A 72,089-nucleotide genomic window follows, 5' to 3' on the forward strand; every position below is an offset into this window, starting at 1 on the left:
TGGACCACAGCTTATCCTGCATTACTTGAGGATTATCAATATCAGAGACAACCAGATGGCTAAAGGCAAGCATACAAATACAGTCAACAAGAGCCAGGGCAATATGGCACCACCAGGGGTCACCTATCTTATGACAACAAGACCAGGAGGATAGCCTAACACATTTGAAGCACAAGAAAATGACCTTAATTCCAACCATAGGAAGATGATAGAGACTTTTAAAAAGGAAATTAATAAATTCTTTAAGGAAACACAGAAAAATATAATCATACGGGTGAAGGAAATTAATAAAATGGCTCAAAACTGGAAAATGAAAATGAACAAACAATAAAGAAAACACAAATTAAGGGACAACCTAGTAAGAGAACAGAAACTACAGACAGAAGCATCACCAACAGAATAGAATACAAGAGATGGAAGAAAGAATCTCAGGCATTAAAGATATGGTAAAAGAAATTGATGCATCAGTCAAAAATATGTCAAATCTAAAATGTTTCCAGCTGGGCAGTGGTGCCACACGCCTTTAATCCCAGCACTTGGGAGGCAGAAGCGGGTGGATCTCCATAAGTTCGAGGCCTGACTGGTCTACAAAGTGAGTCCACAACAGCCAAGACTATACAGAGAAACCTGTCTTGAAAAATCAAAATAAAATAAAAAGTTTCTAACAGAAAACATGCAGGAAATTTGGGACACTATGAAAAGACCAAACCTAAGAGTAATAGGAATAGAAGAGGAGATTCCCAGCTCAAAGGTCCAGAAAACATTTTCAACAAAATCATAGAAGAAAATTTCCCCAACCTAAAGAAAGAGAAGCCTATAAATCTACAGGAAGCTTACAGAACACCAAATGGACTGGCCCAAAATAGAAACTTCTCCTGACACATAACATTCAAAATACTAAACGTACAGAGAAAAGAATAGTAAAAGCCACAAGGGGGAAAGGCCAAGTAACATATAAAGGAAGACCTATTAGAATTATACCAGGCTTTAAAATCCACTAGGACCTAGAAGGATGTCCTGCAACCTCTAAAAGACCACGAATGTCAGCCCAGACTATTATACCCAGCAAAAATTTCAATCAACATATATGGAGAAAACAAGATATTCTATGACAAACCAAATTAAACAATGTCATTCCACAAATCCATCCTTAGTATCCTCTGTAATGTGTCTTTTGGTCAAAACAGAGTGGCTAACCACACCCAAGAAAACACAGGAAATAAATAATTTCACATTGGCAAGACCAAAAGAAAGGAAATACACACATTACCACCATCAACATCAAAATTACAGGAAGTAACAATCATTGGTCACTAATATCTCTCAACATCAATGGACTTAGTTCTCCAATAAAAAGACACACACTAACGGAATGGGCAGGAAAAAAGGACTCATCATTCTGCTGCATACAAGAAAAACATCTGAGTAACAAAGAAAGACAGTACCTCAGAGTAAAGGACTGGAAAAAGATTTTCCAAGCAAATGGACCCAAGAAGCAAGATGAAGTAGATACTCTAATATCTAAGAAAATAGACTTTTGACCAAAATTAATCACTGAATATGGGGAGGGGCATATCATACTCATCAAAGGAAAACGCCACCAAGATGACATTTTAATTCTGAACATCTATGCTCAAATGCAAGGGCACCCACATTCATGAAAGAAGCATTACTAAAGTGTAAATCACACATCTAACTCCACACATTGATAGTGGGAGACTTCAACACCTTTCTCTCAACAATGAACAGGTCATCCAACAGAAACTAAATAGAGAAATAATAAAACTTACTGATGTTATGAATCAAATGGACTTAATGGATATCGACAGAACATTTCACCCAAACACAAAAGAATATATCTTTTTCTCAGCACCTCACAAAACATTTCCCAAAACTGATCACATAGTTGGTCACAAAGCAAGCCTCAACTGACAGATGAAAATTGAAATAATTCCTTGTATTTTATGAGACCACCATGGATTAAAGATGGACTTCAACAACAACAGAAAGCCTACAAACTCAAGGAAACTGAACAATTCTTTACTCAGTGACCACTAGGTTAAGGAAGAAATAAGAAAGAAATTAAAGCCTTTCTAAAAATCAGTGAAAATAAAGCCACAACATACCCAAACTCATGGAACTCAATAAAAAGCAGTGCTAAGATGAAAGTTCATAACACTAAGAGCTTCATAAAAAATTGGAGAGTTATACTAGCAATTGGAGAAATACTAGCAATTTTTAAAAGCACACCTGAAAGCTCTAGAACAAAAAGAGGCAAACACATCTAAGAGAAGTAGATGGGAGGATTTTTTTTAGAAAATCAACAAGATAGACAAATCTTTAGCCAAACTAACCAAATGGCAGAGAGAGAGAGAGAGAGAGAGAGAGAGAGAGAGAGAGAGAGAGAGAGAGAGAGAGAGAGAGAATATCCAAATTAACAAAATTAGAAATGAAAAAGGGAGCATAATAACAGACACTGAAGAAATCCAAAGAATCATTAGGTCTTACTTAAAAAGCCTGTACTCCACAAAATTGGAAAATCTAAATCAAATGGGTGATTTTCTTGATAGATACTATTCACCAAAGTTAAATCAAGATCAGGTAAACAGTTTAAATACACCTATATCCCTAAGGTAATAGAAACAATCATTAAAATTCTCCTAACCAACAAAAGCCCTGGACCAGATGGTTTTAGCACAGAATTCTAACAGTTTTTAAAAGAACTAATACCAGTACTCCTGGAAGTATTCCACAAAATAGAAACAGAAGGAACATTGCAAAACTCATTCCATGAGGTCCCAGTCACCCTGATACCTAAACCATACAAAGACTTCACTAGGAAGGAAAATTTCAGACCAGTCTCCTTTATGAACAGTGATACAAAAATACTCAATAAAACACTCACCAACTGAATCCAAGAACACATAAAACACCGTCCACCATGAACAAGCAGGCTTCATCCCAGAGATGAATGGATGGCTCAGCGTATGAAAATCTACCAATGTAAACAAACTGAAAGAAACAAAATCACATGATCATCTCATTAGATACTGAAAAATCCTTTGACAAAAATCTAACACCTCTTCATGTTAAAAATCTTAGAGAGATTAGGGACGCAAAGTGCATACCTGAATGCAATAAAGGTAATATAGAGTAAGCTAGTAACCAACATCAAATTAAATGGAAGGAAATTTAAAGCAATTTCACTTAAATCAGAGACAAGACAAAGCTGCCCACTCTCTCTGTGCTTCCTCAATGTCGTACTTTCAGTCCTAACTAGAGCAATAAGACAACAAAAGGAGATCAAGGGGATAAGGAAGAAGCCAAAGAATCTCCATTCACAGATGATGACATCAGTTACCCCAAAAGTCTACCAAAGAATTTCTGCGCCTGATAAATCCTCTCAGCAAAGCGGCTGGATACACAATTAAGTAAAAAAAAAAAAAATCAGAGGTACTCCTGCATATAACCAACAAACAGTCTGAGAAAGAAATTAGGGAAACAACACCCTTCACAATAGCCACAAATAATGTGAAGTATCTTGGTGTAACGCTAGCCAAGCAAGCCAAAGACCTGTATGACAAGAACTCCAAATCTCTGAAGAAAGAAGCTGAAGATATCAGAAGATGGAAAGATGAACCATGGTCATGGATTGATAGGGTTAACTCAATAAAAATGGCTGTCTTGCCAAAAGCAATCTACAGGTTCAATGCAATTCCCATAAAAATTCCAACACAATTCTTTACAGGCTTTGAAAGAACAATTCTAAAGTTCACATGGAAAAACAAAAAACCCAGAATAGTTAAAAAACAATCCTATACAATAAAAGACCTTCCTGAGGTATCTCCATCCCTAACTTCAAGCTATACTATGAAGCACTAGTAATAAAAACTGCATGGCACCGGCACAGAAATAGACTGGTTGATTAATGGAATCAAATTGAGCACCCAGAAATAAACCCACATACCTACAGACACTTGATTTTTGACAAAGGAACTAAAACAATACAGTGGAAAAAAAGAAAGCATCTTTAATAAATGGTGCTGGTCTAACTGGATGTCTACATGTAAAAAAAAAGTAAATCAATCCATATTTATCACCCTGCACAAAACTCAAATGGATCACAGACATCAACGCAAAACTGATACACTAAATCTAATAGAAGAAAAAGTGGGGGAAAAGCCTTGAATTCACTGTCACAGGAGACAGCTTCCTGAACAGAACACCAACAGTTCAGGCTCTATGATCAATAATTAATATACAAGACCTCATGAAACTGAAAAACTTCTATAAGGCAAAGGATATTTTCTTTTTTCTTTTTTGAATTTTTTTTTAGATTTATTTATTATGTATACAATGTTTTGCCTGCATGTACAACTGCATGACAGAAAAGGGCCTCCAATCATATTATGGATGGCTGTGAGCCACCATGTGGTTACTAGGAATTGAACTCAGGACCTTTGGAAAAGCAGACAGTGCCTTTAACTTCTGAGCCATCTCTCTAGTCCTGGATGATTGCTTTTGAGACAGGGTCTCACTATGCAGCCCTGGCTGTCGTGGAGCTATGTAGCTTTGGCTGGCCTCGAACTCATAGAAGTCCCTTTGCTTCTGCTTCTTGAGTGCTGGGATTAAAGGTATGCAGAACCACATCTTTCATGATCCTCCTAGAATGAGGCTCTGGCCTGAGCAACAGGTGTACACTTGAGCAAGGATGGAAAGGGACCCAGGTTGTCTTCTCCCTCAGCAGCAGATCGCCTCAGATGGCAAGGGAAGAAGAGGCACCTAAGATGTCATGCTCCTGAGCCATTGAAGCTGGCTATTTTCAATAGAACAAAATGGTAGCCTACAGACTGGGATAAAACTTCACATCTGCCAGAGGGATAATATCCAAAATATATAAGGAACTCAAGAAAGTAAATGCCAACAATATAATCCAATTTAAAATGAGGCAAACAGTGCTAAACAGAGAATTCACAACAGAGGAATCTCAAATGGCCGAAAAGCACTTAAAGACATGCTCAATGTCCTTAGTCATCAAGGAAATGCAAATCAAAACGACTCTGAGATTCTATCTTACACCCATCAGAATTGCTAAGATAAAAAACTCAAGTAACAGCTCCATTGCCAGTGGGAGTGCAAACTTGTACAACCACTTTGGAAATCAATCTGGCACTTTATCAGAAAAATTGGAATAGGGCTACCTCAAGACCCAGCTATACCACTCCTGGGCACATACCCAAAAGATGTTCCACCATACTGCAAGGAAATTTGCTCAACTATGTTCATAGCAGCCTTTTTCATAAAAGCCAGAATCTGGAAACAACCTAGATGTCCTTCAACCAAAGAATGGATAAAGAAATTCTGGTACATTTACACAATGGACTGCTACTCATCTACTAAAAATAAGGAAATCATGAAATTTGCAGGCAAATGGATGGAACTAGAAAAGATCATCCTGGGTGAAGTATCTAGATCCAGAAAGACACACATGATATATACTCACTTGTAAGTGGATTTTAGCCACATAGTATAGGATAACATACTACAATGCACAGACCCAAAGAAGACAAATAACCAGAAGGGCCCAATGGGGGATGCTTAAATCTCACTCAGGAAGGGAAATAGGATAGACAGTGGAAGCAGTTGAAGAGAAGGAACAAACTAGGATAGAGCATGCAGAGAGTAATGAGGATGGAGATCAGACCTGAGGAGAGCGGGGGTGGGGTGATGGGGGTGGGAGTGGAAGGACAGAGGGCTTGCAGAGAGAAGAGAAACTGTACGTGGGAACATATCTGTGACTAGCTGGAGACCTAAGACAGGGTAGGCTTCTGGAAAGATATGGGAGTGACTCTAGCTGAGACTCCTAGTAGCAAGGGTCATGGAGATTGAAGAGGACGCTCTCTAACTAGACAGAACTCCTTGTGAAGGGAGGGGAACAACAACACACCCACAAAAATTTCTACTCAAAATTTACCCTGCCTACAAGGTGTTCAAGGATAAAGAAAGAGCAGAGATTGAGGGGATTCCAACCAATGCCTGGCCCAACCTGAGACCCACCCCATGGGAGAGAGGCAACCCCTGACTCTATTAACTGCACTCGGCTATGCTTACACACAGTCCTGACACAACATGAAGAGCTAGGGTGGGTGGGTAGGGCTCTCGTTTTCTGAGGAATAGGGGAGGGGGGATGTGGGAAGAGGTAGGAAGGGGGGCTATGATTAGGATGTAGTGAATCAATCAATCAATTAATTATATTTTAAAAATGACACACAGTGGCCTAGCTCTGCTGATTCTTTTACTGTTCTTCCAAGGCTCGATACTTAAGCACAAAAACCTGTTACAAGTCAGGACCTGAGCATGGTCTCCGGGTCTTCCTAGTGACCAGTGGCCTTTACAGACTTAGTTGGGCTTATAATAAAATGGAGAGCTGTGATCATGCATGCAACTGCTAGAGGTCACATTGCCCGTGCTGCAAGTCCTGTCCTCAGAGATAGCAACAGACCCTCTCCAGCTCCTGAGCAACTTTCTGGAGCCACCCCAGCCTGATCAGTAATTACAGCTTGGAATTCTCCCTCCAGCCCCATCTCCACCTTCACGGCCCATCCCTGAAAACATCCTGAGCCAAGCGGTATTCAGTTCAAGTATTTGAGACTCTTTCCTGTTTTAGTGATGATGTCCCCTTAATTTTTAACAGAGCAAAGTGAGAGACAAGGAGGCTAGTGCTAAGCTGATCCCACCTCAGTACTGGCTGCAGAGTAGTGTCCAAGTAAGAGTTCTAAAAGAATTAGTTTCAAGGCTGGGAAGATCACTCAGCAAGTAAAAAGACTTGCTCTGCAAGTGTGAGACCTGAGTTGCTCTCTCTAGATCCCACTGAAAACTGGGTACATAGTGCATGTGTGCATAATCCCAGCTCCTACGGGAAGATGGGAGGTAGGGAACGTTCCTGGATGCTCTCGGGTTAGCTAGCCTGGCTTAGCCAGCAGAAAAACAATAGACAGACCCTGTCTCAAACAAGGGACAAAGGGAGACTGTCTTTTGACCTTCACGTGTGTGTCACGACAGGACACTTGTGTATCTGCATTTACACACACACACACACACAACGTATGCAAGAACGGGTTTCAAGACTAGGTGATAAAATACTGAATAAAAATACCTATGCTGGAGGCTGAGAGGAGTGGGAGGAAAGGGGGAGGGGCTGCTCTCTACAGAAAAATGACAGCTAATAAAGTAGATGGAGGACCCATTCCCATAACAGCATTTCACAACAGTCAAGGCACCATTTGGGTCAGAGGAGGACCAGGGCAGACCAGTGTTGGTGGTGAAAGATGCTTGGAAAACAGGCCATTCACGAGCCTTAAATTTTCAAACAGCAGAAGAACAGGGTGTAACTCACGGGGTAGAATGGTAGAACGTCTCCCAAGCATGTGTGGGGCTGTAGGTGTCAGTCTCCCACCCTGGCGACAAACAAACAAACGAAGGAATCAATTAAAAAACAGCTACCAGATCAACAACCGCTTATCAAGAGGAAAATACACCTTGGTAATAGACAGGCATCTGAACACGGTTGATATTGAAAATACCACCAGTGAGACACAGGGACATAGCTGGTGCCCCTGTTATGATGCATTGCGAAATAGACAGCAGTGTCCCCTGTTAACATTCTACTCCCAAACTACAATTATAAGAAAATAATCTCACAAAATAAAATTATTAACGTTCTGCCAAACAAATGATCTGGGCATTTCACTAAAGAAAGAAATATTGTGAAGTGCAAATAAGTCAGGAGGGTTCTTCTAGATGAGTGGTGTGTGTCACTAAGCGTAATGTCCAGGCCACCCCTGGATACTGGGTTCTTAACAATGTAATGCAAGACAGATGATGCTAAGTGCTTCACTACAGTAAACCATTTACTGCCTATAAACATCCTATAGTAATATACACAGTGAAATTTATTTTTAAAAGAGATAATTTCAAAAGTGCTCATTAAGTGCCGGCAAGATATATGAAGGTTAAAATGTTTGCTGCCAACTTTGATGAGCTGAGTTCAATCCCCAAGATCCACATAACGGGAGAGAATCGATGTTGTCAAGTTGTTCTCTGACCTCCATACACATGCCATAACTCACATGTATACACAGGCACACAAAATGAATAAACGGAAAGAAGCTAAAATGTTCACTAATAGTTTTAATAATTATTATAATAAATGTATAAGTGATAATATATTGAATATGTTAGGTTAAATAAACTATGGTTAAAATCTTTAAGTGGGCTGGGTGTGTTGGCACACACCTTTAATCCCAGCACTTGAGAGGAAGAGACAGGCAGGTCTCTGAGGATTCAGGTCTTGCCTGTCTACGTATGAAAGAGCAGGCTTGAGTGACACAGGACTGTCAACCTAGCATTTGGAAGATAGAGTCGGGAAGATCAGGACCTAACAACCAGCCTGGGCTACCCAAGACCCTGTCTTAGGAAACAAACATACAAACAAACCAGGAAACAAAATGTATCGAGCAGATTTTGGGGTCAATTAGGGAGACTGAAGTATGGAAGGAGAGTGGATACCATGAGTGGACTGGCATGTCTTAAAGGTGGTGCTAGGAGACTATGGAGCTCAGTTCCCAACAACCCAAGGAACTTATTGATAAAGGGCTGGAACATCTGCAATTTATTTGCAGGCGACTCAGAAGTAAAATTATGCGAACAGCATATATAAAGTATGTGTGTGACATGTGAAGAGAGAGGGAGTCACAGGAGCTAACGGAAGCAAAGTGCTAATGACAGTTGAGCTTAAGCACGGAGTATTAATGCACCGCTTTTCAGAGGGTTTGGAATTTTTCAAGATAAAAGTGTCACAGGAAGGACAGAGAGAATACAGTAAGAACAGAGTGAAAAACGGGCTCAATTTCACCTTTTGTTTGAATTCAACACCCAGGTTGGCCTCCTAAAACAGTGGGAGGAGTCACAAAGACAGACAAAGTATTGAGGAAGCTGCAATGGGTGAGGGGGAAGGCGTTTACACTCTCATGTCTCAGCTGATGAGAAAACAGTGTGGAGGTAGGGAGAGGGTTCAGCAGGTAAGAACCCTTGTTGAGCTCAAATCCTCAAAAGCCATATAAAAAGCCCATGGATTGACAAGTGCCACAGGGTGAAAGGGGAGAGGGTGAAGCCGAGGCCTGCTGGCTGCCAGGCTGCTACCCGGTTCCCGGAGAAATCTTGCCCTTGTAATACAATCATGGAGCACAGTACCTGACATCTTCCATGTATGCACCCCCAGAGACAAAACATATAACACACGTATACACACACCTATACCTCATACACACATACATACAGTAAAAGAAAAACAAACCATTTTGTGATAAAAAAAAAAATGAGTTGGGGGATGGTGTATGTTTTTTAGTTTTTGCAAAATCACAATGAATATTATTAGCACATTGTTTCTAAGGGGGAACTGCATTGCATTTTGTCTCCTGAATGTGTTTGATCACATTTAGTCTCTTGAATGTGTTTGATCACAGCATCTGATTTTAGGAAAATTATTCGCATGTTCTCATTAATAACATTTTCTAAATTAAATGCAGAACCCCTCCTGACTCACTCTAGCTCCCACCCCTTGCCTTTTTTTCTTGTTACTACTTATTTTCCCTTCAGTTTTCTTAGAGACAGGTTCAGACTTGCCTGAGACTTGCAGTTCCCTTGCCTCAACCTTTCCTGTCACAGGTGAGTACCATCACACCCAGAGACAGAGTTCCTGAGTCCTTGATTCTCTCAAGGTCATAGGGGAAGGTCAGGGCGAGAGCTATGGCAGCCTTAGCAGAGAAAGAGAAACTGTCCTTATGAAGACTGGAAAAGGCTCACGTCATCTCGACCAAGGAAAATCCATATTTCAGCCCATTTATAGACTTTCTACATAGAGGATCTGTTTTGCAAACATGACACCTTTGTTTATAACCATGGAGACATATGTTGTTTGCTCCTAAAGTCGTACAGTGCTCGAGAGAACGAAGAGCCTTCTCCATGTGGTACTAACGGGTTTTATCCTGTGGTGCGGACAAAGTATCCGTGGAATTGAGATAGAATCTCGCTGTCTTAAGTGACACTGTTTACTCTTGCTGTTGTGATAGGCTGAGAAGGGAAAACCATGTTTTATTGCTTTACAAGCCAACCCCGCTAAGAGCATACATCTGCTTTAAAACCACTCAATTTCTTTTTCTAGTGCCCAAGCAGATTTGCTCCGGGCTCAGGCGGTTATTAGAGGCACTTCTGCTTCTGATCGCTGCAGTTTGCATTCCTAGCAGGAGCGCAGCCTGGGTGCAGGGCAGGCTGGGCTCCATCAACAGATGTCTGCCCCCGCCCCGCTGTAAACGCAGCAGCCTGCTCCGCCCCTCAACTGGCAAGGAGAACTGAAGGAGTTCCCTTGCTCCGTGGCTTTTATCTTGCCGGGTTAATAGGGAAGGGTGCTAAAAGGTGGCCATTCTTGAGCAATAAATCCACATTGCAAATAAAACAAGAGGAGCAGGAGGAAAATTACAGTGTTGGAGGTTTCTTCTGTTGACTGTATTTAATTGGGATCCCACACATGAATGAAGGCAGGCAAGAAGAGGTCTTCCCCCAGGATGACTGAGAGGGGTAAGGGGCATCCTGGATGTGTGGGCATTTCATTTCATTTTTACAAGATCTCCTGTAGTCCGGATTGGCCTTGACCTTGAATTTCTGATCCTCCTGCCTCTGCCATCCCAGCGCTGGGATTACTGGCCTGGACCATGATGCCATGTGGTGCTGGAGATCAAGCCCAAGGCCCCTGCATGCATGGCATGTACTCTGCGGACTGAGCCACATGCCAGCCCCAGTCTGTGAGCCTTTTAGTGTGCAAATAAGGTGGAGCCTGCTTAGCTTAAGAACAGGTTCCTGAGGCTAGCCCAAGGACAGTGTCTCAGGACCACTTAGCCAGTGCTCAGAGAATGATGGTTCTGATTGGTGGGCCTAATCCCACAGCTCCCCAGCCATGCGCCTAGTTACTCATCACTCGCCCCAGACACTTCCCAAGTTAATGGGAAGAGTCAGTTCTTTTATTTGCCTCACACCCACCTCATCTTCAGTTCTCTCCAACCCACTCTATTTCTTGTACTCAGGCTCGTGAGAACAAAACAAGGATGAGTGGGGGCCACAGCTTCTCCAGCCGCTGTCTGAAGCACTAGTGGCTGTCCTCTGTGGGAGTCTGCAAGTGTACTTATGGGTCCTGGCTGGAGGATGGCTAGTCTCAGGGATGGCTGAGCTGGAGGAGGCTGGTGGATGGCTGGGTTGGGGGAGGCTGGGGGATGGTTGGGCTGGGGGAGACTGCGCAATGGCTGGCTTGGGGGAGGCTGGGGGATGGCTGGGTTGGGGAAAGCTGGGGGAAGGCTGGGTTGGAGGAGGCTGGGGGGATAGCTGGGTTGGGGGAGGCTGGGGGATGGCTGGGTTGGGGGAGGCTGGGGCATGGCTGGGTTGGGGAAAGCTGAGGGAAGGCTGGGTTGGGGGTGGCTGGGACATGGCTGGGTTGGGGGAGGCTGGGGGAAGGCTGGGTTGGGAGAGGCTGGGGGAAGGTTGGGTTGGGGGAGGCTAGGGGATGGCTGGGTTGGGGGAGGCTGGGACATGGCTGGGTTGGGGGAGGCTGGGGCATGGCTGGGTTGGGGGAGGCTGGGACATGGCTGGGTTGGGGGAGGCTGGGGCATGGCTGGGTTGGGGAGGCTAGGGGATGGCTGGGTTGGGGGAGGCTGGGGGAAGGCTGGGTTGGGGGAGGCTGGGACATGGCTGGGTTGGGGGAGGCTGGGGGAAGGCTGGGTTGGGGGAGGCTGGAGGAAGGCTGGGTTGGGGGAGGCTGGGACATGGCTGGGTTGGGGGAGGCTGGGGGATGGCTGGGTTGGGGAGGCTGGGGGATGGCTGGGTTGGGGAGGCTGGGGGATGGCTGGGTTGGGGGAGGCTGGGGGCATGGCTGGGTTGGGGGAGGCTGGGGGATGGCTGGGTTGGGGGAGGCTTGGCAGAGGAATGGGGTGGGGCAGCTGCAGCGAAACAAATCAGACTGCACGTTCTCCTTCTCAAAACCCCCTCTCCTTTGGAGAACAGGACGATGTGTCCTACCTCCTCTGGGGACAAATGCATCTTCTACATCTAGCCCAGATCACTTCTTCTGGGTGGCTGATCATGCGTCACTTGACCCAAAGCTTTAGGAGCCATTGCCAGTCAACCAATCCTCTGGGCTGCTTTCTTTTTGATTTGTGAACTGCTCTCTCAGCCCTGATGAGGAGCAGAGGAGATCTCCTCAGAGAAGCACAATTCCTCCCTTCATGCCAGATCCAGGAAAGGCCTTTGCCATTGTGACTGGGATTTTTCTTATAGCAACAAATCTAACTCAAACAACATGAGTAAGAAGGTAGATTGCAGATGAAGGACCTCCATGCTGGTCTCCACTCCTCAGTCCGTCTGTCAGAGGTGACATTTAAGAGTTCCATCAGCCCTTGCCTCTGCTGTCTGACCCTGTCCTCAAGAGTCTTCATCAACCACAGAGAGCACAGTCTCAGGAGATGATATCTCGCCCTGCCAAGAGAACAACGGAGGCCTTCCCCTCTCACGCTAGAGAAGGTTTCCATAGCTTCCTCCAGAGACACTAGTGAAAGGCACACACCTGTCCCTTTCCAGGCAGCCATCGGGTTCATGTCGGCCTTCTTCCAGCCCTGAAGCAGAGGGACCCACGGGAAGACAGCATGATGACATGGGGTGTGAATCAGCTTTCCTCGCTGTGACAAAACACCTGCAGAAATCTAAAGGAAGAGAGTTGACTGGACTGGGCTTGGGTTTCAGAGGTACCAGTGGCTCAAAACACCATGTCGGAGGAAAGCAGGTCTGCTTACTTTAGGGCAACAGGGCAGCAAAAAGAGAGAAAGGGAGGGGCCACGTCCTAATATCCCCTGCAAGGACACACTTCCAAAAATCTAGCTTCCCCTCACTAGATCCCCACCTTAAAGGTCCCCTAACTCCAGTATGCCACAAGCCTCCATCACATGGCCCGTGGGGGACATTTACAGTTCAAACCATAACATGCGGACAAATTTGGCTGGTTCATGCTTTGCCTTAGTGCCTATTATCTCCATCCATAGTAGAAACCTAGTGTGAATTATAATTATATACTTATATACTTATATAGATAAGCTTAATGTAAATACAAACTACATATAAAACATAAGCTTAGATTTACATTCCCAAGAGAGACCAGCTACCTGAAAATAAAACGCTCATGCATTGGGTTTGATGATGGCTTTGCGTCCTCACTATCAGGGATCCCCACCTGTTGGAGGTAAGCTCCAGGCTTTCACGAAGATAGTTCTGTGAAAACCCAGGCTCCTTTAGAAGCTCTCTGGCTACACACTCCTCATCTAGTTGTGAATTTACACTACACAACTAGATCTTGATTGTCATCATAAAACAAGAAAGTCGAACAGACAGATGATTGTGACTGACAACAGCGAAGTAACTGTGAACTTTGGGAATATGCTAATGCCCATCCCTGTGCAGAAATATTAGCGTATGCTTTTCCTGTGGCATATGCGGATGTGTTTGGAGTCTATTTTTGTAATGGAGTAAAAAACTCAGCTCCAAAAATATCACTCTCCCCTTTGACATTTATCAGTGGCAGCAATCGTGTCAGGGACCGTGAACAAACAGAAGATGTGTTGGCTTGCTCCCTCAAGCCCAGCTTCAGGTTTCGTTTTAAAACAATATGGTAAAGTTCCTGATCCCTGGGCCCAATTGTAACAATGTATGGATCAAATTCCGATTACTGGGCGATGACTGTGTTCACCTAACCTTATTCATCTTTGCATATCCAGAGTCTTAAGAAATGTGAATAGGGCTGGAGAGATGGCTTGGAGGTTAAGAACACTGACTGTTCTTCCAGAGGTCCTGAGTTCAATTCCCAGCAACCGCATGGTGGCTTACAACCATCTGTGAGATATGGTGCCCCCTTCTGGCATGCAGGTGTACAGTCAGGAGGAACATTATATACATAATAATAAATCTTAAAAAAAAAAAAAAAAAAAAGAAATGTGAATAGGGGGGATAGATACCCAAATCGGTAAAGTGCGTGCCGTGTAGGCACAGGACCCGGGTTCAAGCATCAGAACTCACTTATAGTCAGGCGTGGCAGCACGTGTTTGTAATCCCAGTGCTGAGAGGGCGATGGCAGATGAAGCTCTGTGGTTCACTGGCTGGACAGGCCAGCACCCAAAGACTGACATTCAAGATTGACTTATGCCCCTCACATTTACCCACACCAGCAAAAAGCCCACATTTGTAGGGAGGGTGAAAGTTACCAAAATCTACTGTATGCACATATAAATCTGTCAAAGAAAAAATTTTACATACACACACACAAACAGACAGAGGGGGGGGGGGAAGAAGGGGAACAAGAGGGAAGGAGGGAGGGGAGAGAGAGACAGATAGATAGAAAGAACTCACTGGAGGTCAGGTTCTACATCTCAGAGGTTTTATCAACTATCTGTCTGAAAATAAGAACTCTTGAGGTAAACACTGCTTCTTTCCTTTGTCCGATGCCCTGAGAGCCATCACCCTGCTGCTCTTCCCTTTGATCCCACTTACCACTCTTGCCATCTTGAACTTGACCCTGCGCGGGGGCTCCTGTCATCACATTACCTTTGTGCTCTCTACTTACTTCTCAAGCTACTCTTTCTCAGAGTGCACCACTAGAACCCATCCATCCTCCAGCTCTCAAAGGCTGACTTTCCTCCAGCTTTGTCCTCAGCTTCAGCAAGTCTCTACCCTTGCCTGGTGTTGCTTCTGCCCACTCCCGTAGATTTACTTATGTCTGCCTGCTGGCTCCCAACTCCATGCCTCTCACTTCCTCCCAGTCCCACACCTATAGAGATTTCCATACCTCTGTCTCAGGGGCCCAGCCTGGAACCCTGGTGTGTGTCCTGTATCTTGACTAGTAGATAGTTGGTCTATAAGCTGTGCCTAGAGTGGGAAAGCCACCCCCAAGCTGAGCTGGTAAACAGCCTGTACCAATATAGCAAACATCTCAGTGCTTTCCTCCAGATACCTGAGCTGAGGTCTTTGGGGACGAGAAGGGCAGTTTTCACCTCAAAGAAACCTGCATTGTGAGGTGAAAGAGATGAGCAAGCAGCTAAATAAGAAACCAGGAAAAACAAAGCAGGGGAAGAGTGACAACAAAAGAGAAAGGATGGTGCTGAGTGAGGGCTTCATGGGGCAGCATCAAAAGATGAGAAACTTCTTCAATAAAAAAACAAAAAAGCAAAACAAAACAAAACAAAAAAAAAAAAACAAAGGAGGAAGGGAGAGCTACATAGAAAAAAAGAGGATAGGATAGCACAGAAACCAGCATTTGTTTAATTCATTCATTCATTCAGCCAATTGGAAATCAGAAATTATTCTAAGTCCAGCAAAGAAAATAATAAATATGTTAGTCCTCTATCCTCTCTCTCCTCTCTCTCTCTCTCTCTCTCTCTCTCTCTCTCTCTCTCTGTGTGTGTGTGTGTGTGTGTGTGTGTGTGTTTGTGTGTGTGTGCGTGCATGCACGCGCATGCGCATGCACACACACATATGCACATGTGTGCAAATGGGGTATATAGTAGCAAAAGAAAGTAGGAAAGAGATTTGGAGCAGCCATCCCTGAAAGCAGATGTGTGGTTCTTTCAACTTCAATAACATGTACTCTCCACTTCCTGAGGAAAGGGCAGGCTGCTAAATTTCAGGGCCTGATACTCACTTACATATTTACAAACTAATGCGAGTTGACATCAAGTTTAAAATGTACTGCCATGTGACTTCCTGCCACATTCCAAAGGAATTCACAGCAATAAAGTAGGCATTTCGGGAGCCAGTATGCTGTGGATCCTTTTCCATGACCAGTTCTGGACAAGAAGACAAGGTAGGCTGAGAAGGAAAATGAAGAGGAGGAGGTGAGTGAAGAATAGCAAGAGGGTAGGTAGAGGAGAAGAATAAGGCTGAAAGCAAGAGAACCAACGACTCAGCTTTGCTTGGTGGGAAAACCACAAAATCCCAGTGAATTCAGCACCAGCCTGGGCTATGTGTATAGCAGGACCTTGTCTCAAAACAAGCAAGAAGAAGACCAGCAAAGCAAGCCCTACTTTCATATACACTGAGACCATGGAAAGGGGCTGTGGATCTTGGATCACCCTGGCATGTGAATTGATAAAACTGGTTTCAACAGGCTTTACATACATGGAACTAAGATCTGAGGTCTGAGATTAGAGGTGAGTGACTTGACTCTCCTGACTAGTTGTCTAAGAGACTGTGACTGAGAGTGTCAAGGAGATGTGCCACTGTGGCATCCAGCCCTTCTTCAGCTCTTGGATAAACAAGCAAACAAAACAAGGGGATCCTCACTAAAGAAGAGCAGAATCAACTCATACACAGCACAGAGATCTGAAAAGAGTTTTAAACACAGACATTGGGTACTACTGAGTCAATACCCCCCCCCACCCCCAAGAGGGGTGATTTACAGTGACTGAGACCTTCAGGGTGGGAGAAGGCCGAGGGGAACGTGTGTGGCAGTTGGCTGGTGCAGGAAATCCTCATTAGATTGTTGGCACTAAAGAGCTTGAAGATCTGGGAGATCTGGGTCACACGACTTCTGGTGAGCAGCAAGCGTCATTATTCCTTTCTTGTGCTCACTATTTGTGTAGCACCAGGAGCCTTCAACATTCTATATCCACAGGATGAGAGTTGGTTCCTCTCAACAACTTGTTAATGTGCTTGAGCTGAAAAAGAAATTGCACTTCGAAGCATGATGAATGAATACACTTGCACCTCAAAGGAGCCACAGAGGTTACGAGAGGGGCTGGAGAAGCCGAGTAGCGACAGCAGCTTTAACTCGTTTAAGGGCCACAAACTCTGAGGGAATCTGCCAGATTTGCAAGGAAGCACTCTGTGCTCTCTCCAAGCCGAGCATTCCATTTTCACAAGGGCTCTTTGTTGTTGTGTTTATACACAGACTAATAAATGCTTGACCTTTTTTTTTAAACTGATGAAGGAACAGTCTGTGCCTGGGGAGCATATTATTTCAAGAAGCACAAATGAAGAGAAAGCCTAAACCTTCTGGGACAGATGGACGGAATATTTTGATATTGGAACCACATGGGGAGAGGCAGAAGTTGGCAAACAGTGATGGAGGTCTGATAACAAACCTGGAAGCAGTGCCGCTGTTGTTAGAACATTCCAGCGGCTCCAGGGACATGAGCATCAGGCACCCAACAAGCTTGCGGGAGCAGGGACTTAGGGTGAGAGGGGCATTCACCCTGTTGTATTGCACATGTATGGCTTGGTCAGTGTATTACTTTTGTAACTTTGGAGTTCTGGGGTTTTGTTTGTTTGTTTGTTGATTATTTTGTTTGTTTTGTTTTTCCAAGAGTTGAGGACCAAACCCAGGGCCTTGTGCTTGCTAGGCAAGCACTCTACCCCTGAGCTAAATCCTCAATTCCTGGAGTTCTGTTTTTAAATGACTAGTATCTTTAAGCATTTGCTTTCTACCTAGAAGTTGGTGTTTTTCTAAACTCAACCTACAACAATATATTATTACCTATTCCATTTATTTGTTTTTTTGCCCTCAACAGAAAGTTTTTTTTTAAAAAAGGCTATGTAATCTCCAAGAGTCAAAGTGTGTGTGTGTGTGTGTGTGTGTGTGTGTGTGTGTGTGAGTGAGAGAGAGAGAGAGAGAGAGAGAGAGAGAGAGAGAGAGAGAGAGAGAGAGAGAGAGAGAGAGACTTTGAGCCCATTTCTCCGGTCTGAATCCTGAGCCTACACTGAGTGACCACTGGACTTAAATCTGTTCCCCCTGTGTTGTCCCCTCACTCCCTATAGCCAAGAGTGGCTGCTTTAGTTAGTTTGAAGTCACAAACATCTGAATAACATGTGTGGGTGTACACTATGTGCCCCAAACTCTTGAGCATTCTAGTTTACTTTCTATTGCTGTGATAAAACATTCTGACAAAAACCAGTTTGGGAAGGAAAGGGTTTAATTGGTTTGTACTTCCCTGTCACAGTCCATCACTGAGGGAAGTCAGGGACGGAGCTGATGCAGAGGCCATGGAGGCACACTGCTTACTGGTTTGCTCCCATGACTTGCTCAGTCTGCTTTCTTATGCAACCCAGGACCACTTATCAGGGGATAACGCTGCCCATCCTGTGCTGGGACCTCTCACATCGATCATTAATTAAAAAAAAAATGACCTTCTAGACTTTCCTGCAGGGCCAGTGTTAAGGAGGTATTTTCTCAATGGAAGTGCCCTCTTCCCAGACAATCCTGGCTTGTGTCAAATGAAAAACAAAAACAAAAACTAAGTAACTAACCCAGAATGATAACCCTCTGGCCACCATGACAATAACTGTACTGTATTACTCAGAAACATTTTCAGTGACTTATGTGGTACTGTTTCTAACATACTATTGGACCATTTGCATCACATAGAATAAGAGTTGTTGATAGTGATAACTGAAAACAATCTGACTTCTGACTCAAAAATGCCTTTACTTTGAAGATCAGTGCCAGTAATGAAATATGGGTTCCAACTGTGGAATTGAAGCTACAGGTATCTAAAACACAATGAACAAGCAAGGGAAACGGGCAGGCCCTGACTCATGCCAGAGAATCTGTCTCCCCGGTGGCCATGATGCAGTCGGCTCTCTATGCTCCAGGGTGCAGAGTTCCTGGCCCTTCTGAGTCTCCATAAAGAGTTGCCATTCAGTGGGACTAAGGAGAGTCAGTAGTATATGCAGAGGGCGGGGATGGGTCAGGGTGAGGGATCTGACCAATGTGTGTCTCCCTCCCAGGGGAATCTAGGTGGGCAGCATTTTAATCTAGTTGCAGCACTTCACTCTCCCCAGCCTTGCTTCTGGAAGGAATCAGATAATCTCATGCGATTCTTACAGGTGGAGTCATTGTAAAAGCCAGAGTCTCAGAACAAGGCCCCATGTTTAACTCACTGCGTTCAGGAATGTGAACTGTAAGTCTTTATTTCCCACAAAAGATCCAATATTGTTTCTCCAGCTGTACCTGTGCCAGGTGATGTGGGGGCGGGGCGAGGGACTCATGCACACATACACACACATACACACAAGCTGTTGAAAGCCATTTTAACCACCTCAGTGCAAGATAGCGCTATTCTATGCTGGGCATAGTGGCACACACCTGTAATCTGAGCACTCAGGGAGGCAGAGGCCGGCGGATCTCTGTAAGTTTCAGGCCAGCCTGGTCTACAGCAATTCCAAGACAGCCAAGGTCACACAGAGAAACCCTGTCTCAAAAAACAAAACAAAAAAATGCTCTGTTCTAAATTGGTACAGCATGTCTGTCCTATTAGTTTTCAAAATTTTATAAAATTATGACAAATTTGGTGACATTAAAAAAAGCATGCAATGATTACCTTGCAGTTCTCTAGTTCATAAATCCAGAGTGGATCTCCCTGAGCCAAAATCCAGATGCCAGCGAGGCTGTGTCACTCTCAGCTCTGGGGACCTGGAGTCCCTCTCACTGTCTGAGCTTTGAGGCTGGGATATCCCTCCCCTCCTAAGCCTGCACAGTGGTGGGGTCCTCACATCCTTCCCTTTGACTCAACACTTTCACATTTAAGGACTCTTATTACGACATTGGGCCTGCCAAGATAATCCCAGGTAAAAGTCTATTTTGAAGTCTGTTAATTAGTAACTTTAATTCCACTGGCAGTCTTAGTGGCCCTTTGCCACCCTGAAGGTTACCTTCTACAGGCTGTAAAAAGTACGATGTTGTCTTACTTTCTTTTCCTGTTGGGGCAAGAAAATACCCTGAAAAAAGAAAGCTAAAGAAAAGAGGGTTTATCCTGGCTCACAATTCATGGGCACACACACACACACACACACACACACACACACAGAGAGAGAGAGAGAGAGAGAGAGAGAGAGAGAGAGAGAGAGAGAGAGAGAGAGAGAGAGAGAGAGAGAGAGAGAGAGAGATGGACGGACAGACAGACAGACAGACAGAGACAGACAGAGACACAGACACAGAGACATAGAGACACAGATAGAGACAGAGACAGAGACAGAGAGCTCAGCATGATGTTCCCACTAGGATAAAATAACTTTACAACATATTTCTTGGTGTACCTTTTGCAATGTATAAGTTGACCATCTCAAAACATAATGGTTCAAATTAACGTCTTAACTATTAAAAAAAAAAATCAATTGGTTTCAGTGGGTTTACTGTCGTTTAACCAGGGAACAGCATCAGTTTCTGTCCCTTGTGGTGAAGCTGAAGTTACTCACATGGCTGGATTCAAATCAGAGCTTGCAAAGATGGCTGGTTAATCTCCACTGTCTCTTTCTTTATCCTTGTGTCCTTTCGTCATTCAGGAGTGTCCCTTGAATGCTGTGACAACACGGCAACCTGCTTCAACGAGAACCAGAGTAAGGGCTGCAGGCCGTGTCCTCCAACTGGCATGGCTCTGTTCTTGTGGAAGTCAGAACAGACGCAAGGTCAGCCAGATTCAAGGGCAGGAGAATGGAGACCTTGTCTCTGTTCAGGGAGGTGTAGCAGACGCCAGCATGGTATCAGCCGGGGACGTCCGTGCGATGTGCACTAGAGTGCGATGCCTGGGTAAGAGTTATGGGTATGGATATTCTCTGCCTGCTCAGGGAGACCCACACGCAGCCCTTTGCCATACAGTCTTTTGACTTCTACCAAGATCTTCCTTGCCAGTCTCTCAAGGCAGCCCCAGTAGCTACATTTTGCAGCCCCAGAGCTGGTAAGAACTGGGCCAGCCTGGACTCCAGTGTGAGACTCTTTCTCAAAAACAAAAAAGAAAATGATAGATGTACATATGCGTGTGTGTAGATTTTGTGCACTGGACCACTAAGCAAAGCTGAAGAGCACTAATTTAGCCTTTCTCAACTTACTGTGCTGTAAGTAATTTTTAATCTGCCAAAGCATTCATGGTCCTAGAGGAGCCATCTTGCCGGGCAGTTGGAATGGGAGATACAGCTTGCCTGCTAATAAGTTACAGAAATAAATTGCTGCCTATTCCAAAGAGTGCAGGGTGAATTCTCTCCTTTCTCTACAGTTTTACTACAAAAGATCAATGAGGGCGAATATGACTGACAGCTTGATTTTTACAGTGTTCTGGGACAAGACGACTTCCCCTTCCTATAGCAGCTTTTCTTATAACTCATTTGCAAAATGAATCAGTCTAAACTGGGGTTGTGGCTCAAAGTCAGAGGTGGTACTTAGCATGTGTGAGGCTGTGGGTTCAATTCCAAGCAACCCTCACCCTCCCAAAAGGAGCATATGCCTAGTCTATCACTTAGGGTACAGGGAAAAATAATGGATAAATATGGAGATTACAAACAAAAACTTTTAGTATTTTCAAAAATGTACTATCTCCAGAGAAAAATGAACCTCAGGCTGGGATGTAGCTCTGTTGTGTTGTGTTTGCCTACCTTGCACAGGGCCCTGAGATCCAGCCCCGACACCACATAAACCAGGAGTGGTGGCACACACCTACAATCCAGCACTCTTGGCATTTGCAAGTGGAGGCAGGAGAATCAGGAATTCAACTTCAGCTACATAGCAAGTCCAAAACTACCCTATGGTGACATGAGACTTTGTCTCCAAAAAATTAGATATTAAAAGGAGTGGGGATAGAAACGAACCTCTAATTGGTCATTCAGGCCAGTAGACAGGGGGACACTCTAGACTCTAGGACCTAGAGTCTTCTGTGTTGTAGCTACAGGAGCTATTTCTTTTGGGACCATGTTTCTGTTAGGGCAGAGCACCCATGAAGGAAACCTCAGCAGGAGTGGAGAGTGAGCCCACACATGCTACCTTACCTTTCTGCCTGCACCCCGACATACACACACACACACACACACACACACACACACACACACACACACACACACACACACACACACACCACGCTGGGTCCAGATCAAACAAATGGTGGAAACCTAGGGGAGGGTCAGAGCCCAAGGAGAAGGTCCAGAGATTCTTTTTTCTAGCAGAGGAAATCCATCTTGAATTACGTTTAACTGAGATGAGGCAATGCAGTGCCCTGGTGGGAACCCTGGGCCAGATGTCAGGACACATGGGTTTATTCCAAGCTTTAGTTGTGCAACTGATACTTATGTGGCTTTGGGTGACTCAGTCTCTGTGAGGCCCACTTGCCTTATCTCTGAAATGAGAGAGGTCTTTCACAGCTTGAAGTTTTCTTTAGTGATGAGGAATCGGGCAGATGAGGTGTTCACACAAGCAGGCTGCTTTGAGACATGGTGGCATGTCCGTTAGGGTGCAAACACCGGCTTTCTTGCTTGACATTGACTATGGATTGGGAGGGTGGCTGAACCCAAGCCCTGGGTCATGGGCTCAGGTCTGTACTGTGGGACCCGTGGAAGAAGCAAGCTGGACCTGCAGAGAACATACCCTGAAGTCGACCAGGCATAGGGAAGCTGCTTCTCACTGCAGGTTGCCCCAGGTCACACAGAATCCTGTGTGGAGGTTGGAACTGAGGACACTAGTCTCATCAGCAGGCAGCAGTCAAGAGAAAGCCTAGAGGACCAGAAGCAGTTCCTTGTGTTCCTGATGTCACCCATTGGAAGAGTCTCTTCTTGTCCCCCAGTGTCAGTTCTGTGTGATTGTTACTTTTCTCACTCTTGTGACAAAAACCCCTGGGAAAAGCAATGCAGGAAAGAAAAGGTTTATTTTGGCCTACAGACCAAGGGGATGAGGTACACCAGGAGCCTGAGGCAGTTGCTCACATCGTACTAGATGAGCTCTGATGTTCAGCTCACTTTCTCCTTTTGATTCAGTCAGGAATTCCACCCATAGATTTTTGCCACCCGTACTTAGGTCTTCTATCTCCCTTAGCCCAGTCTAGACACTCTTTCTCAGACATGCTCAGAGATTTGTTTCCTGGGAGATCTGATGCCATGGAGTTGACCATGTAAACATCACACCCTGTGCTGGGCTGCTATAACAAAATAATGTAAGTCGGCTCTCTTAAGACCCACAGAAATGGGCCATGGCTCTTGAGGCTGCAAAGCCTGAGGTCAGGCCACTAACTAGCAAGGTCAGTGTCTGGAGAGGCCACCACCTTGTTGACATCTTGTTCTGGGTGTGCCCCTACATAGTGCAAAGGGTGAGATGAGTTGCCAAACCTACTTTAACCAGAGTCCTAATGGCACCCAGTAAAGGAACCCGTAGAACCCAACCACCCTCAAACTCCTCCTCCTGCTGTCACGTCAAGGACCAGGATTTAACATTAGTGATAGTGGAGCATAAACCCTCAGACCTAATACTTGAGAAAATAACAGTAGAGGGAAGTGTAAAAAGACTACAGGTAACATTTGCAATTCATTCAAAGTATGGGAGGGGCTCTTGGAACGAGAGACTAGGAGTGCTCACTGCTCCTGCAGAGGACCTGGGTTTTGCTTCCAGCACCCACGTCATGCAGATCACAACTGCCTGCAGCGCCAATTCCAGGCACCCGATGCCCTCTTCTGGAATCTACAGGTACCTGTGCTCACATGTACGCATAAACACACATGCACATACACACACCACACATCACACACACACACACACTTTTTTAAGTTGAAACTCCCATTTTGAAAATCCGAACCTCTAAATGTTGAGGATGAGAAGCTTTTTTTTAATATATGAATTTGTGAATATTCAAATGTGGGGCATGAATATAAATATGACAGGTGGGGAGTGTGGCAGGAGGGTTCAGAGAGACTTTGTTAAATACTAGTCGGCAAGTAATTGAAGAACAGTCATGTTGCTCCCTGACTTGGCCCTTCCCTCACCCGTGTGCATTGTGAAGAGCTGGAAGTCCATAAAAAAGATTGTGAGGTTTCATTATACATGGCCCTCGTTCAAAGCAAGCAATATCTAAAACACAATATCCTGAATTAGACATAGATTAATTACAAGGGAAGGAGAAAGTGAAGAGGGTCAATATTTATTGAGTATCGTCTGTTTGCCAAGAACTATACTGGGCATTTTACACACATGAATTAACCTTTGCAGTGAGTTAACCTTTATGGTGACATTAACCCTAAAGTAGTCCTCAGAATGGCTTCCTTATAGAGATAAATGTACTGAGGCTTAGAGAGATTAAACCAGTTGTCAATTATCACTGTTACCACAAGACAAAACCAGGCCTACCTAGGACTCAGGTCTGAAATCAATGCCTCCTCTGTCTCTGTCTCTCTGTCTCTCTGTCTCTGTCTCTGTCTCTCTGTCTCTCTGTCTTTCTTTCTCTCTCTCTCTCTCTGTGTGTGTGTGTGTGTGTGTGTGTGTGTGTGTGTGTGTGTGTGTGTGTGTGTGTGTGTGTGTGTGTGTGTGCTTAGTATATATGCACAGGATGGTGAACATAAGATCTTAAGATCTTGCATATGTTGGAAAATTGTTCTACCTCTGGACTATGCTGCCAGCTCCAGTGCTCCCTTCCACAAGCCTCTCTGTTCTATAATTCTTGCATTAGGAAGTGGCATGATAGACCCTGAAGCTTTGGGAAGATGACTTGAAATCAGACCTTTTAGATGCAGTAATAGACAAGACGGAACAAAAGATGAGTGAGTATTCACTACGGCCTGTTTGGAATCTATGCTGACCCTTAATGGAGTAAAAACACCAGCTATGAGGGCACCAACTATGCTGTATCCACTAGAAGAGCACTAAGGATAGAGGACAACACACCAGGAGCCCGGATGTAGGTTTCCCGCAGATGGACTTCATTGGGAAACCTCACCTGAAGCAGAGACAGTTGGACTGAAGGGACAAGGAGTCAGTCCAGCACTGGTTGAGTAGGGGACAACTGGAAGAGTGAAAGTATCCACCAGGAGAAAAGTGAGCCAAGTACAGCAGAGGATGTCAAGGCCATGGGATGCTGAGCTGTGATTTGTAAGATAGTCAAGGGGCCAGAGGTGGGGGTGGGGGCCGAGGCATTGGCTCAGTTAGCAAAGTGCTTGGCCCTTAAACATGAAGACCTGAGCTCTAACCCCAGAAGCCACCTCAAAAGGCTGAGTATAATGGTGCATATCTGTAGGCCCTCTACTGAGGAAGACAGAGATGGGTAGACCCTTGGGGCTCAATAGCAAGCCAGCCTAAGCTACTTGGTGAGTGGATGGCAGTTGAGGAATGACCACCAGTGTTGGCCTCTGGCCTCCATGTACACATGCACATATGTGCAGAAGCACAGCACGTGGACACACACACACCACACACACACACACACACACACACCACAATTCCACTACAACTTAAAAGCAATCCTGACTTCTCCCCTACTTACCCTGGAAATGACAGCCCCATTAAACTAGTGGGATCCACTACAGTGACTATGGGGTCCAAATGAATATGTCTATATTAATAACTCACCAACTCCTCACTGTCAGAAAAATTGAGTTTTCTGGGGAACTGAAGCTTAGAATTTTTAAGCGTTAAACTTTTGAAAAGTTTAGTCATTTTCATGGAAGCCGTAATAAAGTGAATTTCTGTCTGCTTAGCCTCATTAAACAGAATACATTGAACATCATTTAACCAGTTCTTGATGACTGTGAGGCCTTGCTGCGAACATTAGCCACTACTGGGCAGTGCCATAATATGCCCTCAGGCGCTGATGGAATAAACAGGACTTCTTTGTACCCCTGCAACTATCTTTCCTACACTCAGAGGTGGGAACTGCCTAGCCTCCCAGCATCTCCGTGGGGCCCTTTCTCAGCCACAGGCACCACTCTCTGCTTGTACTGTAGTTCTCCTAACAGATCACCTGAAACAGCTGCATCGCTTTCTGCTTGTACCGTGTAGCCCTCCTAGCAAAGAGATGACAGTCGCCTTTCCATGAAATGACAGCTGCCAAAGAAATAAAAAGCAGCTAACTTCTAAAACTGCCTCCATCTGGATCTGTAGCTCTCTATCACCACATTAACATATAATGGTTGAAAAGTAACCCTGGGCTTATGCCCCAAATAAACCACGTAGACTGGCAGGGACTGTCCTTGGGATCTGGGTGCCTTTTGTATTGGCATTCACCTGCATTACATCTGGATGCTGTGCGCTTATGATTTTCACAGTCTAACTGTGGGGTGGACAGGACATTGTTAACATCTGCAGGTTTGTCCTTCATTTTCTAAGATGATGTCACTCGGCACTGTGGTCTCATCCTATTATTTCAGAATTAGTTGTCTACAGAGAAGACACAGAAAGGTGGACTCTCCTGTTTGAACAGCCTGTCCTTTAAGCAGGAGCGTTTCTTGTTGCCCTGTGTGGCTCAGTAGAAAATGCTCCTAGGCTGGGAAGGTTCAGCCAAGGCTCCCTCCCTCATACTTACAGGGTCTGAGCTAAAAGAGCTAGGCCTTCTCCTCATGTCTTCTCCCAAGCGTCCGGCAGACAAGCAAGCTTGTTTGCAGAGGGGGCCAAGAGAAAATGAATCACTTTGTGAAACAACACTAAAACTTCTACTTGGCTTGGCAAGATGGCTCAGTGGATAAAAGCACTGGATGCCAACCTGAGGACCTGAATTCAATGCCTAAGATCCACATGGTAGAAGGAGAGAATCAATTCTGGCAAGTTGTCTCCTGACTTCCATATACATGCTGTGGCACATGTGTACACTTAAGTAAATCCATAGACATAACTTCAGTCATTTAAAGCGTCTGCTTGTGTCATGTTGGCTAACACTTCCACATCCAAAGTCAGTGACATCATCAAAGGCAAATTTAAGGGAGAAACAGCTTCTGTATCTCAATGGGAAAGTCTACCGAGACTGCGCAAAGGGCATTCAGGGTAGGAGGACAGTCTTAGAATTTTCTAGAGGATCAGAACCAATTGGAGGGGGTATATTATATTGTCTGGGTGTTTCAGCAGTGTCTGTCTGCACATTGGGGAGGCTAAGAACTTGTAGATGTTCAGTCTACCAGGGTGGATAGTTCAGGAGTCCCAATCTAGAACTGATGGTCTGGAGGGTTCTGGAGAGCTGATGATCTTCAGTCCACATCAGAAGGCCCAAGAATCTGGGTTGCAATGTCAGTAAAGGATAGCAGCAGAAGCAGCAACAAAAGAGATGCACTCACCAGTAAGAAATGAAGTCAGGCAGGCAAAGCAAGAACTACTTTCCCTTAGAACCCTTTACACACAGGCTGCCACCTGAAGCTGTTACCTATTCTGGGGTAGAGTTTTTCCCATCAGTAGATTCTTCCAGGAAATATCTTCATAAGCCTGGCACAAAGAGAGGTGTGTCTCTCACTTGTTGCTATCTATATGCAATCAAGTTGACAACAAGATTAATCCTCACAAGGGTACATACATTTAGAAACCACATCCAGACACATGTATCACTATTAGATGGATCTCATTTAATCCCTGGAGCTAAAGTTTATCTTCTCTTCAGCACTATGGAGAGCAGAGGGGGGAGCTGGGGGGTGCCAGGAGCACCATGGCTTGAGGCAAAGCATCTCTACTTCCTCATCCTGGATTTACTTTGTAATTCTGTTTTGTTTGTTTGTTTTTGAGGTTAAGGGTAGCTTTATTAGCTGGGTGTGGTGGCTCATGCCTTTAATTCCAGCACTTGGGAGGCAGAGGCAGGTGGATCTCTGTGAGTTTGAGGCCAGCCTGGTCTACAAATCAAGTCCAGGGCAGCCAAGGCTACACAGAGAGACCCTGTCTCGAAAAACAAAACAACAACAACAACAACAAAAAGAGTAGCTTTATTAGAAAAGCGAAGATGCTATCTTGAACAACGTTACTAATGAGTGGCACCCCTGTTGATGTCCTTGAACGTGGTCTCCGTTTCTATGCACCTTGTTTTTTCTTAGACCTAGAAAAGATGAACCCACATCTCACAGTGGTGATTCTCCCTTCCCCATGTGCAGGCTCCGACAACCCCTCAGGTAGCTCCTTCTGGAACAGACTTTCCACTCCCACCCCAGGTAGCCTCAGTATGTCCACCTTCTCAGGTGCTAGGGCTGGGACAGGAAGTAAGGCGTGTACATGTGTCTTCTCTGGAGTCACTTCGTAGTTCTTACAAGCTGATTTCATTAAAAACCACCCTTGTTAACTATCTTAACTAGTTGTATCCCTAGCACGGAAGGCATCTTCTCAGTCACTGGCAGGAACTGGGAGCTTTGCCCTGTTCTTGTTGTGTACACACACACACACACACACACACACACACACACACACACACACACACACATACACACGTCTCCTGAAATTCACTTCTTACATATTCCCTTACATGTCAGGCCTCTTTGTTCTCTTGTTCACTCTACTACACGGACTGTTATCCTTGCGGAGTTCTGTTCTTCCTTCTGGGATGAAGTGTGAGACTCCAGCCTCATTTGACTTCTCTTTCTCACATTATCTCCATAAAAACATCTCTTCCAAAGCTCATGCCTTAGTTATGGTTTCTATTGTTGTGATAAAACACTATGACCAGAATAAACAAACAAAGAAACACTGTGGCCGAAAGCAGCTGTAGTCCATCATCCAGGGAAGTGAAGCCAGGATCTCAGGCCCACGGAGGAATGCTGCTTGCTGCCTTCCTATCCCTCACTTGCTCAGCCTGCTTTCTTACAGCACCTTGGGCCACCAACCCAGGAATGGTACCCCTCACAGGGGTCATCAGTCATCAGTCACCATAGGCTTGCCCACAGATCAGTGTGGTGGGGACATTTTCTTAATTGTACTTCCCTCTTCCAAAATGACTGTGGTAGTATGTGTCAAAATTGGCATTAAAAACTAGCCAGCACGGCTCACAATAAACTCCTGGCAAAGATTTCACAGTCACATCCCTAGTTCCAGATTCCTCCTCAGAGTTTGACTACAGCTTTCAAATGGCCCACGTGAATAGTTCTACCTAAATAGCTAACCCAAAGTTCTGATAAAAACTACCTTGACTATGTACTGAGAAGCTAGTGGCAGGACTGTGTGACACTGTGCTGTCCTTGAAGCTTCTGTGTCATTTATTTCTACATTTTCCTTTGAGTGAAAGAGGTTAGGGAGGTGGAGGGAGGCAATACAGGGCTAACTCTGCTTAATGCCAGCTTGATGCACTCTCTTAGTTAAAGAGGATAAACATCTTCTAGAGTTGCTTTCAAAGAACATATATGGGACCGACCAGATGTTCACATGGAAGCTGTAGGGCTGGTTTGTCAGAGAGAGACTAGTAAGCTAGTGAAGGGTTGGTGACACCCAAGAAGATGAAGTATTCTATAAACCAGTTCTCTAAGAAGCAATCCATTAGCTTGCCATATGGCCAAAGTGATATTAGTTTATTCTTCTATTTTTAGTTGGGTTGGATAGGAATCCACGACTGACAATGGTTCCTCTTTGGTCCTTTTCAGTCTGTTCATATTGTTGTAAAGACTCTTATGCTGCACCCAGGCCTCTTCTCGTAATAATAATAATAATAATAATAATAATAATAATAATAATAATAACAACAACAACAAAAACAACAACAACAATAATAACAACAACAACAATAATAATGATAATGATAATAAATAATAAATAAATAAAAATAGAGGGTGATTATAAGAGGATTTACCAAACTCTATGGTCATAGCTGAACTTAATAGCCTAGCTTAAGTCTTCTGTAGGAACTCTGGTTAGCATAATTAATCACCTCGGTGGGATTGCCAGGGGCCAGATTCTGAACATAGCCTAAGAGGCTACTGCTGACTCAGTTCCCTTTCTTTTCAGTATGAAGACTGTTCAGAGCACAGGACCTTGTGCACACTAGGCAAGTGTCCTACCACCAAGCCACAGCCTCGGTTTTTATGGCATGGACCAAACAATGTTTTCTAGGATAATTTTCACAAGCGTATCCGAGTCTTTCCTTAAACATAAAAATAAAGCTCCCTTTGCTCTGCTGTATTTTCACATTGATAATGTACACAGAAGGTCCCAGCGCCCAGCATGGACACGACATGAGTGAACACAAGCTGCTGAGAATGAATGAGACCCGTTCTCTGAGGCACAACCCATTAGCTCGCCATATGGCCAGAGTGATATTAGTTTATTTTTCTATTTTTAGTTGGGTTGGATAGGAATCCATGACTGATACTGATTCCTCTTTGCTCCTTTTCGGTCTGTTCATATTGTTGTAAATACTTTTACTCCGCACCCAGGCCTCTTTCTTGCTAACGGCGTCCTCTGGGGGCTCATTCTAGAAGACTGCCGTTTAAGAACTCCGTGTCGAATGTGAGTTATCCTGCATGTTCATGGCTTTTACCGCCGTGGCCCTTCTTATTGTCACCGTCTGTAAGTACCACTGTTAGAGAATTTGGCTAGCAGCGTTTGGAGCAGATGAGATTTTAGCTCACGCCTTGATAACTGCATTGGCTCAGTCTAAGTGAAAGCCTTATTTTCATTAAAGGGAGCAGACATGCTGAGGAAGAAGGTGCTATTTTTACATAGGGTCTTTTTTTTTTTTTTCTCCCTACTGAAACCACATGATAACACTGTGCTGTTAAAATGATCTCCAGCATGCTGAGTTAGCTGAAGAAACAATATGCATGTTGCCAAAATCAAGGCGGCACTATTCTGAGCCTCCTCCACTCCAACCTCTAGTTCTCCTTGGTGGTCATGAGGAGGAGACCAGGGTGGAGCTGGTGAATATGTCACAGACAGGGTGTAGGCCGCCTACAACCACCAGCAGGAGATTATATATGTTCTTTCCTGACTACTCGGTTATTGTCTGTTCCCCATCATTGACGTCGTGAGAAGTTTTAAAAAATTGAATATTTGCATATTACAGATATTTGTTGAGTATTCATGTTATCACTCATAGAATGATTTTCTCTCTCTCTCTCTCTCTCTCTCTCTCTCTCTCTCTCTCTCTCTCCTCTCTCTCTCTCTCTCTCTCTCTCTCTCTCTCTCTCTCTCTCTCTATCTCTCCCTCTCTTGCTAATTCACCATGCAGAACAGGCTCTTCTCTGAATCATAGAGAGCTGCCTGCCTCTGACTCCTGAGTGCTGGAGTTAAAAGCATCCACCACCATGCCCTGTCCTAGATAGAGTTTTTAAGTAAAGCCAGTATAAAATGGAATTCATGCTACCTTTAGAACTTGGCTAATAGAAGAAGTTTAAGTAGATGCTCTCCTACTTTGTTTTCCTTAAGCTGCTATCACCATCCTTTATATCCTTGTTAATGTTATTATAAATGCCATGATTGAATATATGTGACAGAAACGTCACTAGACAATCTATAAAAAGTCTTTGTTGGTCCCCACAGTGGTCTTCCCCAGTAACTCTTATCTCCATGTGCAGAAGACAGCAGTTAGGCTCAGCCAGGAAGCGATTGGCCAGAGACTCAAGCTTCCCCAGGCTGACTGGGGTGAAAGCCCCCATGTCTCCCCAGGTTATGCTGCTGCTCTGTGTTAGTATGGAATCCAGCCCTCCACCATGAGGGACTCAGCCTTCCTTCTCACTATTATTCCATCCCCAGTCTTCAAAAAGCACTAACGAGAGCAAGTTAGCACAAACAAGCAATGGAAGATAAAGGTCTTCGCTCTCCGTGGTCTTCAAGCCCTGAATGCAAAGCATCACAGATCTTCTCTCTCTTGTCCTCGAGTACTGGAAGACTTTCTCCTACAGCACACTGGAATTTGAGTCAAGTACCTGTTCACAGACAGGCTTGTACTTGACAGAGAAAATAATTGGAGTACCTGTCGAGCAGACAGATGCTCACGTAGAGGGCGGCTTATTGCTTCTCTGCCTTGTCTCTAAAGCGAAATTGCTTTTGTGGCCTCCATATTCCCCAGGATCCTGTACAGAGTCAGGGTGTGCAGTAAGGAGAACACTGCAGCTGCCAGGCTCAGGTAGTGACAGACTGTAAGCACACAAAAGCCCCCCAGAAACAGGGCAAAGCAGGTAAAATGAGCTTAACAACGCAATGCCTTAGATTCGAGAGGAAACCAGGGGAACTTTTAGAAAGAAGAAACAAATGACTTGAGAAGGTTATTCATAAGAAATGAAGAGGTATAGGGAAATTCTAATGATATTTACTAAGTATTATTAATACGATCTCAGTTGCAGTCATTTTTTTTCCTAAAAAGTTTTACGAAGATGTTAATTAATTAATAACAAACTAATTAATATTCATGCCTTTTGTAGACTACACTGTTTTCTTGATAAGATTCGGTCACAAGGATAATAAACTCCATGAAGCTTATACTCTGAGCATGGCTGACATGTGAACATGTGTACAAACATACCACACAATGGTAGAGGCAACAAGAGAAACCCTGTCTCAAGCAACACAGAAGGAAGGTGAGAACTGAATTCCAAAAAGTTGTCCTCTGACCCCCACACTCATGCCCTAACACAAACTTTGCCACACACACAGATGAAAAGATTTTAAAAGATAATGATCCAAATAAATAATTGCAATTACATTTCTTTTATCTGTTCCTTTGGTTCTGTGTAATTAATCTGGGCCAGTTGAATCTTGGTTTAGACTAATAGGAAACTTCTAAACTAATAGAAAAAAAAAACACTGAAAAGCAAAAAACCCAAGATCTGGAAACCTCACCTTAGTCTCTCAGTATAGCCTGTCTAAGGCTGTCATCTTAGAAACTCATATTTAGAGGTGGGGTCCATTTTTTTTTTTAAAGTACCGGTTGTGAAGAGTATCCAGCATGCAGGTTATGGTGATGGACACCTTTACTCCCAGCACTCCAGAGGCAGAGGCAGGCAGATCTCTGAAATCTAGGAAATGCTGGTCTACAGAGGGAGTTCCAGGACAGCCTGGTCTATGTAGTAAGAATCTGTCTCAAATACATCATCATCCCTTGAATCTCTAAGACTCTTGTTGAAAGTCTGATGTCTGGCTGAGACCTCACAGCAGAGGCTGGGGGCAAGCCAGAGACACAGGCAATATCTCTACCACCCACTACATGGAAGGTGGAACGCATGACAGGGCTGGCAGATGCATGGGTGTTCACATGTGCTTACCCATTCTTTCCCTCAAGGGTGAAGGCATGTCATGGACAGTAAGTAGTGACATGCTTGTGAGGACTTGACTTCCTCTAATCTGAACAACCTCTGAGCTGTGTCTATTACTAACTCTTTCCCTCTACAAACTCATCCTAGGGAGAGCAGACCATCCTTTCTCCTGGTCAGCTCCTCCAACATGGCTCTTAACCACACTGTTGGTTTTGTATTTTTAACATATTAAATTGCTCAACAAACCTACTCGTTCCCAATACTCTCTTTATCATAAGGTCAAAGGGCAAATCCTCATGATGGCCCACAGGCTCTCAGGGGACCTACAAGATGTACTCAGGTATAGTGAGTCCAGAGACCTTTTAAATCCTATCATAGAGTCTGATCTAAGAAAGGCAGAAGGTTTTGCATCTGTTTCCTCAGAGGCTGGATGAAGATGGAAACAGACACATCAAGCCACCAGACAAACAGGTGGAGCTCGGGGAGTTCTGTGGAAGAGTGGGAAGAAGGATTGAGGGAGCCAGAGGGGTCAAAAACACCACAAGAAGACTTACAGAGTCAACTAACCTGACCCCATGGGGGCTCACAGAGACTGAAACACCAACCGAAGAGCTTGCATGGGCTGAACCAAAACCCCCCACACGTGCCACATGTGTAGCACATGCTCGGCAGGTCATCACGTGGGTCCCCTAACAATGGGAGTTAGGGCTGTCTCTGACTCTATCACTTGCCTTTGAAGCCCTTTCTCCTAGCTGGGCTGCCTTGTCAGTCCTCAGTGGGAGAGGATGAGCTTAGTGCTGCTGAGACTTGAGATGCCAGGGGGGTTGGCACCCCTTGGGGGCCTCCCCTTCTCTGAGAAGAAGGAGAGGAGGGGATGGGGTAAGGGGGCAGACGGGTGGGACTGGGAGGAGAGGAGGGAGGGAGCTGGGATCAGGCTTTAAAGTGATTAAATAAATAAATGGACACACACATGTACACACACACACACACACACACACACGAAAGAAAGACAGAAGGAACAGACATAAGCAGAGGTTATGTCAGACCACAAGTGTCTGAGAAAAAGGCCATCATGTGTTTGTTAAAGCAACAATACGTGTCCATAAGTGCAAAAGTAAGTAAAATTATTTCATTTCTATTATATTTGTGTGTGCGCGCGCGTGCATGTGTGTGTGTGTGTGTGTGTGTGCGCTCGCAAATGTATGTGGTGTTGCCCACAGAGGCCAGGAAAAGGGCATCAGATCTTCAGGAGCTGGAGTTCCAGGTGGTTAGGAGCCAACTGACATGGTGCTGGGGGCAGTAAGTGCTGGGCGCAGTAAGTACTCTTAACGCCCGAGTCATCTCTTCAGCCTCAGGATTTGAAGCCTCTTAGACAATTAGGGGCTCAGAGGTTCCCTCTTTTCCAGCATAAACATAATGAACCAACAGAAAAGAGAAAATCCTTTTGCTGCAGCACTAGTCTCTACTCCCTAAGTGGATAACCTTCTGGTGTGGCACTAGTCTCTACTCCCTAAGTAGGTTCCATGGCAGGCAAAGACAGCTGTGTCGTCTCTTGCTGAGAGAGCTGGAGATTTTAACAGGGGGAAAGTCAAATTCCATTTTGGTATTAATTCAGTATTTGCCAATAAAGGATCCAACTTCTTTTTCTTTCTTAAATCTTTGAGTACGATCATCAAAACTACCAAAATGTCAACATATTTTATTGTTTCGTTTAGAAAAGCAACACAAAAGGAGTTTTATTTTTTGCAAACCGTCTACAGTTTTCTGTGCCCACTTATGTTTTGTCTTTCTTGTCAGTTTCATTTTCTGAAACAGCATTTTCTTTTACAACAAACTAGTCATTTTTTTCCCTTGAAAAACAACTTTGGAGGATGGAAAATGGCTCAGTAGTTAAGGGCGCTTGCTGCTCTGTCAGAGGATCTGAGTTTGATTCCTAGCACCCTCGTGGCAGCTCACAACCACCTGTAATTCCAGTTTGAGGGGAGCTGACACCCTCTTCTGACTTCTGTGAGCACCACACATACATGGCATATACTTACATGCAGGCAGGCACACATATACACACATTTTTAAAATTTTTAAATAAATGTTTAAAACCTATATTTTCTCTGTTTTGGGTGCCTTCTATTTCTCTTCACTCTACATGCACTTCTGCCACTGTTGTCCTTTATTTGGTCTTACTTACTTACTTACGTACTCACAGTAAATACACTTTTATCTTTTATCTTTTTTTTTTTTTTTTTTGTCTGAGTGCTTGATGATAAGGATCAGAAGTCTTGGGTATGCCAGGCAGGTAGGAGCACTGGGCTACAGCCCCAGGCCAGGTAAGCATAACTTTAAGCAAGTTTATTGTCTTAGTTAAAATTTTATTGCTGTGAAGAAACACCATGACCATGGCAGGTCTTATAAAGGAAAGTATTTCATTGGAGCCGGCTTACAGTCCAGGGGTTTAGTCTATTATTGACATCATAGCAGGATGCATGGTGACACGCAGACAGACACAGTGCTGGAGAAGGAACTAAGAGTTATACATCCGGATCCACAGGCAGCAGGAAGAGAGTGCGGTCTGGCTTGAGCTTCTGAGACCTCAAAGCCCACCCTCAGTGACATACTTTCACCGACAAGGCCACCCTTCCTAATGGTGCCACTCCCTATGAACCTATCGGGCCATTTTTGGGGGTTGTTTGTTTGTTTGTTCATTTTGGTTTTTCAAGGCAGGGTTTCTCTGTGTAGCTTGGCTGTCCAGGACTCACATTTGTAGACCACGCTGGCCTCAAACTCACAGAGATCCTCCTGCCTCTGCCTCCCAAATGTTGGCATCAAAAGCATGCGCCACCATGCCCAGCTGCTTGGGGCCATTTTTATTTAAACCACAACATATACCAAACTGTTTTACAGAGAAACCTAGATAAATGCTTAATAACTGAGCATTATATATGAGCAAAAGTAAGTATATTTGGTAATGTGTCCCAAGAATGTCCCTGTAGCCCAGTACAACAAAAACTAATGTGTTTATGTGTTTACAATTATGCTTAGTATTTTGTTATCTAGAATTGCAGAGTTCCCATTACTTGAGTGACTATTAGTCCAAGGCTTTAGTTAACCTGAGGATATTAGAGATTATGATTATATTAATATCGTATAAAGTATGATTATTGATACTAATAGATTATGAGTGCTTTTTAAATTTTTTTTATTTAACATATATGGGTTTTGCCTGCATGTGTGTCTATGAAACACAAGTATATCTGATTCTCACAGAGTCCAAAAGAGAACCTTGGAAAGCCTGGATCTGAGTTCTAGGCAGTTGTGAATTGTGGGTGCTGGGAATTGCACCCGAGCCCTCTAGAGATTGCTACAGCACAGACTGTCAAAACTCTGATTTAGTTTTGTTGGTAATGCAATGTTGTTATTTTTGTAGTTCTGGAAACGTGGGCCTTGTATCCCACACAGACACTGCACTACTGAGTTTTCCTCCAACTCTAGGCATAATTTATGTGTGTTTCATACTTCTTAACATTAAGTAATAATGTTAGCTTATGCCATCAATAACCCAGTGTGCAAAATGAGAACATTCCGAAAGTTAACAAAAATATTCTGAAAAGCAAAATGTACAAATGCATTTTACTTAGCACACTAAAATTCAACCTTCTGTGTTAAGCCCAAAGTATAAACTAGACTGATTTATCCAAAGATTTCCTATGAATACATCAAACAGATTTAGATTATTACACAAAAACACTTGTGTTAGCACTTTCTGAAATAATTTTTACTAAAAGACTGTTTATTGTATTTAAAGTTTAGCTTATTTTACAGTAATTCTAGAGATATAGATTTATATAAACATTTATTGCTCTCAATAGGTCAGCTAGAACAAAATTTCTTTAACTTAAAAGATCTTGCTGTGGTTTATTAATCCTCTCCCCAGGTAAGACAACATGGCACACACAGTGAGAGGCACAGGCATTTCTCAGTTGCAGAGAGCTGCCTTCAGCCCAGCAACCTCAGCTCCAGGTCAGCAGTGAGCTTGGAGACAAAGAACCGGATATTCCAGTTCTCAAAGGGCTGTTTTGCTTGCTTCCTAGTGGGTATAAAATGTTTTCCTAATTGATTTGAGCTCACCGGTGCCCATATAGATGAATAAAAAGATGGACAAACTGGATTAGCTCTCATCTCTCTCCAGGCAGAAAACAGAAACAAGCCTCATTGTCCACCTGACAGAGAGAGCATCATGCTATCACATCAGAGAGCCAAGGCTCCCATAACAATCAGCCACTGTGCATGGCAGAAACCTAGGAAGAAGACAAGGCCATCTCTTAGCCGGGAACCACAGACTGCACAGCAGTCCTGATCTTCAAAAGGCTCTTGTGTGTGACCACTAATTTTGCAAGGGTGATCTTTAGATTGGTACAACTGATTTGAACAAAACTTGTGAACTCACCAGGGCCTGGTCCTGGCTGCCAAAAGAGACTCGTGGTATAAACATAATGATATACCCTAGTCTGTAGCGTTTGCCACTTTTTGCAGTGTAAGTTCTCCCACAATGGTCACTCTCAAGCTGTCAACACATTGTCATGGCTACAGTATTAATAACACTAGCATCAGACACCATCTGAGCTTGTAAGTCCATCTGAAGATGGACGCAGACCTCCTAAATTGGCCCCAGCCCTCAGCAGTTTCATTAAGTCTCAGACTTGGTCAAATATGGGGCACCAGAGTTCCTGTGAAAGTCAGTCCCCACTCTCCACTCAACTGTGGAGAATGTCCTGTCCATTCGTAGATCTGGGTAGGGGTTCGATGTTTACTGCATGTATTGTTCTTGGCTGGTGCCATAGTTTGAGCAGAACCCCTGGGCCCAGATCTGTCCGTTATAATGTTCTTCTTGTAGGTTCATAGGACCCTCTGGATCCTTCTCTTTCCCCATTCTCTCATGCTTCTCTCACCTAGAGACCCACTAGTATGTCCTCTTCTCTGTCCCACTTTCCTGATAAGTGAAGACTTTCATGGGACATGCCCCTTGGGCAGTGTCCAGATATAAGTGAGTATATACCATTTGAATCTTTCTGCTTTTGAGTTAACTCACTCATTATGATCATTTCTAGTTTAATCTATGGCCTGGTGGCACTCAGAGTAAGGATAGCAGGCTACCAAGAAGAGACTTGATATCCTATGAGCATATACAAGGGGAGGAGGTCCACCTCAGTAGGGGAGTAGGAGGAAAGCGGAAGGGAGGGAGGAATGGGAGGATACAAGGGATGGGATAACTATTGAGAGGTAATATGAATGAATTAATAAAAAATAAAAGTTAAAAAAAAATCTCAGACTTGAGTACTTTTCCTTACAGTTAGCCAAAGTCTGTTTCCCTACAGTTTCTTCTTCTTTTTTTCTTTTTAAGATTTATTTATTATTATATATATAGTGCTCTGGCTGGACATATACCTGCAGGCCAGACAAGGGCTCCAGATCCCATTATAGATGGTTGTGAGCCACCATGTGGTTGCTGGGAATTGAACTCAGGACCTCTGGAGGAGCAGTCAGTGCCTTAACCTCTAAGCTACCTCTCCAGCTCCTCCATACAGCTTCTAACCAGAAGCTTTAGTCTCACTCTGGCTAAGGGCACAAAACAAAGCTAACTTTTTATTGAGTCAGTAACATTTACTACCAAGTGCAGATATCTTGGAATAGAGAACTAGAGTCACACACTTTAACAGATAAAGAAACTGGGTCTTAAGGAATCTAATGGCCTCCTTCCTTCTGTAACAGCACGCTTTGTCACATTTGATGAAATCAATGATAAGCTTAAAAATTTTTCACAACACATACCTTCTGAGTCTTTGCCCTTTAACTGTGTCACTACCTCATCTAACATTTAAGTAAAGTGTGTGTGTGTGTGTGTGTGTGTGTGTGTGTGTGTGTGTGATATACATTTGTGTGTGCAGGTATACACAAGAAAAATGTCAGATGTCCTCCGCTATCACTAACTTATTCTCTAAACACAGGACCAAGTCATTCAAGCAGGAACTAGGCTGGCATCCAGCAAGCTCCCGTGGCTACTGGCTTTGCCATGTCTCTCCCCTCCACAGCACTGAGGGCTCATAGTTTTTACATGACTGCTGGGGACTCAAACTCAGGTTTTCATGCTTGCAAAGCAGGCACTCTCACCAACTGAGCCATCTCCTCAACCCCAACATGTCTTTTAGACCTCTCAACTTAATTGCCCTCTTCTTGTGGGTCTTTGTTTGGGTGGCATCATTCTAGAAGCCAGGTACCTGGAGCTAGGCAGATGGCAGATGCTGAGTGTATGAGTCTATGCTCCAAGTGATCGATGTATTCATTGTGTAGCCATTGAACAACAGGGTCCCTTTTCAAAAGTTAAAAGCCTAACTTCTGAGAGAAGCAGAAACAGGCAAACATCTAGTAGAACCGGGCATGGGGCACAGCTGGTCGGCAGAGCGCTTGCCTCACCTGTGAAGAAAGGGGTTCAGTTCCTAACACTGCATGCAGGAAGCTAAACTCACGAATGAGTAAAAGAATAACGTTGGTTTTAGCATGTTTGAGGACTAGGGCTTATATGGACTACTAAAAAAATTAGCAGTTATAAACCAAAAACAAAACAGGTGATAGCTTAGCTTTATTTGAGGCTATCTGTCCACAAAAAAAGAAACCTGAAAATTAGCACAGATCTTCCTGTTCCTGGGCTCTAAGCAGCAACTAATCCCCAAGTCAAACAGCAAACACCCTGCTGTAAACTAACTGCCCCCTAGGACACCTTACACAATGCCCCCATGCAACCTTGAAAAGGCATACAGTCAACTCCCTTGCTCTATCTTCAAACGTAACCACAGTCCTTATCAACTTCTTAATTGTGAACCATTGTTTCCCCTGCCTTCAGAACCTGCTAAAGTAAAGCAAGATAGACATTACATCTATTTTTATGATCTCCCCTTTTCTCTCCCTCCTTCACGCTCTTTTCCCCTCCAACCTGCACCCCATGCTTCAGGTCTTCTGGATTCCAAGCTGACCTCCTGGCCTCAAACACACTATGTTGCTGAGGACAACCTTGATCTTCTGCTCCTTCACCTCCACCTCAGAAGTCAGTCACAATCTCCATATCCAGCCAACAGTGCTGAGGATCCAGGCTGGGGCTTTGTGCCTGGCATACAAGCACTTTAGCTTTGAGCCACACTCCTAGCCCTCTTTATATCCAGCTATTTCCACAAGCCCAGTTTATTTTTCTTTCCAGCACAAGATGGATTTCTCTATACCCATAATCAGTAACGCTCGATTGAGAACCCTTCTGTGTCACAAGGGGGCCAGCAAGGTAATTGGTAGAGTAAGCTCCCTATTACCCATTGGAGATCTAGGTTAAGAGACAGCTGTCTGGTTTGCAGACAGCTGGCTGAGCAGTAATGGAAAAAGGGGGTACCAAACTATCACCAAAACCAATGGTAACATGGGCCAGGTAATACATTTCTGCCCACCATACCTAACATAGCCAAGGATTATATGAAAACAACAACAACAACAACAACAACAACAACAACAAAATATTTTAAGGAGAGCAAGAGAAATAAAAAAGGACTCCCCATCTGTACCATGGCTTTTCGGCTAAGTGTTTTCAGGAGGCAAACGAACGCCTAAACAGTCCTCGACGGCTAGGAAACAAATTTTAAACCTTAATTCCCATCCCTGGAGCCCCAATATATACTCATCTGAAATTTCAAAGCTCAGCAAGCAATGCAGGGCTGTTTACCAAGAACGGTAGTTATGGTTAGTCAAACCATAAACCCTTCACCAAGCCATCATTTCCCCATAAAACCATAAAAAAAACCATAAAATAAACCTAAAGGTTATAATACAGCAAGTTTGGGATAAAGAAGAAAATGTGTGCCTGAAGAGAAGTCAGGTGAGAGACCTAATCAATTTATCTGTGATAACCCATGAAGGTCACCTCTGTTCTTACTTATGCCCAAGTGACCTGAGCTGTCCATTAATAAGTGACATAAAGACTAGAAGCATATTCAAAACACTAGAACTTTATTGTTGTATTACCACATGTAATAAATCCCTTATTTTTAGCATAAAGAATTGCAGACATTTTATTAGCAGAAAAAAAAATAATTTCCCCCAATCTTGTCAGAAACATGTTTAAGACATAGTAAAGGGATATGGGCTTGTACTGTTGCCAAACTCTGAGCTACGTCTCCTTCTGGCTCTAATGATTGGTTCTAACATCTGGAACCATGCAAAATAAGTGGACCGGTTTCCATATGGCTGATCTTCAGATCCCCCTGCCCTGCTGGGGGGAAGGGGATCATCTCTGCTGAAATGAGCACACCCTCACTGAAAATGGCTTCAAGATTTGTCGTTTGTGTGATTACCTTCCTGTGGGGGTTGTCCAGCCATCTAGTATGTCTCAGTGTGACCGCCAGCATGAAACACAGCCTAAGTAATGTCTGGGGCAGGAGAGATGGTTCAGACTGTGAGAACCCTGGCTGTGTGGCCATGAGCACCGAGCCCCCATATAAAGAGCTGGATGGTTGCACTCACGCTTGTAACCCCAGTGCTGAGAGGGTTGGGGACAGGAGGATTTCTGGGGGTTGTTGGCAGCCAGCCTAGCTCTAGGTTCAGTGAGAGATCCTTCTTCAAGGGAACCAGCAGGGAGGAAGAAGAGGGCACCTAATGTCCTCCTCTGGCCTCTGGGTGAATTTGTGGACTCACATGCATAACACATATGCATATACCACAGGCATACTCATATACAGAGAAGGAGGAGGAGAAGGGAGGGAGGAAGAAAGGGTGGAAGAGGAGGGAAAGGAGGACAGAGGAAGAGAAGAGGAGGAAAGGGGAGAAGGAAGAGTGACAGAGAGAAGGAGGAAAAGAAACATCTGATACCACATTTGCAACAGGCAGTCATCTCGGTCAACCTGTTTTGCCAACTCCATGTTAAAACAAAAATGCTAGGGAACATGACACCAAATACCTTTAAAGGGCAGATTCTGTGTCTCAAGCTTCCTGGAGACACTGAGAATTCTTGCCAGGCTGGGGGTAGCCGGTCAAGTCCGGTCAAGAGGCAAAAAGAGAGATAACCTAACAAAAAGGTGTTGTGTGGTGCTCTGGTGATTAGGAAGGTACAGGGGGACACCAGAGCCACACAGATAACAGTGAAAGGAAGTTGCTACCCCCTTAGCTACCCTGCGACCACCTGTGCAGGGTCTGAAGAAAAGATTAGACTCTCTAGGATTCTTTTGAGGGGAAATGTCTGGGTGTGGGGCTAAGGATATCAAGAGCTGTTGCAGAGGTACACACAGAGCCCACAGAATGCCATTGAACTGAGGCTGCCTCTGAAGGGAGTTCCAAGTCCTTTGTGCATCTGCCTTGGCACCAAGGCATGCTCATTCATTGCCATCAGCACAACATGTGGGAAGGCTTGGCTTCAGAACTTAGGGGCAATGAATGGGGAGGTTTCAAAGGACAGCAGGCAGCTGGGCACTTGGTCAGGTAAGCTTGGGGTACCCAAGAGGCACAGGACACTCAGACAAACTTGAATTTCAAATAAGCAATAACAAGCATTTTAGTTTGTATCTCAAATATCACATAGAAAAAATGTATTACAACTTAAAAGCCAAAAACTTAATCGCTGCCTAAACATAACCAGGATCTTTCCTGTTTTCTTTTCTTTTCTTTTTTATTTCCTCAGTTTAGCAATTCTAATGACACTCTCTTCAGGTGAAGGCCTGTGAGGCACCTCTGCATGACCACACTCTCTGGACTCAGAGAAGAAATGTAAGAGTGCATCACTTGGCTCTCACTCCCTCTCCCAGCCCAGAATCTTCCTCAGCTGACTCTATTGACAAAACCTAACAGGGAGCCATTAGCAATGCAGAAAGTCAGAACAGGGTACAGGAAGTTGGTCTGGGTTGTGAACACATCTTAAATTGGGCTGGAGATGCAGCTCTGCGGTGGACTAACACTTCACAACTGGACTGATTTAAACAGTTGCCCCCAGTCCCAGTCAGCTTATAAAAGTGCTCATGAATAAGCGACCCTTGGCTTCATGTGGTTTCAACCTGACCCTAAATTTGCAAAATTTATGGTTTGGTTGTTTGTAGAAAGATGCCATTGACCAATTCCTATCCATCATTTCAAACCAATTAGCCCGCAGCAGGATGGGGGAGGGTTGGCCTTTGCTCTTGGACTTGCCCTTGCATGAGATTTCCAGTTCATAAAATGTCCTCTTGATCTGCTTAGAATCCTATATACCGAGATTGACAAACCTTTGCAACTTGCAACTTTTCACCCGAAGTTTTTATGGGTCTAGATATACAAACATATAAAATAGATACAGAAGTAAAATACTACTTATCATGAACCAGAATCTTGTCTTAAAAGCAAATCTTTGGTAGACTTATAATTTTACCAATTATTAAAGATAAAGGCAAATTTACATACTAATGAGATGGATGTTTCTATTTCTACTTAATAAATTAAATCTCAGCTAAATACTTGATACTGCAAGAAGTGAGCAATTTCCATGTTTTTCAGAGCTGATCAATATTTTGATTTCATAATTGTCAATGATGAGAAAGCTATTTTACATAAATATATAGCTCAAAATGCTAGAAACGTGTTTAGGGCCATGTTGGAAATTCTGTCCTAATCCCAAGCCAAAATTGATTGAATTTCTTTAAATGAAACTGAAATTAGCCACTCAAACAGCTATTTGCGCTCTCTCTCTCTCTCTCTCTCTCTCTCTCTCTCTCTCTCTCTCTCTCTCTCTCTCGTGTGTGTGTGTGTGTGTGTATTTGTGGATGTGTATACATGTGCAAGCCAGAGGTCACCCTCATGCCATTTGTTTCTTCAGATAAGGTCTCTTTGGCTGTGACCACACCAAGTAGACTAGGCTGGCAGACCAGTGAACCCCAGCTATAGCCCTGTTTCCATCTCCCCAACACTGGATTACAAACATCAGCCCCATGTCTTTCTTTTAAATCATGGAGGCTAAAAATTAAACTCAGACCCTCTGGCTAGGTAGCAAGCCACTTTACCAACTGCACTGTTTCCCGAGTCCCCAAACAGCAATTTTTAAAATCTAACATTCTAACACAATATGAACCCAAGATATACAACTATTTTGATGCTTGCATGCTGAGGTCTGGCAGCAGGAAACTATTAAAGGTCTCTGTTTTCCATAATTAAACCATTATATTTCTATAAGCACAGGAAACCTGGTATGTACAGTAAAAACACTGCAAATCCATAGCACCTAATCATGTCAATCCTGAGCTGAGGTGTTCCAGGCAGCGTTTGGTAGCAGTGTGCAGTGTCACAGGATAGCATGCCCAGCAAGACTGCCATGAAGCCATGAGACAAAACTCAGGGACATGCTGCCAGAAATACCTCACATTTGCCGAGCATTTGAGATTGAAGTGATGTTCGGACATTCTACACTCAGAAAGCTTTTCCTCTTGTCAAATTTTTCACAGCTTCCTCGCTCAGTTATGCTATCTCATGGGGTCACCACCCACAACATAAGAAGCCATTCATAGAAGCTATATAGGGTGGTGTCCCAGTCAGGATTATTATTGCTGTGATGAAATGCCATTTCCAGCATATACTTCCCAATCATAGCCCGTCACTGAGGGAAGTCAGGGTAAGAATTCAAGCAGAGCAGGAGCCTGGGGGGTCAAAGCTGAGGCAGAGGCTGAGCCCATTATCACTGTGGTCGAGAGCATGGAAGCACAAAGGCAGACATGGCTCTGGAGAAGAAACTAAGAATTCTACACCTTGATCCACAGCAGAAAGAAAGAACTGAGCCTAGGGTCTGCTTTTGAAATTTCACAGCCCACTCCCAGTGATACGCTTCCTCCAACAAGGCCACACTTCTTAATCCTTCTAAAATAATGCCACTCCCTGATGACTAAGCATTCAAATCTATGAGCCAATGCAAGGGGGTGGGGCATTCTTATTCCAACCACCATTGATGGGCTGAGGAGAGGACTAGCCAATCTCAACCTTTTTAAAACTAAGAATATTTGTGTTAATTAGTTGAGATGTTCATGCAGGTACACAATGTGTCTTTAGCACACTCACCCCCTGACTCATTCCAGGTCTTCCCATTTCCCACCTCCTCTCATCTTTCCTGTTTTATAACACTAATTAGTCCAGTTTGTGTTGCACATGTAATCACAGGTGTGTACCCATCCTCCTCCCGAAGCTGTAAACTGTCAACAGCTCCCGAGTTAAGGGTGGGAACTCACAAGTTGCTTCTACCCGCTACTCCATCCTAGAGTCTGGCTTGCTCTTATGCAGGTCCTACGCAGGCAACTATAGCTGCTGTGATGTCATGGGTACAGTGGCCCTGTCATGCCCAGAAGATACTGTTTCACATCAGTCTTCCTTGAACTCTGGCTCATATGATCTTTCTGCCTCATCTATGATGCTTTCTGATCCCTGGAGAGGCTACGTGATACCCATGTTCCATTCATATATAAGTACTCCCTAAATATTTATCATCTGAACTTTGACCAGTTATGAATTACAATGAACTACGTCTTCTGACTGACAAGCAGTATAGGCAGATCTATGCCTTAGAAAAATATGCTTATCACAGATCCATTCAAAAGATGTTCTCAAATGCAGCTAGTAGTTTGATTGGAGCTAACACTAATGAAAATGTATGCATGTATTTTCTCCAGGCCAAAAAGGCATTTGGGGGGGTTCAAAGGAGACAAAGTATGGTGTGTGAAGTATTTCAGGAACAATAAGAGAAGAGTCGCTAGTTTTCAGTTTTCTTAACTTTTCCAAGCATTTGTGCCCACCCACATTTGTGCACTCAAATGCAAACAGTGCACACCAACCTTGCAGGTGTAAGCAGGCAGAAGGAAGAGTAGAGATTCCCAGCATTTTTGGTGAGACTTGCATAATCCAAATGAATGAGAATAAAATGAAAATAGCTGGGGGGAAGAATCCCCTGATTCTATGATAATTATTATTTTCCCTTCAAGGGTTTCCGACTAGAACAGCTTCTTCTGCTAATGGCTTCCTGTATTAGCCATGTATTACTGCACAATGAATCCCCCCCAAGTTTAGCGGCTTCACAATGATAAACAAAACATCTATTAACTCTGATACTTCTTATGGGCCATGTGCTCGGTCAGGAGCAGCTTAGAGGAGTAGTTCTGACTTTCATGAGACAAGAGGCAAAAAATCAGCAGAAGTCTCCAGTGAGGGCCCTGTGGGGTGAGAAGATCCTCTTGCCCAGAGGCTCACACACATGATTTGGATCTTGGGAAGGAAGGATCAGGTTTTCATACAGACCTCTTTCAGGAGTGCTTAAATGTTGTTGTGACATGGCAGTAGCTTTCCCCAGAATGTGTCATATGAGGGAATGAGAGGCAGGCAGAAATGCTTCTGTCCTGAGTTGTACTAGATACATGGGTTTTGGGGTTTTTGTTTTGTTTTGTTTTTGTTTTTTGTTTTCATTAGTAGCCCTTGGCTAATCTTAGCTCAAATTCATTCAAGGGAAAATGCAGTAGACTCCATCTTTTGAAGGGACAATATATACCTGAACTAGATTCTGCTGCTATAATAAAATGCCTAAGGCTGGGTACTATGTAAAAAAGATAAGCTTGCTTCACACTGCTTTGTAGCCTGAAAGCCTAAGCTCAAAGCACTGCCATGTGATGAAGATCTTGCCTCCTTTTCTAAAATGGTGCCGACTGTAGCACCTTTGTAGGAGATGAATGCTGTGCCTTCTCAGTTTGTGGGAGGAGACAGACAGCCATGAGAGGGTCAATCCGCTCTCTTGAGCCCCTTTTAATGTCCCTAATTTCACTTGAAAGTGGATCTCATCTCACCTTCTAATGACCTTTAAAGACCTCACTTCTTAACACTATAGCATCGGGAATCACGATTCAGTGTGAACTTTGGAAGAGACACAAACATTCAAACCACTGCAATGTGGCAAAGATTTTGTGAACATATTTTTAATGCTTGACTTACAGATAGATTGTGACTCTTGCACGTGCCAAATAAAACTCCCAACTTACTATATGGTGTCACAGGAGAAGGTGCCTAGAAATTGGCAGTTCCAGCTACTCAGCCAACAAAAGCTTGTCAGCAGTCTGAGAGCTTCGAAGGTCCACAATGGTCACAGGTGGGTAAACTCTTAGCTTTATGAGGCAAATCAGTAAAAACAGCACCGAACACCCCAGTAGATTCCACCATGCAAGTCAGGTACCTTGAGTTTCCCATTATAAGAAATAGGTACATATTGCAAATCAGGAACGATGGCTTTGTCTGTGAAATGGGAGCATTGTTGTAGCCACACCAGGAACACGTCTGCCTCTAGCCAAGGAAAAGAAAGAATCCTCAAGATTATGAATCTGATGGCCTAGCAGAGGAATCAGAGATTGTTGGGGGATGTTTTTGTGCACTGTGTATTCAAATAATGATTTCTGTACCCAGAGATCTGGTTGCAGTCTGGACTTTGGATTTGTCATTATGAAGCATCTCTTGTCTTGGTAGGTTGTAAACGTTGTTCCCTGTCACCTTCTGATTGGTCACATAAAGAGCTGAACAGCCAATAGTTTCACTGAAGAGCTAAGGCAGGACTTCCGGAGCCCAGGGAAGGGGTCCCAGGTGGGGACCAAAGAGAGAAGCAGAAGTCACCATTGGGACATGGATGAAGAAGGAGGTACCAGGACAGGACTAAGATACCAGGTCACAGGCTATGTGGCTGGGAAGTAGGCCAGGCCACTGTTAGTGGGTTAGAGTAGCTGAGTATCTGACCAGCTGCAGCGCCTGAAGCTTTTAATAAATATAAAGGTCTCCGCGTCATTATTCAGAGCAAGGACGGGCATAGAAAAACCTTACATTTATGAGAGATCAGAGTCCTGATGTCTTTGGTGCCTTTTCATTGCCTTGAGTGTGGCAGTTCATCCTGGAGCTTTGATTAGTTTTGTGGCTGCTGTTGGTTTCGAAAGACCTCCATGTTGTCCGACTTACAGGCCTAGAGCAGTAACCGTTAGGGTCTTCTAACTCTTAGTTTGATTCTGGGCTCCCGGGCTTTCTTGGAATATGAGCTAAAATGGACAGATCACTTCAGAGGACCACTCTCAGGAAGCAAGGCCATGTCTAGCCAGAAAGCAGAATGCTGTGTCACAAATATCTGCAGGCTGGCTGCAGTGCCTTCCATCAATAGAGAGGAAAACCCAAACCCAATGCCCACTGCTGTCTTGAAGCTGTGGGCTGGTTATGGAGGCAGGGGGTGTTGGGGACCTGGAAAGGGAAGACTAAAGTTCTTGTAGAGAAAGGCAACAATGGCTACAAAAGCCTGCGAGACGGTTTATAGATCCTGTGACTTATGGATCCTGGGGACCTGGGGGAAGCATGGAGGCACTGGGTGTGAACTTGAGGAGCAGAGTCGGAGAACGGGAACTGAGCGCTGCTGCCCCTGCAGAAGAGCTGCCGCCCAGTGTTGAGGAGTCCAGAGCCATACACTCCCACTTGGCCTCTACACTGGAGTTTGTTCTAGAAGAATAAAGATAGTGTTGATCCCAGTCAAATTAATCTTCTCCCATCCCAGAGGGAGCTGATTTATAACTTTATGCCATCTGCTGGCGTTAGCGGTGTGCCTCAACAACTAATTAACAGCTCATAAAGACCTCTGCCTACAGCTGAGGCGGGCCATGACGGCAAGGACCACACCATGTAATCTGGCAGTTTCCACTCAGAAGAAAGTAAGATTTAGTCTGAATATAAACAAGTGTCCTTTAACTTGTGGACAAAGTCTTGGAGTTCCCCGCCCTCTGCCCCCTGCCATTCTCTCCGAAAACACTTGCATTCGCTACTGTCTTCCTATTAAAGAATTGTGGGCAAGTTGGAGATCTAAGCCATTGTGCCAAACTTTCAGTAGAGACGCTTTTACCTCTGATGGCTTTGTTTGTACTAGTAGGGAAATTGATAGTTTTTTTGTTTTGTTTTGTTTTGTTTTAGTATAGTATAGGAAGGAGAGAAACTTTTAAAAGATAAGAAATGTATACTTTCAGAATAACTGTTTGCTGTGCAATGCCCACGAACATCACAAGTCTTGATGCGGACTGAAGAGATGGGTCAGAGGTTAAGATCACTGGCTGCTCTTCCAAAGGTCCTGAGTTCAATTCCCAGCAACCACATGGTGGCTCACAACCATCTGTAGTGAGATTTGGTACCCTCTTCTGGTGTGCATGATATGTACATGCAGGCATGTACATTATGTGTACATTATGTACACATAATAAATAAATCTTTTTTTTAAAGGTCTTGATGCATCACTGACATGTGCATAATCTCAGGAAAGTTGCCTTTTGATTCCTGGTTTCTTTAGCTGCCCAGTCTATGAGAGCTGCATTAAGGTGTGTTATAATTCTAAGGTACTGGCCAGGCAATATTTATCCTTGTCCCTAAAGGTCTACTAAATGGTGTTCTGTGCTCTCCTCAAAAGAAGTAAAAGCCACTCCGAATGGTACTTGTTAAATAACCAGGCAATCAGAGGGCAGCTGTCTACTATGAAACATTGTCTTCCTAACACTGTCACTCTGTTCCTGCTAGACTCATCCTTTCTGTCCCGTCTGCCCCCTCACTTCTGTCTAACACTTCTTGAGAACCCGGTGTCACAGGGAGAAGTTCCATTTTCTCCAGAGCCTTCCCAGATAGGCTGGCCTGCGTCCTCTGCCTTTTGCAGGGTGGGGCTTTTGGAGGGCGGAGCTATCGAAATGTGTTTCTGGAGAAAAGTATGGCTCTTCCAGCAAGAGAGGTAAAGATTGTTTTTTAACATAATTTAGTTAGTCCCGTTTGCTTCTCAAAATAAACATCTTTGTGCTCTGTTACAAGCTTTCCAAGATGTTACAAGGGGAAGGGAGACTCTTGCCAAAAACTTAAGCCCAGCCAGACAGGAATACGAAAATTTTGCTGCCTGTGGAAACACGTGACCAGGCAGGGCTTTGGCATAAGAAGCTGTCATGTGTGCTTAAACAGCCGAGCCTAGTCTTGGGGTGGCTCAGGGTACACAGGGACAGTGAGGCTCTTTGATGAGTCCATTCAATGACAGCTCCCAGCACACACTTGACTATTTATAGAAGGTACAAATCCAACTAGGCAAACATTGGGTTTGATGGTTGGAGGGGTAAAGAGAGGCCTCCCTCTCTCTGTTTTCCTGTTTTCATTCTGTTCCCAGTTCTTCTTCTTTTTTTAAATCTTTGTCTGTTTGTTTGTTTTGTTTTGGTGTTTTGTTTTTGAGACAGGGTTTCACTGTGTAGCCCTGGCTGTCCTGGAACCTGCTTTGTAGACCAGGCTGGCCTCAAACTCACAGAGATCCACCTGCCTCTGCCTCTGCCTCTGCCTCTGCCTCTGCCTCTCCCTCTGCCTCCAAAGTGCTGGGATTACAGGTATGAACCATATCACTTGGCCTGTTCCCAGTTCTTAATACTTGAAAAGTGCTTTAGGAAATCAGGTCCTAAGAGACAGATTGCAATTTTACAGGACTGTGACCTTATGTGAGACACCCTCTTCTAGGTAGCAATGACCTCCTCTATAACATAGTAATAATTGTGCTCTTAGACCTCCCACCACATTAGATCCCCATCACTTAACAACCACTCAAATAAATTCTAAAGAGAAAAGGTTAAATCTGAGAGAACTGGTACACTCCCATAATCCCAGCACTCAAAGGATGGATCCCCTTGGAAACAAGAGGATGGGGAGCTCAAGACCATCTTTAGCTAGTTCAAGCTGTCCGGGGCTGTGAGAGACCTTGTCTCAAAAATACAAAACAGCTTCTGTAAGGCTGGAGACACTGTCAAGAGAACAAAGCGACAGCCTACAGACTGGGAAAAGATCTTCACCAACCCTACATCTGACAAAGGTCTAATATCCAAAATATATAAAGAACTCAAGAAACTAAACACCACCAAACCAAAGAACCCAATTGAGAAATGGGGTTTGGAACTTAACAGAATTCTCAACAGAGGAATATCGAATGGCTGAGAAACACTTAAAGAAATGCTCAACCTCCTTAGTCATCAGGGAAATGCAAATCAAAACAACTCTGAGATTCCATCTTACACCCATCAGAATGGCTAAGATAAAAAATTCAAGCGACACCACATGCTGGTGAGGATGTGGGGAGAGAGGAACACTCCTTCATTGCTGGTGGGAATGCAAACTAGTACAGCCACTTTGGAAATCTATCTGGTGCTATCTCAGAAAACTGGTAATAGGGCTTCCTCTGATCCAGCTATTTCACTCCTTGGAATATACCCAGAAGATGCTCCAGCACACAACAAGAAAATTTTCTCAACCATGTTCATAGCAGCTTTATTCATAATAGCCAGATCATGGAATCAGCCTAAGTGTCCCTCAGTAGAAGAATGGATAAGGAAACTGTGGTACATTTACACTATGGAATACTACTCAGCTATTAAAAACAAGGAATTCCCGAAATTTATGGATAAATGGATTGAGCTAGAAATGATCATAATGAGTGAGTTAACCCAGAAGCAGAAAGACTTAAATGGTATATACTCACTTATATCTGCATACTAGCCCAAGGGGCATGTCCCATGAAAGCCTTCACTTACCAGGAAACTGGGACAGAGGGGAGGACATCCTATTGGGACTCTAGATGAGAGAAGCATGGGAGAATAGCAAGGTAGAAGGATCCAGAGGGTCCTAGAAACCTATAAGTAGAACATTATGATAGGCAGATTTGGGCCCAGGGGTCCCGCTCAAACTAAGGCACCGCCAAGGACAATACAGGTGGTAAACTTTAAACCCCTACCCAGATCTAGCCAATGGTCAGAACAGTCTCCACACTTGAATGGAGAGTGGGATATGACTTTCTCACGTACTCTGGTGCCTCACATCTGACCATGTCCCCTGGAGGGGGAAGCCTGGTGGCACTCAGAGGAAGGACAGCAGGTTAAGGAGAAGAGACTTGATACCCTATGAGCATATACAGGGGGAGGTAATCCCCCTCAGGAACAGTCATAGGGGAGGGGAATAAGGGGAAAAGGGAAGGGAGGGAAGAATGGGAGGACACAAGGGATGGGATAACCATTGAGATGTAACAAGAATAAATTAATAATAAAAAATTAAAAAATACAAAACAAAACAAAACAAAAACCATGACACACACACTCATGCATGCATACACACAGAGAGAAAAGGTGTATTTTGACTTTTGATTCAAGAATTGCAGCATGTGCTAATGGGCTGTGCGCTGGTGAGGCACTGGCATCACGGTGAGGACATATTACAGAGCAAAGCTTCACACCGTGCAGAAGAAAGCAAAGAGAAGAGGAAAGGAGAGAGCAGGGTTGTGCAATCTCTGTTGGAGGCGTACCTCCAATGACCCAAAGACCTCCCGCATCTTAAGGGTTCCCCACCATTTAGTAGCAACCCAGGGTGGCCCCAAGTATTTAACACATGGGTCTTTAGGGGACCATGTAAAAGATCCAAAATATCACGGTTTACAAGAATGTTGAGACAGGCAAATGGACTAACATCAGTGAAAACACTTTGTATGTTAAAAGGTGTCGTGTAAAATACAAGCTATTTTTAAGTATCTGCGGTTTCTACTTCTTTGCTCTTTCCTTACTCTCACTTCTTTCCAGGTCCTCTAGGGAGCTTTAGCGTCTTGTTTTAGTGCAAGATTCTCAGTTGTGTGTGCTTACTTTCTTACACATGGGCTATCAACCATTCAAATCTGCATCTATACACGATCTGAGACCCGTCTCTAGCTTTGAGTACAGCCTGATTTGCACTTGTATATCAACACTTGATATACATCAAGGACTGGATGCCTCTGGGTCCTGACCTGGAGACACAGGAAACACCGTCACATCTAAGCCTTATACAATTGCCAACTATGTAAACCAGGCCTCCCTAAGCTGCAACTGTGTCATCCCTCCCTACGGGGCAGACAACTGTGTTTCTGAATTCAGGTTTACTTGGACACATCGAGGCAAAAGCTGGCATTTGATGTTCCTTAACCTTGCCTTTGGGAAGAGGACAGGTATCCTTGATTTAACCTTAACTTTACTTGGGTGTCCCTTGGTTGACTTCTCTGTACCAGTCCCCACTCCTTTATTTCAGTGCTTAATTTGTGGTTGAGGTGCTGCCAGCATTGGAGCCATACTAGGCAAGGACAGCTGACTGCCTTTACATTCACACAGCGTGATAAAGCAATGAGCTGAGACCCCCTGTAGCAACATGACTTTCTATTTATTCTAGGAAAATCTCGCCCAGGAAGATAAACTTGTAGAGCAATAAATAATTCCACTGTTCCCATCAGGAAACTCCTGAAAACCAATTTATTTGAACAATAAATCTGCTCATGTGGTCAGGTTGCCTTTTCTTGGGACAACAGATTACTCGCCCGGGCCATAGGTTTACTTATTAAACAACTGTTCACTTACCAAAAATTGTTTTGAGGGCAAGAGATGTAGCTCGACTCTTAGAGAGCTTGCCTAGCATTCATGGGACCCTGGGTAAAATCTCTGGCACTACACAATCGGGGTGTGGCAGTACACACCAGCAATCTATCCACTTAGGAGCTACAAGTAACTGAATCAGAAAATCAAGGTCAGTCTTGGCTTTCATATGAGTTCAAGGCCAACCTGGACTACACGAAACACTGTCTCAATTTTATTTTCAATTAATTATTTCTTACACAGAATTTCTCTGGGATCCTGTCATTACTACCTATATTAGCATCAAACTCGTATAAGCACTCCCAACTTTTATAAGATTCCCCACCTTAAGATCACACCTCCCCCCCCATACCACCCTGTCTCTTGTAAATTTAGTAAATTTAGCCATGATTGACCTAAGGTTACTCTACTGTGAAAAGAGCAGACAGCTTTTCCTTGATATGGTCTTAATATTGCCTTGTTCGCTTGCTGGTGATTTGCAGCTAATAGCTTTGTACATCAATCACTAAAGAAAGAAAATCAAAGAAAAAAATTGCTTTAAATTTAAAATTTGTTGTTAGAAAAGAACTTCTAAAATCATCATTGTGTGAAAAAAATGGAAAACTTTTAGTTTCTTATATAATTTGAAATAGCATTTGTTTTAAATTACACTGGAGGTACATTTGTTTGTTTGTTTTTATTTTTATTACATACACAGTATTCTGCCCCCATATACACCTGAACATCAGAAGAGGATACCAGATCTCATTATAGATGGTTGTTGTTTGTTTTGTTGCTTGGAGCTTCCAAGAAGTTTTATTTATTCCTTTGTACATCTCAAGATTCTTCTGTTAAAAAGTAGGTTTTAGATAGCTGTATTCACAATAAAGTAGTTACCTAATATTTTAAGGATTAGAGTGGAGCCAGGTGTGGGTGAGCATACTTCTAATCCCAGTACTCAGAGAGGCAGATTCAGGTGGATCTTTGTGAGTTAGAGGTCAGCCTGGTCTACAAAGTGAGTCCAGGACAGCCAAGGCTACAAAGAGAAACCCTGTCTTGAAAAAAACAAAACAAAACAAAAAAGAATTTAACGGAAAGTCTCAGGCAGTTAGGTTGGGGGTTATTCTGAGCTGGTTTGCTGTTCATAGTAACTTGGCTCTCTTGACTGCTTTGAAAGCTGGAAATTTATCAAAGTGTCATCTATGGAAAAGAACACTTGTGGCATTTGTTTAAATCCACAAAACAGCAGTCACTTAAAAAAGTGAGTCAGAAAGCCAACTTTCTTTTTCTATTTTTAATTTTATTCCTTTTATTGAAGATAGATTATTTTCTCATCCAGTATACCCTGATTACAGCTGCACCTCTCCCTGTTCCTCCCAGATCCTCAGCGCAGCCCCTCCTTTGAGGATTAACTTCCAGTCTCTCCTTCGAAAAGAATAGACTTCCAAGAGATAACAACCAAACGTGACAAAATAAAATATAATAAATTAAAAATAATAAAACAAAAACTATTACATCAAGGCCGAACAAGGCAACTTAACAGAAGGAAAAGAGCCCCAAGAGCAGGCACAAGAATCAGAGACCTGCTCGTTCACACACTTGGGATCATTATAAACATACTAAATTGAAAGCTACAACGTACACACAGAGGACCTGGTGTAGACCCGTGTAGTCCCTTTGCTTGCTGCTTCAGTTTCTTGGAGCTCATATGAGCCTTGTTTGGTTGACACAGAGGGCCTTGTTCTCCTGGTGTCCCCCATCCTCTCTGGCTTTTACACTTTTCTGCCTCCTTTTCTGAGGGAGTCCTGAACTCTGAGGGCAGGGATTGGATGGAGGCATCCTATTTAGATCTGTGTGTTCCGAAGACTGACACTCTCTCTCCCTCCACCCCTCCTCCCTCCCTCCCTCTCTACCCCCCCCCTTTCTCCTTCTCTCTGTATAATGTCTGGAGGTGAGTCTCTGTATCTGTTCCCATCTGCTGCTAGAGGAAGTCTCTCTGATGATGACTGGACAAGGCACTGATCTATGAATATAGGAGAATACCATTAGGAGCCATTTTATTATTTTTAACCAGTAGTGTTTGGTTGTACCCCACGTCTCTGGGCTATGTAGTCTTTTGGTCACCCAAGAAGTGTTGGATATGAGTCTCCTCTCATGGAGTGGACCTTAAGTCAAATCAGATAAGTTCTGTGCCACCATTGTCCAAGCTTATCTTAAAGAGAGTGCAGTTGTAAGTCAACGGTCTTGTGGCTGGGCTGATATTTTCATTTCTCTTTTTGTAGCCTGCAGAAAAGCTTCCTGTGACAATGACAATACAAGATGGGGGTAAAGGCTCCATTTGGCACCAGCTGGATGTCTCCATATTCAATGAGTTGTGTGTGTGTTGTCTTCAACAATGGCCCCACGCTGTCATTTTACAGAGAGCAACGTGTCCCCTAGGCCACCAACTCAACTGAATGCAACCCACTCCTATATTACTGGAGGCCTCGATTGAGACTCTGTATCCTCCATTATTAAGAAACTTCATTAGAATTGTCTTCATATATTTTAGAAAGTTTCCATTGTGCTAGGTTTCTATACCATCCCTCAAATGCCCCTCAATTCCAGCTTTTCCCTCTCTCAGAATTTCCTCCCTCAACACCATCTCTCCTACCCCTCCTTAACTGATCCTCTCATCCCTGTCCAGAAAACATGCTCCCAGTCTACCTCATAAGACATATTCTATCTCTCCCCAGCCACCCCACCCCACGCCTACACCCCTCTCCCCCTTGCCGCCACCAGGAAGATCCATGTTTGTCCTCCCCTGGTCCCTTTCTCTATACCTAACTTCTCTGGGTCTATGGATTGTAGTTTGGATTCTATTTATTTACTGTCAAATATCCACATATAAGTGAGTTAACAAACAATCTTGCCATCTCAGTCAGAGCTCAGGCAACCTCACCCATTCTTATGATGTCAGGGAGTTGGAGTGGATGTAACAACTGTGATGCCCACTTTGACATTTTGCCATAGCTTGCACTTTTTATAAATCTCTTTTGCCTTTAAAGGAAATATCTGGGGCTAGAGAAATTACTCCATAGGTAAAGGCATTTGTGTAGAAGCATAAGGAACTGAGTTCAAATCCCAACAGCTATGTAAAAAGCTGGGAATAGCCACACGCACCTGTAACCCTAACTCTGTGCGGAGTAGCACATGCACCTGTAACCCTAACACTGTGGGGAGCAGAGACAGGAAGCTCCAGGTTCAGTGAGAGACCGTGTCTCAGAAGAATAAGGCACAGAGTTACAGAGCAGGTACCCAGTACCCTCCTCGAGGCATATACACTTCCAAACAAATATATGATCATATGTTACACACGTATACTACGTTAACACAGAAAAATAAGTAAATATGTTTTAAACAAGCAAAGTAATGTAAAATATTTAAGAAAAAGCATTTGAATTTAGCATCTAGCTTGTATTGACTTCTAAGACATAAGATGATTTTGTTTTGCGCCCCATGGTAAGTTGAGTCTTAATTTTCCTTCAGTTTTATTTCAGAGAATACAAAAGTGGTAGTTATTTTAAGTCAGAAAGTGTGCATGCAGTATTCAGCATGGCCTTGTTTCCTGGACAGGTAGCCTGGGAACACTTAATTTTTTGAGTACCTGTGAGCTTTGAGGAGACCAAGATGTTTTCAAATATGCTAATTTTGACAATTTTTATGAGTATTCATCCTTCAAAGCTAGTGAAAGTAAAGCTCGGACTTTAGTAGGTTATTAAAGACTTCAGACATGTCAAAGTCAAGATGAATCGCAGTCTCTGGTTGCAGAGCAGCTGTTTTCACTTAGCGCACTGTTGCAGACTTGCAAGCTGGCCATTTTCTTATTCTTTCTTCCCTGCAACTGGACAGCATAGGGCATGACTTCACTCTCAAAGGATGCATGAGAGATTTTAGAGCAGGAAAGCCAGTTCAATGTTCCTTATATACCCATATGTTACCAAACATTATTACACAAGCAAATCAACAGATAGACTAAGATGCAGTAATGAACAAAGCTGTAATTCCAGAATTCTTCCATTCACCTCCTCCACTTGAAGGCAGTTGGTTGGAGTTTTTGTTGTTGTCACCGACCTCTACACACTGTAATGCTTAATACCATTAACTTGGTGGGATCCAGAATCACCTAGGACACAGTCTTCAGGCACCTCTGTGGGGAATTATCTAGGTTGGGTTGAAGCAGGGAGACCTACCTGAACTGTGGGTAGCACGATTCCACTCTTTGTTTGGGGTATTTTTTTAATTAACTGGAAAAGTAACTACTACAACACATGCCCACCTTAGTGGTGCAGAAGAAAGGAATGCTTCTTCCTCAGCCATCACAAGTTTCATGGTTGCAGCGCTACAGTAAAAGACATAAGCAAGAATAAAGTGCTCACACTGATTTAATGTGCACAACTTGGGAACTTTTGTGAAGAAATGAAGAGTCAAGAGGACAAGGGGGCTTGTGTATGTCCTGTGTTCCAGTTTGATAATGAGTAGACAATTGTTTTTATAAAAATTATATTAAAAAGGAAGCCAGGTATGTTGGCACAGGCCTGCATCCCAGCACTCCAGAGGCAGAGATAGGCTGGTCTCTGTGAGTTTGAGGCCAGGTCTAGTCCACAAAGCAAGTCCAGGATAGCCAAGGCTATGTGGTCTAGAGTACCAGGAAAGCTAGGGCTGTTACATGGAGAAACTCAAAAGAGGTATATATATATATATATAGATAGATAGATAGATAGATAGATAGACAGACAGACAGACAGACAGACAGACAGAGTCTAATGATAACACACCAGGGAAGTGAGAGGCTAGCTCACTGTGTCCTCTAAGAGCGAACCTCAGGTCTCTCTTCTAGAATGGCATCTCTCAAATAAGGGTTCCCATAGCTTTATTTGGGGAAGAAGAGAAATACAAAAAGGGCAATGTTAGTCAGCCTGTTCCTACTGTTTCTTGAGGATTTTCTTCAACTTAGAATAGTCAACGAGCTAGGATGTCACTCAGTGATCAGTCAGTTGCCTTGAATGCACATGGTCCTGGTTTGATTGCCAGCACTGAAAAAAAAAACAATATGTTGAAAAATCATAATTTGGGGCATGTATCCTAAGCCTATGTTCTCTATTTTATTAAAAAAATTGTTTCCTGTGGAACAACCCTTGTTCCCAGCACTCAGGAGGCAGAGCCAGGTAGATCCCTGTTATAGTTCAAGGCCAGCTGATCAAGTTCATCCCTACCTTCCCTCCCCCGAAAAATTTACTGTCTGTAAGAAATTGTGGCACAGATCCATAGTCATAGCATGGGGGGATATAGAGGCAGGAGGATCACAAGTTTGGGGCTAGCCTGGGCAACTTAGTGAGGCCTGATCACAAAACACAAAACAGAGAAAACACTTTCACAACCTACAAATTATGATTTGGATTCTATTACATTTTATAAAACGATCAAATGACCAAAGCATTAATTTTTATGACTCTAAGTTGAGAGATATTAAGTAGTTAACAGCACTTACTGTTCTTAGAGAGGACCCAAGTTTGGTTCCTGCTGCATCCAGTATGGCTTGTGCACACTCTGATGGAGTGGCTCCAACTAATGGAAGCAACCAGGAACCTAGGTGTACAGCCCAGGGGGTGGGGTTTAGCTACTCTGGGTAGGTAGTCTCTGTCTCTGCTTGTGAGCATCCTGGAAGAGAGCTGCAGCTGCTAGCTTTTTCACACACTGTTCAATCACTTATAAACACTCCTGCTTGGACCAGAGGAAGCCTTTGCCAGTTTCCCGTTGGTGGGAGGCATCAGGTCCTTGACATGGCTGAGCCCATGCAAACAATATACACTTAAGGATGTTACCCACTCCAATATTCACTCACGCCTTCTTACACTCCTCACAAGTTCCAAGCATCTGTACTTGGCAGCTCACAACCTCCTGTAGCTCCATTCTGTGGGGATCCAAGCCCCTCTTCCAGCCTCCACGGGTACTTTGCACATACATGATGCACACACAGGCATTCAGGCCTACACACGTACACATAAAGTAAAAGTAAATGGGTTTTTTCTGCATTTTATTTCCTCCCATAGCCTGTCTTCCATTCCATTTCATTTTTACACCTCCTTACATTTCAAGGACATTTATCGCATCCTGCAAATGTTGCGTGCACATCTCTATTCATATCAGTGTCATATCAGTGACATTTAACATTTCGCAGCAGCACTCATGACCACACATTCCTCTCTGTTCTTTTCCTCTTTCTTTTCTGCTTCCTCCTCTGAAGCCCAGAAAGAACACTTTGTGAACCAGCATAAAACTTATTTCATTTTAAAGGAATGGCTGCAGCTTTCAGGGGGAGAGACACAGTCACACTGCGGTTGCCCAGCGACCCAGAGAGCATGAATCCCGGGGACAGGAAGCTGCAGAAGAGATGTCAGGGGATGGGAAGGGAAGAGTTTCCAGGTAGCTGGGCCACTTGGGGGACGACAGAGGACATACATCACTAGGGGCTTAAGAGGCGGCTCAGAAACGAAGTGCGCTTGCTGCTTTTGCATAGGATCCGAGGTCTGTGTGCAGCACCCACACCAGGCTGCTTACCACTTTCTGTAACTCCAGCCCTAGGAGATTGTGTGCCTCTGCTGGTTCCTGTGGGCACCTGCACTCGCATACACACACCTACTCACCGACAGAGAGACAAACTCACACATACACACATGCATTTACTCCTTCAATAGAACTTGTTTTGCCTGCAATATTTAAAATGTTTATGCTTGAGAGCTTTATACATGAATACAACGAAGTACAACCATGTATCCCGCCCCCCATTTCCCCTCTGCAGCTACCCACATGTCCTTCTCTCTTTCTTCCTCCCCTCCCCTCAGCTGGCTCCAGTTACTGCTGCCCAATGTGCATGGATGAGAGATGATGGTCGGGCCCGCAGGTGCTACATCTTCAAAATAGAACGGTTATCTCTCTCTCTCTCCCTCAGCAATTATCTGCTGCCAATACCTCCTCAATAAGGGCTAAGGTCTGGAGATCACCTACCCATCCATGCCAGGATTTTGACCAGCTTATTCTTATGTAGGTCTTGTGCAAGTTCAGCAAGAAAAAACAAAACACATGACCTTTCTTGAAACAAGGAATGGCCCTGGAGGGCTCAGCACATAAGACATGTGATCATCTGGGTGTTTCTTTGAGCCAGTCAGAACAAAGTCTCTTCTCACTATTCTTGTCAATTTTTCCTGGTTAAATGTATTCTTCTGTGGCAGAATCCCTAACCAATGGCATTCTGGGTACAATTTTAAGTGGTGCTTAGGAAGCAGTGTAGTGGAGTTCCAATGCCAGCATTTTAGGGGCTGAGCAAGAGGAGTTCTAGACTGAGCCAGCCTGGGCTATGTGGTGAAACTGCCTCAGAAGGTAAAATAAGAGGGCACATCTCAGTTTATGGAATGGTTCTTTACACACCTGGATAAAGTCCTGGGTTTGAACTGAGCACTGCACACACCTGCCTTTGGTAGAACCTGTAATCTTAGCAATGGAGACACAACCTAAGAGAATCAGAAGTTTAAAGTTGTCTTCAGTTATTTGGCAGGTTCCAAGCCAACCTGGGATACCTGGAACTTGGAATTTGGAACATGGAAGATGGAAGTGATGTTTCTTTCTTTCTTTTTTTTAATTTAATTAATTTATTCAGATTACAACTCAATTGTTATCCTATCACTTGTATCCTCCCGTTCCTCCCTCCCTCCTGCTTTCACCCTATTCGCTTCCCCTAAGTCTATGACCGAGGGGGACCTCCTCCACCACTACATGGTCATTGGCTATCAAGTCTCATCTTGGAAGCCTGCTTATTCTTTCTATGAGTGCCACCAGGCCTCCCCTATCAAGGGGAGGTGGTCAAATATGGGGCACCAGAGTTCATGTCAGAGTCAATCCCCACTCTCCTTTTTTACAGACATATTGTAATTTTAACCCTGTGTACATGTCTATGTGTCTGTGAGTGGGTGTGTGCACATGCATGCAGCGCCAACAGAGGCTGTAAGATGGTGTTAGACTCCATGGAGCTGGAATTTCAGGCAGTTGAGAGCCACTTGATGTGCTGGGACCTGAATTCAAGTCTTCTGCAAAACCAGAAAGCACCTGGAGTTTCTGAATAGGCCAAAGAAACAAGCACACACACACATAAAAAAAAAAAAAAAAAAAAAAAAAAGCAAGCAAGCAAACAAACCCAAAACAAACAAACAACAAACAACAACCTACATCTTCTATTCTCAATGTACACAAGCATTAAAATGACTTTTAGCATTCTCATCTTCTCTTTTCTTTTCCTGTACATGTAGATATTTCAGTAGTAAATGTGATAGGGTGGGCTTAATGGAAGCCAATCTCTTGGCAAGAGAACCCTAAGATTTACTGAAGTTTTAAGTGTTCTGTATTTGTGTCATTAAAATATTCATAGACTATAAAAATGACCAGATTCCATACATCAGCAAATGGCCAGGAACTCTTGGGTGGCAATAGATGCAGCAATGTCGAGGATGCTCTCTCCTGTGAAAGATAGCAAGAAGTGAACAGAGCATTTCCAAGTAATGATGGGATAACTGAAGGTCATGGTGCTAGACAGAAGACCGTCTTAACTTGAGCAATCACAGAGAATGTCTATAAAGAGAAAGTGGGGAAGAATTTCTCAGACCATGTGGAAAACTTAAAAAATCCATCTATTTCAGTATTCTTACCTTACATAGGATACATAGATGCTGGGAATTCATGCATGAGTGAGTATGCACACATATACATGCATGTGTGTGTGTGATGTGTGTGTGTGTGTGAGAGAGAGAGAGAGAGAGAGAGAGAGAGAGAGAGAGAGAGAGAACAATTCATTGGCACAGGTACACAACTGTCCCACACAAGACATGTAGAAGGATAACCCAGAAGTAAATAGCTTAGCATTATATAGGTCTTTGAACTTATTAAAAGATGGTGACTCTTAAGGAAAATGTCTTTGATACATAGCCTACGTGGTAGGCATGACTTCTCTTCTCACGGTGCTGGCCCAGTGGGGAGCCTGGTTGGTGATGGCCATCCCTGCTTCTGATGTGGTCGAGGGGTAAGTCATCCAGGGTAAGACAGACTTTCTTCAGGGAGCACACAGATGACTGAGGTCCCTTCCTTGTACCTCAGCATGGAGCAGTACTTACTGTTCTGGGCAAGGGTTCAGCAGAAAATCCCGGGAGCTGTCAAGGCAAGCTCCTTTAGCAAGTAGACGTTTTACTGAAAAGGGAAAGAGCTCATCCTTAAGCAGCTTTAGTGAGTCATAAAAATGGAGAACAAAGGGGGTATGAGGTACAGAAGAGAAAATGTCACTGATGTCTGCTCAGAGGTGCAGATCCCAGATACACCAGGCAGAAGTAGGTCTGTTTGCAAGTAAGAGACCCAAGGAGTGGTCTGATAAGATCCTATCTTTTATTGTAAAAGAAGACATAGCCAGGTGAGTGTTGCACGTCAGGGACTGGAGCAGAGTCCACCTCTCTGTTTAACTTTTATCTCCAAGACAACATCAAAGTTCCAGCTTGTACCCTTAGCCTAGGTAGCTCTAAAGAGAAAGGAGACAGAGGGGACATCTGCCACTAAGAGTTGAACAGTTAGCAAGCCAACTCTACAACTTACCAGCTTTACAGTCTTGGCAGTCACCACCTACTGCTTACTGCTTGTGATGACTCATAGGAAATATTTGTTAGAATACGATCCCTGATATAGAAGTCTTTAGCAACTATGATTCTCCTTTATTCTCTTATAGTTCCCTGTGCTCTGCTTACTGCAGCCCCTTTTCCCCTAAGATGGGCTTGAGGTGTCTGTCTCCATCTTTTCTCACCCATTCTCAGGAGTCTAAGTCCATGCCTATGTAGGATGTTTGAGGCCAGCTCGGGGTATGTGAACCAGGTGAACCTTCCTCAGCACTTCCAATCCTATGACTCTGTTACAAAGGTCATTTGGGGTGAGTCATCCAAACAAACACTCCCTTCAGGCTAGATAGCGAAAAGCCATAAATGGCAAGACTGCCATGAAGTTGTGATACAACATGTGATCCCAGGGGTTGTGTTTTGCAAAGAGCATCTGCTCATGGCTGGAGAAAGGTAGCATCTAAGATGACATCCTCTGACATCATTAGAAAGATCTGGACCTTTTCTAACACGTCACCCAGAAAACAGCAGTTCGCTGTAAGGCCCTTTTGGTTGCCCTACAAGGATTGTCTGCTGCCTTCTCCCTGCAGGAAGTATGTATCAGACCTGGTCAGAGCAAGTCCATTCTCCTCCCTTCCGTTCTCTGGTCCTTACCCCATGCCATATACAAGCAGGAAGCCCAAGCCACAGACCCAGTGTTCAGCACAGACCTGTCTTTCCAGCCACTGCAATCTGAGTCAGCGTGTGCACAATGGTCACTTGGATCCACTTTTTTTCCTTTGAAAAAGGAAAAGGCAAAAAAAAAAAAAAAACTTTGTGGCTTAAAAGTAGAAGTGTCAAGATGGTGTTACAATTATAGCACCAAAGTCTGGAGAGATGCCTCAGACATGGAAAGCATTAAAATATAGAAAGCTGGCTTTCTAAAATAGCTTTATGGCACTGATTTAAATGGTTTGGATTTCTCCTCTTTAAAGTTTATTTTACTTTTTCTTCTTTTGATTGTAATCAGTCATCTGAAAGATAACTGGCAAGAAGCCTTGTTGGCGTAGGTAGGTAGGGAGCACCTCTGTCTCCACACTGGGGGAGCCCTTTCAGATCAGAAATGTGGCTTTTGTGCTTGTTTTTCCTTTTGTGTGTATGTGCTGGGGACTAAGCCAGGAGCCTTGCTCCTGATGGGTAAGGCCTCCATCTCTGAGGCACTCAGCACCCCCAGGCTTGAGGAGCAGAGTGTTTTAATGAGTTATAGAAAGGACATTAGGAAAAGGGGGGCGAGATGGGGGCGACTTCAAGTACACTGATTCAGAACATAGCTGCACACACGTAAGGAGGGCATCGCACTGCAGAGCTGATGGCCAAGGCCATTTCCCTGCCAGACTTGAAAACAAGGAAAAAGAAAATTAGGCAACCCTGAGGAAGTGCACCACGAAAGCTGTCATGCAAAGCCTTTCTTCACCGATGAGAAACGTCAAGGATATTTCTAAGTTAATTGGAACACACTATGAAGCATGGCAGTCTCAAACGCTTACCCTTCAGAAGACTTGGGGCTGATGCCTTTGAGCCAGTGCCTTCATGAAGATCTTTAATCTTTAGTAAAAATGTGTGGTAAGCTGCATATCACTTCTAGTGTTCGAATCAGAGCAAAGGTTTCTGCTCAGGACGGTTGCTAATGGAAGGAGGCACATTATCTTGAGATGCACAATGGCCTGAAAACCTACCTGGCTACCTACTCGGCCAGTGTGCTACACTTGGAGAAGAGCTTGCAATACTTTCACTGCCCTCATTACCAAATGCCACCCACAATGAAAACTGTACATCTTCTAAAGGAGAGAAAAAGGAGCGAGGCGGAGTCCTAACACCGCCAGCCGTTTCTTCTGACTTCACACCAGCACCTGCAGCATCTGCATGTAGCATTTCCAAGTACATGTAAATACAGCCCTCCGAACATGCTCTTTTTTGTCCTAAGCCTACGCTGCAAAGAGATAAGAGTCAGAAATTTTAGTTTAAAATCCATTCTTTTAAGTTTATGGAAACGACTCACGAATGAGAGCTAGTGTTATAACCATGGGCAGTTTGAAGAAATCTAGCGATGGCTCAGGGTGCTGGGGAAGGTGTGCAGATCACCAACGAATGCACCCTCCGTGATAAATGGCTCTTTGAGCCAAAGTGTCAGGCATTTCAGTGAGCAAAAAAGGCAGCTGTAAACAGTCCAGGCAAAGGGCAAGTTTGATATCATGATGCTGCTTGAAGTATCTGCAGGACATCACTCACCTGATACAGAAGAGCTGCGATCAAACTGCCTCATAGGAACTTGACAAATTTGTAAACAGAAAGACTTCGGCACACTGAAAAAACGCAGCACTGTGAACGGCAGGGCATTAAGTCCTGAAGGAAACCCCACACCCATTGTCTGCTTAGTCACTCATTTAGCAGAGATTCGTTGAGTATCTATTTAAGTAGCAGGTATTGCAAAGTCCTGGCATTACAAAGATAGAGAAGATAGGTCTCTGTGCTAATAACTCTTAGGCCTTATTAAAACCAATGCCCTCCATATATGCTCAACAGATGTGCACCCACAGGTGCACCAAAGGGCACTGCAGAAGCTCTGAGATCGCTGCTCACAAAATTCCACAGATGGAAACAATGGCAGTGAGAACTAGAAAGCACACAGTAAATACTTTTCAGTAACAGAAATAACACAGCTACCAGGCTGCGGGTGAATGCTGCAGGCAGCGCTGACGTAAGAACATCACACTATATGAGCCTATTTATGTAACACTTAAAGGTGGAGAAAACATGGCACGAGAGCGCACACGTGGCTTTCAGTGAAGATGAGGAGTGAGTGCCGGGTTAGTGAGGAAGGGAGCTGCTCGGTACCGTTTTGAGTTACGAGTTCAGTGGTGGGTACCCAGATGTGATTGTTCTGGCTGTCTCTCTGCTCGCGGGTCCTCATGAAGAAGGACGCAGCAAGAGTCAAAGAAAGAAGCAGCAAATTAGATTTCTCAGAGCAGAGGAAGATTACACTCTGGTAGATCTGAGGATCTTACACATAGCATTCCCTCTCTACTTTTTTGCCTGGAGACCTTAAGATGCTCCCCCACCCCAAGGTGTTTGCTACAGTGGCTTTTAAGCTTTGTAATGCAGCAACCCTTTAATACAGTTCTTCATGTTGTGGTGATGCCCCCGCCGAACATAAAACTATTTTCATTACAATTCATAACCACAAATTATTTTTGTTACTGCTTCGTAACTGCAGTTTTGCTACTGTTAGGAAATATCTGATACAACCCACAGGGTGAGAGCCATTGTGATCGAGAAACCATCTATTTATTCCTTTTCAGATTCCTTCAGCCCTTGTGGTTGGTGTCATGGCTGCTTGTCTCAAGGCTGTCTTCTACTTAGCATGGTCAGGTGAAAATGGATTCCAGGCCTTCCTCTCCGGTGACTGGAGGCCGTGTCAATTTGACAATTAACACTCCCTAAGACACTTTTCTCTGTCCCCTTTTATCCCTCCTTCCCTTCCTTCTTCTCTTTATCCTTGCTGGAATATCATTTTCTGATATTCTGTCAATATTTTTTGCTTTTGTTTTCATTGTTTGAGACAGGGTTTTTCTGTGTGTAGCCCTGGCTATCCTGGAACTCACTCTGTAGATCAGGCTGGCCTTGGACTCAGAGATACACTTGCCTCTGCCTCCCAAGTGCTGGGATTAAGTGTGTGCCACCACCACCAGCCTTGTCAACGTTTCTGACAAAATGGATAAAATCACCATATTATTAATATACCCCACAAACTATCAATGGTTCCTTCATATGGGAACCCAAAGCATTTATAGTTTTTCTGGATCTTTCACAATTGGTCGAGAATTTTCTATAGATTTGCCTTTTTTTTTTTAAGTTCCTAAGGGCTCATCTTTATATATATATATATATATATAACATTTTGTTATAGAAACTGGCTTAAACTGGCTCACTTTTTCCCCGTAAGAGGTGCCCCTCCTGATCCTGGTAGAGTGTGCCTGTTTTTCATTTGTTTGTTTAGTGATGGTCTCATGTATCCCAGCTTGGTTCCAACTTACTATGCAGCTCAGGATGACCCTGACTTCTGATGCTCTTACCTCTCCCTCCTGAGTACTGGGATCTCAGGACTGTGCCTCCATGCCCAGTTTTATGGGGGGGTTGGAGATCAAACCAAGGCTTTTGTTCATGTTAGGTCACCATTCTACTCACTTAGGCACTCTCCTGCTCTCTTTCTGGCTTTAAACATGTTCCTCTATCTCCTATGGCGGTCCGTCCTACACATTATGGGGTTCAGTTTCGGTTTGAGTCGAACATCAGTGTCAAGCCTTCATCTGCCTTTCTTTAATGCCCTTTGAGACTGCATAGTTTCCTTCCACAGCCCTTTGGTTTTGTTTGGTATTAGTTTTTATTTTCTACAACTCTTGACTTTGACAGTGGCTTCTTGCTCTATGAATGGTCACCAGATACAAAGGCAGCTCCAAGAGAGGTCAAGTTCTGCATCCTTCCCATCCCAGAATGCATCTGGGAGAAGACTTCTTTTCCTGGTCCTCTCTCATGCTTACCATCTTTTGAGTTGAGTCCTGAAGCTGTCTTGGAAGATGGACCGTGCCATTCTCCAAGAAGGGGTGTCAGAACACACACAGCAGAGGTGACACTTAGCTGTCGCTACAATTGAAAACTCTCCCTACCACCACGCAGCACTCCCCAGTGTGGACCAACACTAGGTGCAAAACCAACTGAAACCTACTGCCGAGGAATTGACTGCCATCCGGTTAGCTCTCCTAAACAGCTTTACAAGTCAGCTTGTCCTATTTTCATTGTGTTCATCTGAATGACTGCAGCACTCTACTATTGACATTCTTTCTTCCCCAGGATGAGCTCCCCCGCCCCCACAAAAAAGTCAGCAATTATTGAAGTTAGATCATTCAATTCATAGGCACAATAATCTCCTTTTAAAAATAAAATTTAAAAACTGGAAAATGATTATTCCCTCATGCCTGAATAAGATATCTAGAAGGCATCAAAAGCTTGAGTCGGCCTCTGTCGCATTGACTGGAAGATCTTAGAAACTATCTTTTGACTTGATGGCTCAAACAAGCTCTGGCCTCTTCTGGTGCACAAGACCGTTGCATTTGATGCTATTTATTACAACTGAACCCTGTTCGTGCAGCATCAGCCTTGTCTCTGTGGAAGCCCATCTATTATCAAAAGCCTCTGCATGCTTTATGTTGAAAGCGCCTAGCAATGGATAGAAAGCCAGTCCTGTCCTAGATCAGGGACTGTCACATTGCCCAGAAGCTGAGGGATGATTACAAGGCACCTGTCTGAGTTCTGTGTGGTCCTGCGGCAGCGAAGCAAAACACTCTTCAGATACCCTTTTCTCGAGTGAAAAACTGACACTGTACATGCAGCTGGGGCCTTTAAAGGAAGATGAACCTGTTAAGAAAGGTCAAGAACCTTAAGACCAGTATGAGAAAGATGTTCTTGTGCCACCTCAGAGATGGCAGCGAATGTCAGGGACCAGGTATAGAGACAAGCCACTAACAGGAATCCCACGCTCCCTGCCAGTGACTTTATTTCTCGGTGTCTGGGGTTTTCTTCTAACATTCTTTTGTTTGTTTTAACTCCGTTTTTAATTTACTTGTGTGTGTGTGTGTGTGTGTGTGTGTGTGTGTGTGTGTGTGTGTGTGTTATGTATGTTTGTATGTACACATGCATTCAGCTGCATATGCATGTGTGCATACATGAGTGTGGAGTCCAGAGGTCATCTTTTGAGGCAGGGTCTTTTTTTGTGAACTCCGTGCTCACTGATTGGCTAGACTGGTTGACCAGTGAGCCCTGGGGAGATGCTTGTCTCTACTGACACCCCCTGCTAGGGTTATAAATGCACAATACCTTTCCCAGACTTTCTTTTTCTTTTTAATGTGATTGCTGGGAATCTGAACTCAAGCCCTTTGTGCTTCTGCAGCAGACATGTTATCAACTGAGCTGCCCAGCCCATAGTTCATACTCAGTTCATACCTTATCCTGTTCACACTCTATTCAAAATTAGTATGTACATTTATACTGATTAAGTCTGGGGTAAACCTTCTCCTGAATTTTAAGGAGCATTTTAGATCCAAGTTCACCTTCTGAATGCCTAGCCTCTCCCTGCCACCCATCCAGAGACAGGGTTTCTCTTCGTAGCCTTGGCTGTCCTGGACTCTCTTTGTAGACCAGGATGGCCTCAAACTCATAGCAATTCACCTGCCTCTGTCTCCCAAGTGCTGGTATTAAAAGGCGCGTGACACCACTCCCAGCTACGAAGGTCTAGCGTTTTGGAGTGAGAATTTTCGTTGCTTTAAAAACCAGTTATGTTATAGGAATATGTTTTTGTTTTAATCCCAGGTGAGGGATATGGGCTGCTTCAGATTGTCTCATCCTTTAGGAGGGACAAGATTTTTACCAGCTGAAGATAGTTTACGTTTGGAATTCAGAGGGTATAAATGCGAGATCCCCGAGAGGGCCTGTTGCAGCTGGAGTTCCCCCGGCTGCTGTCCCTGCTTCTCCTGGTTCCTGTTACTGCTATTGCTGGATTGTTGCTTTGTCAGTTTGCTAGATTGCTGGATTGCTGATTGCTGGATTGCTAGTTGCTGGTATTCTGAAAATAAAGCTTGGGTTTGCCCCCTAGGAACTCAAGTTTCCTAATCAGCAGAAAATAGTCTAAAGAGGTATATAGCCCCCTTTTCCTCTAACCTTCTTTTTTACCTGCCTAGTGCTGTGGGTTGGAATGGATTGGGGTAGAGAAGGGTAGTAGATATAGGAACCCAATAATGTAGCCAAAAAGCCCAGTTATAAGTGGTGCCCAACCTGGGGTTCAAACACTGAGATTAAAAGTTTCATACTCTACAAACTGAAATGCTGAATGTCTAGCATTTAATTGTGTGAAACAAGTCAATCACAGGAAACATGTTAAATTCAGAATGGGCCCAGTTCTGGAAAACCAAAACAAGAAACAAGTCCATTCCCATACCAAATTGCTGTGTAAAAATAGAAATATCAAATGAGATGAAGGTTATCATGGAATAGAAAAGATTTTAAAGCTATGAGGAAGCCAGGAACAGTGGCACACATCTGTAATCCCAGCACTCAGGGAGCCAGAGGTAGGTGGAACTCTGTGAGTTCAAAGCCAGCCTGCTCTACAAAGCGAGTCCAGGACAGCCAAGGTTACATAGTGAAATCTTGTCTTGAAAAACCTAAAAAAACAAAACAAACAAACAACAACAACAAAATGAGGAACCAATCCTGTGATCCATATTTAAACAAGCCAACTGCAGACTCTTACAAGAGCCATGATACATCTTCCATTGTTAGTTGTAGCCACACAATCAATACTGCATAAGCAACTGTTGAGCTACGTAAGTCACACTGTCATCTTGAAAAAAGTAGGAATAAACATGGATAGCTTAGGTGTAATCTTACTGTTTGCTTTGCTCTTTGAAGTAGAGAAAGCCTGAATAAGAAAATGGTTTCTTGCACATGAGATGAAAAATGACTCAGTTCCAAGACTGTTCATAGCTTCTGTCTGTCACCTCATGTCCATCAACTGATTACCTGCGTCCATCAAGTGGTGAGAGCTAATCTTTCCTGCATAGTAACCATGGTAAACAAGTACCATCCAGGACCATTCCTTGTGGCTAGAGCAACAATACTTTGGTTTAATGAAAGACAGAAATTATTTGACCAAATCAAACTCTGTGTTAGAATACTGAGTTGGTGAGATGGATGGATGGATGGATGGATAAAGGTGATTTCTATCCAACCTGGTAACCTAGGTTCAGTGCCTGGGACCCAAATGGTAAAGAAGAGAGTAGGTTCACCCAAACTGTTTTCTGACCTCCACATGTGTGCCATAGTATAGTCATGTATATATCCATGCATGCACATACAAACACACACGAAGATTAATTAATCAATTTTTTAAAAAGATTTATTTATTACATATGCAGTGTTCTGCCTACATGTATGTCTGCACAACAGAAGAGGGCATTAGATCATATTATAGATAGTTGTAAGCCACCATGTGGTTGCTGGGAATTGACCTCAGGAGCTCTGGAAGAGCAGTCAGTGCTCTTAACCTCTGAGCCATCTCTCCAGCCCTAATTAATCAATTTTTATTAATTGGGGAGGAGACTTAGCTCAGCAGTGAGAGCATTTGCTGCTCCTCTAGAGGACCAGGATCCATACAGGGCAGCTCACAGCCACCTGTAACTCTGCTCCAGGGGATCCAATGCCCTCTTCCAATTTCCATGGACACCAAGACTCACATGACACACAGACACATAAAGAAAAGTAAATCTTTTTAAAAACAGATTATTTTAATTCACCTCTTTTTGCTTTAGACTTTAAAGAATTATAGTTTTCCAACATTTTCACTTAAATAAATACAAGTGGTTAAAACTGGATGTTCAGGTTATGTTTCGTATTTAGGGAAGTGTTCACAACACTAGTCTACCTAAAAGTTTTATTTTATAGTTTATGTTGAGACTTAGAAGCATTTTATAAAAACACTCTAGCTACTGATCAAGTTACTACTACTTATATTTTAATTCTATATTTATTTCATCTTTTTACATGTCATGATTTTCAGCACAGAGAAACAGGGACCTATGGGGTGATTATTTTTTCCTGTGTGAAACTGGGAAGTTTAAGATTACATAAACCACTTCCTCTGGAGTCTGTAGGCAGCTGAAAGCCTTGCTATGTATAACTAGCATATGTGTGTGTACATGCATACATATGCATATCAATATATGCATTGATACATTTGCCTTAGTGAAATCCTCAGGACCTCTAAGAAGAAAATGGGATGGGGAGAATGGGGACCCTTATCAAAGATTAAGGCTTTTAGTGAACTTAAGATCTGGCAATCAAAAAAAAG

At 43.8% G+C, this 72,089-nt stretch overlaps 1 non-coding gene across 1 annotated transcript; it reads right to left on the reverse strand.

The window, feature by feature from the left end:
- Window positions 1-27,948: 27,948 nt before the first annotated feature.
- LOC127199756 (small nucleolar RNA SNORD22) lies at window positions 27,949-28,074 on the reverse strand. Its single transcript, XR_007832014.1, has one exon. It is a non-coding gene; the product is annotated as a small nucleolar RNA SNORD22 (small nucleolar RNA).
- Between the last annotated feature and the right edge of the window lie 44,015 nt (window positions 28,075-72,089).

Source organism: Acomys russatus, chromosome 15 (genome assembly GCF_903995435.1).
Source record: "Acomys russatus chromosome 15, mAcoRus1.1, whole genome shotgun sequence".
Lineage (NCBI taxonomy): Eukaryota > Metazoa > Chordata > Mammalia > Rodentia > Muridae > Acomys > Acomys russatus.